This window comes from Quercus lobata, chromosome 6, assembly GCF_001633185.2.
Source record: "Quercus lobata isolate SW786 chromosome 6, ValleyOak3.0 Primary Assembly, whole genome shotgun sequence".
Taxonomy (NCBI): domain Eukaryota; kingdom Viridiplantae; phylum Streptophyta; class Magnoliopsida; order Fagales; family Fagaceae; genus Quercus; species Quercus lobata.
This window is the reverse complement of record NC_044909.1, coordinates 9,506,678-9,567,625: the sequence shown is the minus strand read 5'-3', so window position 1 is coordinate 9,567,625 and position 60,948 is coordinate 9,506,678. Positions and strand designations below refer to the sequence as shown.

Below are 60,948 nucleotides of genomic sequence, written 5' to 3'. Positions count from 1 at the left end.
TAAAAATATTTTTATTTATATTTTCTATATATTTTTACTATTAAAATATTCTTAAAAAACACATTAATATACTTGATTCACAAAACAAAGAAAGAATAAGGCGAGAAACGCATCTGAGGCCAGAATTTCGGCCTCTCCGGCGATTTTCACGGCCGATTTCGGCCTGTTTCGGCCGATTCCGGCCTGTTTCGGCCGTATCGGCCGTATCGGTCGCCGGCCGATATGGCCGATACGGACCGATTCGGCCCGATTTCGGCCGAGTCGGGATCCGCCACGTGGCGTGACGCGGCACGACGCGGGACGGACGCGCGGTCTGCGGCGTCCCTCCCGCGTCGCCGCGTCCCGCCGCGTCGGACGCGGGTGCGCTGGCCTGGGAGCCGCGTCCGTGCATCCTTGTTAAAATGCGAAACTAATCTTCTAAGTTTTTTCAGATTTTATTTTAGTAGTCTAATTTTATTTTCGTTTATTTTAATCTTCTAAGTTTTAAATTTATTCAATTAAGGCATTTCTATCAACTTTTATTAAAATTTTTTGAAAAAAAAAATCAGAAAAATATTTTTTAATCATTAGTTGAATTTTTTTAATTTAAAAAATTTGAAGAAAAATTTAAAGAATTGAAAAATTAACCACAATATTTAACAAAAGATGATTGAAAAGCCTTAATTGAATAAATTTGAAAGTTAGAGGACAGAAATGAAATGAACGAAATCAAGGTTAGAGCACAAAAATAAAATTTGAAGAAACTTAGAGGGTTAGTTATGCATTTTACCCTTTTTAAATTTATTTTTAGTTTTGTTTTCGAGTAAACAACAACTATTAGCTATAGCTATAAGGATTTTTTTTTTCTTCGTATTTGGAGGAATCCTAATACATTGAATAGAGTCCTAAACATTTAGGTTTATTTTTGTTATTTTTAGTTCTTAATATATATGGAATTTGGAGAGGTTTTGTCGCCAAGGAATGGGTGGGTGTTATTTCTTTTCTAGATTTTTCCGAACCAAATTTTTAAAATTTGAAAGAGACTAAATGGAATTTTGAAAGGGCATAATTTGTTTTGAATTTTTTCTCAAAATATTAGGGGGGTGCTGGCAAGTAATTTTACAGATCAAATATGGTTTTGTTACTACTATTAGTGAAAATTTTGAAAAGCTAGGCGAGGCTTTGGCCCCAATGTAGCTCCGCCTATATAAATGGCATATTTCAAGCTCACCTTGTGTGTGCACGCACACACAGTCTTTGGTTATAATTCATTATGGTTTCAAAGACATTACTCGTTGAAGCTCACTATTCAAATTAGAAAGTTTAAAACCTTTTTTTTTAATGATATGATAGGATTTGACCTAATAACGTCCATTCTATTTGGAATCCACAGAAAGTGTAAGCTTTTGAACAAACTTGATAAAAGCTTAAAATGACAATTTTGTCACATATAAATTACTTAATAATAAAGACTCACAAAATTTTTATTCATTATTAATGCAACGGGCACATAGCTTAAACAATGAACCAGAAAACACTGAAGCTAGTTTTCTTGTAATAAAGTTGTGTGCATATAATTAAAGTAGATGAGATCTGGCAATGCGACCATTGCCTCCTTTTGGATAGAATCCACCGGGTTTTTTCTCATCACCAGAGCCATACACAATCCTCAATATCTCTTCTGCGGTCCTATCAAATGCAACAGAGTCTACATCTCCAGCAAGCACGTTTCCATTGATCTTTCCCTCAGCACCTTTAGGTAGAGGAACCACAAGGCCTTCATCTTTGTGACCTTGATGTCCAAGCCTATCTCTTAGTTCTGAAAAGCGATCTGTAAACTCTCCCACAGTTATTCCATATGGTGACACTATCTCCTTTGCATGCTCGTATAGGTATGCTCGAATAACAGCATCTTGGCCTGATTCAACACCTAAAAGGCCTGCAACAAGCTGAACATATACAAGTCGACATTGTTAGAATAACGGTTTGATAATTTTTGGACAAGTAGTAATTTATTATGATATTAAAGTAAGTGTTGTGAATGTACTCCTGTTTCTATGCTCTAATGATCTACTTCTCAAATAATAAAAAAGGGTTAGGTTTACATCAAATTTGGTGTAACTTTTATCAATGTTACACTACTCAATAACTATATATATTAAATGTGAATTTTGAAAAATCCACTGTTAAATAACTTGAATTACATTATCTCCTTTTATCTTATATGTATGCAAAACATAAAGATGATAAGAGATTAATTATTATCTCACTTATGAAATGCTTAAAATTCAATTTTTTTAAATTTTAAATTTTAAATTTTTACTTTAAAAATAGTTAAAAAAAATGATACTGCTAATTAAAAAGTAAATTATATCTAGTTGATACCAAATTTGGCTTGTACGATAAAAATATAGAAAACATATATAATTCAATGATAGGATTTTTAAAATTTTAATATAATAGAAAAATTATTAGGTGAGTTATATGAAATATAACTTGATTATGGACCATTAAAAAAATTACAAATTTCATTTGTCAAGCTTTATTACTGTTTGTATGTTCTAATAAGTATTATTGTTTCCTAAGAATGTCTATTCCACATTGGTTGTGTGTGTTAGAGTTTCAGTCCTTATAACCCCATGCTACTACTACAAAAGTTAGACTCTTTTGTAGTGGTACTCTGGTTATGTAATATATAATAAGCCTATTTAAAAATAAGTTATTACTGTTTCCTCTTAAAAAAAAAAAAAACTTTATCATTTCTTAGCAAAAAAAAAAAGTTTATTCTACAAAAAAAAAAAAAAATGGTAGTATATAACTGTGTATATATACACACACATGCGCATAGAAGTAATAGATTGTTGATACTATCTGTTTTGTAGAACATTACTATGGATCAAGTTTAAATGTTGATTACCCTTCTAGAACTAGGGGCTTTGAGTTTTGGAATTGTTCCAACATAGCCAGTAAGTCCAACATAAGGAATAAGGTAAGATGCAAGGAGGAAGTGAACTCCACTGTAATAAGGATCAAAAGGTGGGGACAACTTTTTCCCTATTGCAGCATCAACTGTTTTTGCAAATGATTCTTTACTTAAATCTAATAATGGTCTTGGAAATCCTTTAACGACTTTTTGAATGGCCCTGCATCAAGAATTTAATAGTTAGTACCATGATAATTTTGATTATAAAAAAATTACCATGATAAATTAAATAAAAAAATTTAGCTATGATAGGATTTAAAATCTAGAGTATCTACATTATGATAATTTTTTATCATTATGTTAAGACATCAATGTGTTTCTATTCAATATATATAAGTGGTATTCAAACCCAAATCCCTTATTTAAGCCAAAAATATTTATCAATCAAACTAACTGGAACTCATTAGCCATTAAACCCAAACAAAAAATCCCAAAAGAAATTAAAAGAGAAACCTCAAGTGTCCAACTTCTTGGTAAGCAAATTGCAGGATAACATCTTGGGTAAAATGATCTAAATTTGCCTTTTTAGCACCAAGGGGTGTTGGGCCTCCCTTGGTTAGATTTGGAGCAACTTTATCTAAGCCATAACCCAAAGCGCCATACAAAAAGAATTCAGCTTCAAAGAATTCTAAATTTAGAGGAAATTCCAAAAGATCCACGTCTGCTTTTGCAAAACGTATATGGGTGAAATCAGAAGAATAAATTTTGGGGAAGAAGAAGAGGGAGATTAGTAAAGTGGTGATGGTGGCTGTGCTAGTAGCAGTTAGTGCCATTGTTTTTTTTTTTTTGGAAGGCTATTTTTGTTAGCTAGTGGTAGATATGTTTTTTTTTTTTTTGATGCTAATGTTTGTATTTATATATAATCTCTAGATAGTTATATTTAGCAAAATTCCACATGGCTAAGTAACATTATTGCTTATATTTAGAATAATTCCACATGGCAATCTAACTTATCTACAATCGTACTATTCTAGCTAGAATAATACGATTGTAGATAAGTTAGATTGATGCTGATGCTATTGTTTATATTTAGAATAATATGGACATTGTCTTTGCATGGTTAGGTGGCTGTTGAATGGGGGGTGATTTGAAAAGGTAAAACTAATTCTGTATTATTTGAGTTGTGAACTAATGATTTATTGATGCTAATGTGGGCTTTGTAAGAACCAACTCTAAAAGCTAAATCAGCCCTTGCATCATATATAAAAAATACATAATTTCATAAAGGACATGTATATTCTAGATTCAAATCCTATTAGTAGTAATCTGTTAAAAAAAGAGAAAAAGATGGACTCAAATTAGTAACAATTTATTAAAAAAGAGAGAGAAAAAGATGGATTCAAATTCTATCAGTAGCAATTTCTTAAAAAAGAGAGAAATATATGGATTAAAATCTTATCAGTAACAATTTGTTAAAAAATAAAGAAAAAGATGGATTCAAATCCTATCAGTAACAATTAATAACTTTCAGGTCCCATACATGATTTGGTTACCACCAATTGATGGAACAAGTAGGTTCTTCCTTACGGTGTAAGTCTAATAATAACCAATTCTACCATATTCAAATCCTATTAGGCTCCCTTTGCTACCAAATTCAGGAGGAGGAAGCATATAGACTTCTTCATCCAAGTTCCCAGGCAAAAATGCATTATTCACATCTAACTGTGTGAGATGCTACCCTTGTACAGCTACCGATGCAAGAATTGTTCAAATAGTAACAAAATTTAACAACTGGTGAGAATATCTCACAATAATCTAGGCCCTCAATTTGGGTATATCCTTTGGCCACCCACCTACTCTTATATACCTTTCAATTGAACTATCTACTTTAAGCTTGATTTTGTAGACCCAGTTACACCCAATGGGATGTTTACCAGTTGGTATTTTGGTAATAACCCAAGTGTGATTGGCCTTTTAAGGGAAGAGATTTCAGCATCCATGAATTGCCTTTGTTGAGTTTACAAGGGAGGCCAAAATCAAGGGAACATGCCAAAAACTTTATGATTCCATCAGCTTCGAATTAGTGTAGTCAGTGTGGAGTTTCCTATTGAATTACCTGCTTGCAAGTGTCCTCTTCATGATTTTGTGATGCATACACAGTAGCTTGAGATAGCTGGTGGCGGAGTCAAGAATTTTTCTTAGAGGGGCCAAGCTAATTATAATAAAGTTCTTAGGTTGAAAAAAACAATAATTCATGATTAAAAAGTAAAATCAGTGTTTTATTTCATAAATTAACTTTAACTCAACAAAGTTACCTTATCTTCTTTTATGCTATTGAAATCATTAATAATTGATTTTTAGACTCGGATTGTTTTTAATCCTAACTTCTATTTTAATATGGTTCTACTTTGAAATGTTCAACAAGTCGATTAATGGAGATATCAGTAGTTGTAATCCAAGATCACATTTTAAGAAAACAATATCTATTTCTTTAGTTTCACAACTTTGACTCTTTCTAGGGGTTTCAACATCTGAAATTTCAGCATTTGAAATATATGAAAGTGATAACCTTCAAATCTTGAACATTTTTTTTTTCTTAATATATGAATATGTCTACACCAATTATAAAATCTAAATAAAATTTTATAATCTAGTTATATAGTCTTAAAAGAAAATTGTAGAACTAAATAGCTCTCAATAACAATTACACAGGCTAGTATTCGAATATAATAATATAAGCCAATCAATATGATCAAATTTGGAATATAAATAAAATATAATAACTTTTTTTTTTTTTGGTGTGAAGACAATGAACTTACTTTAGTGCTTCATAGAAAAATAAAAAGCTTAAATGTGTTAAACCTAACCAAAAAACAAGTCAGTGGAAAAACAGCTCAGTGCAAACTAGTTGTAACCCATTTATTGCTTTTAATAATAATAAAAAATCCAGAAACTACAAAAGTTAAAACTTAACACTAAAAGTTAGTTGATAAAGGTAATTTTGTGGTTTTAATAAAGTCGTCCATATTGGGCAAAAGTGACGGTCCTAATGAACTCATCAGCCTCCCTTGTACGTTTACGGCCTAACAACAATAGAATAAAGTTGATGGTTCCACTTCAAAGCTAATGGCTGCACCTTGAGGACAACAAACACTTGAACAAGACGACTAGAATATATAGACGGGATATGAAGTTGACGGAGGGAAGCTGAAGAGGATAAGCGAACATTTGACGAAGCTGACATGGCCTCACTTGGCCTCCATGCATAAGCATATAGGAAATATCTTATGCCTTACGTTTAACTCTAATATAGAGAGTCCTATAAGAAAAGGATTCTGTAAGATACACGAATTAAAGAAGATCTCTCTTACAAGGAGGGATCTTCTAAGCTAAAGAACGAATGTCAACCCCATGCTACTATAAAAACCTCAAGACTCTCACAAACTAAGCTACGCATAATTCTCCTAGCTATGGTACTCTAGAGTTATGAAAGTTCTCTAACTTAACTTTCGGAGGGTCTTTGGTCGGTACCACACCAATACTCTCCTAAGATCTTCTTTGTTTTTGTTTCGCATGCATTTTCTCGAGCACATAAGGACCGTGTGACTTACTAACAATTTTCGGCATCATCATTAGTAAACTTAGATAATATTGCCAGATCTAAAGACTCTAAACATACCCACTGGCAACACAGTTAGAGAGAGAGAGAGAGAGAGAGAGAGATACTGCTAGAGTTGGGCTGAGGCTAGAGTTGCCTGCCATCTCTGCTGTTGGTTTCCATTCGACTAGAGCTGAGAGGATAACATGAGGCTCACACAATGAATCAGGGTTTTAAGCCCAGTAGCAATTGTGCCACAAGGAGGATTTTTTATTTTTTATTTATTTTTTAATGGCTAAAATACGAAACTGACTCTCTAAGTTTTTTCAGATTTTATTTTAGTCCTCTAACTTTATTTTCGTTCATTTTAGTCCTCTAAGTTTCAAATTTATTCAATTAAGGCTTTTCCGAAGAAAAAAAAATCAGCAAAATACTTTTCAATCATTAATTGAATTTTTTTAATTTAAAAAATTTGAAGAAAAATTAACCACAATATATAAAGAATGATTACGAAAAAGCCATAATTGAATGAACTTGAAAGTTAGAGGACTGAAATGAACGAAATCAAAATTAGAGGACTAAAATGAAAACTGAAAAAACTTAGAGGGTCAATTTTGCATTTTACTGTTTTTAAATTTATTTTCAGTTTTTGTCTTTGAGAAAACAACAACTATTAGCTATAGCTATAAGGATTTTTTTCCCCGTATTTGGAGGAATCCTAATACATTGAATAGAGTCCTAAACATTTGAGTTTTTTTTTTCGTTTTTTTATTTATTTTTTAATATATATGGAATTTGGAGAGGCTTTGTCGCCAAGGAATGGGCGGGTGTATTTTCTTTTTTAGATTTTTCCGAACCAAATTTTAAAATTTGAAAGAGACCAAATGAAATTTTGAAAGGGAATAATCTGTTTTGAATTTTTTTCTCAAAATATTAAGGGGGGGCCGGCAAGTAATTTTAAAGATCAAATATAGTTTTGTTACTACTATTAGTGGAAATTTTGAAAAGCTAGGGGAGGCCATGGCCCCAATATAGCTCCGCCTATATATATGGCATATTTCAAGCTCACCTTGTGCGTGCATGCACGCACAGTCTTTGGTTATAATTCATTATGGTTTCAAAGACATTACTCATTGAAGCTCACTATTCAAATTAGAAAGTTTAAAACCTTTTTTTTTCTAATGATATGATAGGATTTGACCTAATAACGTCCATTCTATTTGGAATCCACAAAAAGTGTAAGCTTTTGAACAAACTTGATAAAAGCTTAAAATGACAATTTTGTCACATATATATTACTTAATAATAAAGACTCACAAAATTTTTATTCATTATTAATGCATCGGGCACATAGCTTAAACAATGAACTAGAAAACACTGTAGCTTGTTTTCTTGTAATAAAGTTGTGTGCATATAATTAAAGTAGATGAGATCTAGCAATGCGACCATTGCCTCCTTTTGGATAGAATCCACCGGGTTTTTTCTCATCACCAGAGCCATACACAATCCTCAATATCTCTTCTGCGGTCCTATCAAATGCAACAGAGTCTACATCTCCAGCAAGCACGTTTCCATTGATCTTTCCCTCAGCACCTTCAGGTAGAGGAACCACAAGGCCTTCATCTTTGTGACCTTGATGTCCAAGCCTATCTCTTAGTTCTGAAAAGCGATCTGTAAACTCTCCCACAGTTATTCCATATGGTGACACTATCTCCTTTGCATGCTCGTATAGGTATGCTCGAATAACAGCATCTTGGCCTGATTCCACGCCTAAAAGGCCTGCAACAAGCTGAACATATACAAGTCGACATTGTTAGAATAACGGTTTGATAATTTTTGGACAAGTAGTAATTTATTATGATATTAAAGTAAGTGTTGTGAATGTACTCTTGTTTCTATGCTCTAACGATCTACTTCTCAAATAATAAAAAGGGTTTGGTTTACATTAAATTTGGTGTAACTTTTATCAACGTTACACTACTCAATAACTATATATATTAAATGTGAATTTTGAAAAATCCATTATTTTTTTTTGATTGCAAAAAAAAAAAAAAAAAAAACTTGAATAACTTGAATTACATTATCTCCTTTTATCTTATATGTATGCAAAACATAAAGATGATAAGAGATTAATTATTATCTCCCTTATGAAATGCTTAAATATCATTTTTTTTTTACTTTAAAAATAGTTAAAAAAAAATGATACTGCTAATTAAAAAGTAAATTATATCTAGTTGGTACCAAATTTGGCTTGTACGTTAAAAATATAGAAAACATATATAATTCAATGATAGGATGTTAAAATTTTGATATAATAAAAAAATTATTAGGTGAGTTATATGAAATATAACTTGATTATGGACCATTAAAAAAATTACAAATTTCATTTGTCATGCTTTATTACTATTTGTGTGTTCTAATAAGTATTACTGTTTCCTAAAAAGAAAAAAAAGAATGTTTATTTCACATTGGTTGTGTGTGTTAGAGTTTTAGTCTTTATAACCCTAGGCTATTACTACAAAAGTTAGACTCTTTTGTAGTGGTATTCTGGTTATGTAATATATTATAAGCCTATTTAAAAATAAGTATTACTGTTTCCTCTTAAAAAAAAAAAAAAGCTTTATCATTTCTTAGCAAAAAAAAAATGGTAGTATATAATTGTGTATATATACAAACACATGCGCATAGAAGCAATAGATTATTGATATTGTCTGTTTTGTAGAACATTACTATGGATCAAGTTTAAATCTTGATTACCCTTCTAGAACTAGGGGCTTTGAGTTTTGGAATTGTTCCAACATAGCCAGTAAGTCCAACATAAGGAATAAGGTAAGATGCAAGGAGGAAGTGAACTCCACTGGAATAAGGATCAAAAGGTGGGGACAACTTTTTCCCTATTGCAGCATCAACTGTTTTTGCAAATGATTCTTTACTTAAATCTAATAATGGTCTTGGAAATCCTTTAACGACTTTTTGAATGGCCCTGCATCAAGAACTTAATAGTTAGTACCATGATAATTTTGATTATCAAAAAAGTACCATGATAATTTTTTAAAAAAGTTTATAGGTATGATAGGATTTAAAACCTATAGTAACTACATTATGATAATTATGATAATTGTTTATCATTATGTTAAGACATCAACATGTTTCTATTCAATATAGGTGGTATTCAAACCCAAATCCCTTATTTATGGCCGAAAGAAAAAAGCCCAAAAATAAATTGAATAATGATTTTAAAAGAGAAACCTCAAGTGTCCAACTTCTTGGTAAGCAAATTGCAGGATAATATCTTGCGTAAAATGATCTAAATTTGCCTTTTTAGCACCTAGGGGTGTTGGGCCTCCCTTGGTTAAATTTGGAGCAACTTTATCTAAGCCATAACCCAAAGCGCCATACAAAAAGAATTCAGCTTCAAAGAATTCTAAATTTAGAGGAAATTCCAAAAGATCCACGTCTGCTTTTGCAAAACGTATATGGGTGAATTCAGAAGAATAAATTTTGGGGAGGAAGAAGAGGGAGATTAGTAAAGTGGTGATGGTGGCTGTGCTAGTAGCAGTTAGTGCCATCGTTTTTTTATTTTTTTTTGGTTTGTGGTAGGCTATTTTTGCTAGCTAGCTAGTGGTAGATATGATTTTTTTGTTTTTGTTTTTTGGATGCCAATGTTTTTATTTATATATAATCTCTACATAGTTATATTTAGCAAAATTCCATCTGGCTAAGTAACATTATTGTTTATATTTAGAATAATGACATTGTTTGTATCTAGAATAATACGATTGTAGATAAGTTAATTAGATTGATGATGATGCTATTGTTTATATTTAGAATAATATGGACATTGTCTTTGCATGGTTAGGTGACTGTTGAATGCAGGGTGATTTGAAAAGGTAAAACTAATTCTGTATTATTTGAGTTTTGAGCTTATGATTTATTGATGCTAATGTGGACTTTGTAAATTGTAAGAACCAACTCTAAAAGCTAAATCAGCCTTTGCATCATATATGAAAAATACATAATTTCATAATGGACATGTATATTCTAGATTCAAATCCTATTAATAGTAATCTGTTAAAAAAAGAGAAAGATGGATTCAAATCCTATTAGTAACAATTTGTTAAAAAAGAGAGAAAAAGATGGATTCAAATTCTATCAATAACAATTTGTTAAAAAAAGAGAGAAATATATGGATTCAAATCCTATCAGTAATAATTTGTTAAAAAATAAAGTAAAAGATAGATTCAAATCCTATCAGTAACAATTAGTAACTTTCAGGTCCCATACATGATTTTGTTACCACCAATTGATGGAACAAGTAGGTTCTCCCTTACAGTATAAGTCTGATAATAACCAATTCTACCATCTTCAGTCAAACCTAGTAGACGATAGATTTTGATATTTTATTTTATTGTTAATTTATGACTTCTTTAAATGGAACTTAATGGACTTTAGAAATTTGTTCCCATCTTATTGGGACTTAGAGAAATGGACTTTAGAAATAAAAATTCTTAATAATGTTGTATCAGATACAAACGTACAATCTTCCTCAAAAAGATACAAACATACAATGGGAGCACCTAAGTGTAAATGAGCCCTAGGTAAAGGCTTTGTGATTATGTGAGAAAAAAAAAAAAAAAGGAAGCGATCGACTCCTAAGGTAATGCTCCATTTATAAGCTCGAATAATTTGTTATAAAGAATGTAAATTAGGCATTTTTAATTAATTAATTTATAACTTTTATTTTTGAAGCCGGAACCAAATGAATATCATTAATGAAGAATACTAGAATTCAAATACAGAGCATTAGCTGCTGGTGGAGGATCCTTCTCTAACCATATAGTTTCATATCAGATAGTCTAGCAAATCTAGCCAACGCATGAGCAACACCATTGGCACTACGCCTAACACAATTGATTGAAAAGGATCTAAAACCTGTAATCAAGCACCAAATATCTTCATAAATGAACCCAAGCCGAGCTAGATCTGGTTGAGCCTGTGCCACTGTCTTCAACACCCTTGCGTTGTCACTTTCCAAAATCACCTCCATAAACCAAGCATCTATAGCAAATTCAAGAGCCTAACGGCAAGCCAGCACCTCCACCTTTTCACTATCCCTCACAGCCTTGCCCTTAGCCGAAATAGCAGCCATCACTTCACCATTCCCATTGCAAACCACAGCCCCATAGCCTGAATCAACTCCGTTATTAAAACATGCTCCATCAAAGTTCAGCTTGAAGAAATCTCCTTGTGGTGGCTGCCATGCCTGACTTGTTGAAACCGGAACTGTCACAGCTACACTTAGATGCTCCCATGCCTTATGAAACTCACTCAAATAATCCAAAGCTCGCTTGTATGACCGTGATGGATGTTGAAAAGCACCCCCATGCAAGCCCAAGTTCCGTTGAAGCCAAATTTGCCAACAAATCACCCAAAATAAATCTAGCTCCTTATGTGACAACCTCGGCATGAGACTAGCAACCAACTGCCCAAAATCCACTTGCACCATACCAAATTTTTGAAACCTGATTGCACTGCTAGCCCAAACGTCCTGTGCTGCCCCACACTCCCAAAGTAAATGCAGCACCGATTCATCAACTTTATGATAGAAACATCACCGAGCATCCTCCAACACCATTTTTTCACCAAATTGTCTTTCATAGGCAGTATATTATGACATGCTCTCCATGAAAAAATTCTGATTATTTGGGACCCTAGCCTTCCATATCCGTGACCATAAAGAAATATTTGATGGTTGCACTGAAGCCTTTTCACTATTATTCTCCGCCAACCTAAGTTGCTTGGCCATATGGTACTCGGACTTCACATTGTACCTACCATTCTTTGTGAAAGACCAAGCCAAGACATCCTGCACCACCTGCCTACTTAAGGGAACTTGGAGGATAGCATCAGCATCATACGGGTGGAACAAAGCACGGATTCGATCTCTATCCCACTGGTGGTTCTACCAATCAATCAAATCTGAAACTTTCCACTCCCAAATTTCCTCCTCAAGTTTGAAAAGAACTCCCTTTATTGGCTGATTAGGTAGCCAAAAATCCTTCAAAACATGGATAGAAGCACCATTCCCCACTCACCAATAACACCCTTTCCTCAATATCAGTTAAGTAGCTAATAAGCTCTTCCAAACTTAGGAGCTGTTTTAACAATCCTTTGCCTCAAGGAATTCACACCGTGGAAAGTACTTTGCCTTAAAGCATCTATACAAAAGAGAGTTTTTGTCTTGCAACAATCGCCATCCTTGTTTAGCTAGCATAGTTAGATTAAAAGCTCGAATATCTCAGAATCCCATCCCTCCCTCCTTTTTCGACTGTATCAGAAAACTCCAACTCTTCTAGTGAATTTTCCTTTCCTCACCAATTTGGCCCCACCAAAATCTAGAACACATAGCATCCAATTCATCACATAATTTTCCTAGCAATTGAAAAACCCCCATCGTATAAGTGGGAATAGATTGAGCCACAGCTTTTGTCAAAACCTCCTTTCCAGCCCTTGAAAGCAACTTCCCCTTCCAGCCTTGAATCTTTTTCCAAACCCTTTCCTTAATGAAAGCAAAAGTGTCATATTTCCTTTTTCCAATCAAAGTTGGCAACCCTAGATAAGAATCAAACTTTGCCACCTCCTTCACCTTTAGTTGGTCAACAATCCACGCTTTCTACTCTACCTGCACATTGCTATTGAAATAGGCTGAAGACTTCTCAAGATTGATGCATTGACTAGAGGCATCAGCACATAGCTGTAGAGTATCTGATACAACTTGCACTTCATCATTATTAGCTTGACAAAAAATCAAAGAATCATCAGCAAAAAGCAGATTAGTTATACGAGGAGCATTCCTGTAGACTGTCGCCCTATGCAACCTCCCATCTAATTCTGCTTTAACAAGGGGCGATGTGAAACCTTCTGCACAAATAAAAAACAAATAAGGGGACAGCAGATCTCCTTGCCGAATACCTCTAGAAGGCTTGATATTTCCATATGCTTTTCCATTAATTCGAACTGAAAAGGAAGATGTAGAAACACATTTCATAACCCTATCCACCCAAACCTCCGGAAAGCCCAATTTAATCATCATACCCTTAAGGAAGCCTTATTCCACCTTGTCATAGGCCTTACTCACATCCAATTTAAGAGCTAAAGCTCCCTTTTTTCCCTTTTTTCTAATATGCATGGCATGCAAAGTCTCATATGCTACTAGCAAATTATCAATAATAAGGCAGCTAGGTACAAAGGCACTTTGAGAAGGAGAAATAATTTGTGGCAAGATCAGCTTCAATCTATTCGCCAAAACTTTTGAAATAATTTTATAGATCACATTACAGAGACTAATCAGTTTGAAGTCAGCCATTTTTTCCAGTTTCTTTACTTTAGGGATTAGTACTATATGAGTATAATTAATATCAGGCTCCATATTACCAGAATGTAAAAAATCTAACACAGTATTAGTCACCTCATTACCCACAATATGCCAAAGTTTTTGATAGAAAAGTGCATTCATACCATCGGGTCTAGGAGCCTTTGTTGGTCCCATATGAAACATCACTACTTTAGCTTCATCACTACTAAACGGCTTGGATAGCACCTCCAGCATCTCATTTGTAATTTTATGATTTACTGTGCTGAGACATTCCTCCATTCTGTCACAAGTGCTTGAATGAAAAATATTCATGAAACAATCAGACGCCACCTCAGCCACAGCCTTGACTTCCTCCACCCAAACCCCATTAGCATCTTAAATTCCTTCAATATAATTCTGCCGCCTTCTTTGGGAGGCTTTGGAATGAAAAAAATTTAGTATTCCTATCTCCATGTTTTAGCCATGACACTCGGGATCTCTGACGCCAAAATATCTCTTGCTTCAACAGTAGGTCATCAAGTTGCTGACTTACACGCAGAAACTCACTTTTGCTCTCTTCGGTCAGCTCACATTCATTCATCACCTCCAAATTATATATGTTCTTAGAATTTGTTAGGTTTTGAGTTTGTAATGTTGGCAAATCATGACAAAAACTAAGTCTCTTTAGTTTAGAATGGTCTACATTGAAGCCCAAGACAAAAAACTCAAGTTCAGGAAAAAAAAAATAAATTACCCGCTGGTTGGTTCGATTGCTGCTAGGGATTTTCGATTGATCGAAAATCGCATATCAGCAAAATCTGCAAAATGTAAAAAGGCCATAATCTATTCGTTTGAAGCCCAAATCGCAAGCCGTTTTTTCCAGTATTTAAAAGACATTATAAGCTAACCCTAGGAGGGGTTTTGAGAGTTTTTTAGAGAGATTAGAGTGCATGTTGTGTCTTTTTTATAGATCTAGGGTTTTGTACCCAAAAGCTCTCTTATGTCTTCTACTGGTGTTATTCCTTGAAGAATCTCAAGATCCGGTATTGTAGAAGTTGCTGCCTTCTCTTGTCATCAAAGGTGTTGATGATCTAAACCTTCAAGGGTGGTCTTGAAGTCACAAACAGAAGAGTTTGTGTTGCTAAACCTTTGAGTGGGATCTCAAAGTCACAAATGGGGGTGTTTGTGTTTTGCAAAGGCCAAAGAAAGAAGGAGTCCGTGGATTCGGAGCTTGCACGTGGTTATGTCAGTAAGTTCTACTGGTTGGTAACAATAAGAAGTCGAGCGTGGGGGCTTGTAAGTCTTATTGTATGAACTTCGATTCTTTCTAGTGGATTTGCTTTTTACCTTGAGGATAGCTAGGTTAAATCCTCCCTAGGTTTTTTACCGGTTTGGTTTTCCTGGGTGATCATATCATTGTCTTATTTATTTTTCGCTGCTATACATGATATGATTGTTTGATTGTGATAACCTGGACTTGTTTAATTGAACTAAGTAACTACTTGGCTAATTACCTAGGTTAGTCCAATTGTTTAAGGGGTCTAAAAACGAACAAGTGGTATCAGAGCGGGTTGCTCTTTTGTTTTAGATCTTTTGATCTAAGAGCTGATCTTCGCCCCTGTTGTCATGGATAATTTGAAGTGTCTTTCTGATCATGTTTCTGCTCATGCTTCTGTTGATTTTATTGATGCCTATGAAACTCTTCGTAAGAAATTATTGAAATCCATGAAAATTGCTAAGAAATTCAAGGAAGAGTTAAAATTGGCTAATCTTGAAAAAGATGAATTGATTGTTAGATTAGATGAATTTAATAAAAAGAATGAATTTTTGAGAAATCAAATTTCCTCTCAAGATGAGAAGATGAAAAGCTTGGAACAAAAGTTAGTTGAATCTAAAGCTAAAATTGAAAATTTGACTTGTACCAAACCTGCTATTGATAACAGAGTGTTTCTGCTTCTCTTAAGCCTAAAATTGAGAAAGTTTATATCCCTCCTTTCAAGAGGAATAATAAAGAGAAGGCTTACTTTGCTAGGTTAGACAAAGGTAAAAGTTATGATATTAACGCTGATGTTTCTAAACCTCTGTCTAAACCTACTGTTAGAGAGCATAATAAATCTGTTTTTGTGCCCACTTGTCACCTTTGTGGTGTTGTTGGTCATATTAGACCAAATTGTTCTTTGTTGAGGCAAGAACCAAAGCATGTGACCGGAAACCTCACTAGGAATACTGATGTTCCTAAATTTGTTCCTGTTTGCCACTTTTGTGGTGTCCGTGGTCAAATTCGTCCTAATTGTCATAAACTGAAATTTAAGCATTATGTGTTTCAGTCTAAGATTTGTGATGATATTTCTCCTGCCATAAGTCCATATAAATTGTTTCATATTTTTTTGAAAATTTTTTGCTTGTTGGCTTGTGAAAGGAATTTGCAGGATTTTAGCCTTTCTCAGAAGATTGGCGTAATTCCTCAAATACACTCTGCTTCTCATGGGTTTTCACCTACAAAGCCGAAGACTCGTGCTATATGGGTGAGAAAAAATTCTCTAAGGTGAGTGTTGTTGACTTGTCCTTGATTTAATTCTTTCAATTGTTTGTGGACATGTCTTGTTTTTGTTTTCGGTTGTTTTGTTTCTTTTAGATTTTTTTTAATAAAAAAAAAATCCAAAAACATTGAAATTTTTTCAAAAAGACAAAAATATTTTATTTTGAGTCTTGTTTTATTTTTCTTGAGGATTACATGAATTATGATATCTCTCTTGATTTAGAACATGCTTGACACTATGGAGAAACTTGAATAGTATGTGTTATATAAGTGCTAAGCTATTTCTGATTTGTGTGAGTATGTACTAGTTTGTACATGTACTCAAGGGTTAATTAAGAAATTGATATTTCTTGTTTGTGTACCCTCTATAGCTTAGTTAAGTACTGTCATGCATTGCTTTTGCATTGTTCATTTAGCATAATGTATGCTTTTTATTTTTGGTCATAAATTTTTTTAAAACCAACAAGATTATTGTGTTTTGTATTTCACATCTTGGATTTATAATCAAGGATTAGCCATATTATCTTTACATAACAAGTTTATGTACCTTGTTTAGCTTTGATGAGCTTTTATTGCACTTTACTAGTTTGAGCTTTGTAGTGCAAGTTGTGTGGGAGATGTTTATAGTTTTTGATCAATTTGTTTTGATCTTGAAGTCACATGTCTTTAACTGTCGGACTTGAACTTTTAGAGAAAGGCATAAATAACCATCTCACCACTGTTCACTAGCCAATCATGAACACCTTAGTGCATATCGTAAGATTTTGTACTCGAAAAAGTGTAGCACATGCACAAAAAGAACATAAGGTGTAGCCTCGGTTTAATTGCTTAATGCTTAAAATTGGTATGTACTATTAGGCTTGATGCCAAATCACATAATTAAAATTGGTGTGTATATTATGAGGCAAAATTCAAGAAACTTACATAATTGCAAGCTTATGTTCTAGGAGATGTGAGAGTTATATGATGTAACTCTTTAGGTGATAGTCTCTTTTAAATTTTATGTGATGAATTTTGTAGACTTTGTGATTGATTGCTATTCACATATCACCTCACATGTATCTCAAGTTTTTGCTAGTTGCACACACTACACAAGTTACTCTTTGCTAAACTTGGTACATTATATTGTGTGTGATCTTGTTATGGCCATCCAAGATTAAAGTTCCTTGATTTTGATGCAAAATGTGCTTATTGTTTGCATTTTTGAGACAAATTGGTTGAAAAACTTGTTTTTGGAAGATCTAGGTTAAATTCAAGTTTTTTTGAAAAACTTTTAATCTCATACTCATGCATTTCATTCATGAAATATTATGCTTTGAGGAGTTTCTACATTAAATTGCTCTATTTTTCAAAATTTTGATTTTTTTTCATGCATCATTTGTGTTTAGGATTCACATGCATTGCATTGTTTTTGTATCTATCTTGCAGTTTTGCAAGTCATATCTCTCATTGATTTCACACATAACATGCATACACTTTGCTAAATTGGGTACTCAACTTGATCAAGAAATTGATTGATTAATTTTTGAGCTATGTACTTTCTAGTATATGCTATTTTTATGTGTGAATTGTAGAAAATTATTTTCTTAAGAGTTATGATGGATAATCAATGTGCAAATATTTTCTCCTCTCATGCAACTGTTTATGGGTCACATAGTGCCATGTTTGCATTTTATTGAAACAGAAAATATTTTTTCTTCATGTGTATCCTCAACTTAGTTTTTTTTTTTTTTAAAAAAAACTTGGGTTGTATCTTTTTATTTATCCCCAACCCCTTTATTTTTCCCCGAAACTGTTTTTCCTCAAAACTTGTTTTGTTTTTTTCCTATTTTTATAGGGGGAGAAATTTTTTTTAACCTTTGTGGTTCTTAGGGGGAGTTGTTGCTCTTCCTAGGGGGAGTTGTCTCTATTTTGTCTTACTCTGTTGCGTATATTTTCTGTCTATCTTTTGATTAGGTAGTCTTCATCAATACGTGACAAAAAGGGGGAGACATACATGACCTGTTTGTTTTGTTTAGGGGGAAAATATAAAAACTTTTTGATATATCTAACTTAGGGGGAGAGTTAGTTTACTTTTGTTTTTGTTTTTTTATTTTTTTTATTTTTTTTTTATATTCTATTTTATATTATTGTTTATATGTCTTTCTTTCCACACATGCAGTGATGTGCTTGTTGAGTGTTTCAGGAAAGATATGTGTATTCTGATCAAGACCTTCTACCTCTTCTTGCAACTTCTAGGTTAGGAGTCTTAGATTGGGATTTGTGATGTATTTGGGTATTTTATTGTATATGGGCATTATGCTGTATGTGTGTTTTGTCACGGATTGCCAAAGGGGGAGATTGTTAGGTTTTGAGTTTGTAATGTTGGCAAACCATGACAAAATATGACAAAAACTAAGTCTCTTTAGTTTAGAATGGTCTACATTGAAGCCCAAGACAAAAAACTCAAGTTCAGGAAAAAATAAATAAATTACTCGCTGGTTGGTTCGATTGCTGCTAGGGATTTTCGATTGATCGAAAATCGCATATCAATAAAATCTGCAAAACGTAAAAAAGCCATAACTTATTCGTTTGAAGCCCAAATCGCGAGCCGTTTTTTCCAGTATTTAAAGGACATTATAAGCTAACCCTAGGAGGGATTTTGAGAGTTTTTTAGAGAGATTAGAGTGCATGTTGTGCCTCTTTTATAGATCTAGGGTTTTGTACCCAAAAGCTCTCTTATGTCTTCTACTGGTGTTATTCCTTGAAGAATCTCAAGATCCGGTATTGTAGAAGTTGCTACCTTCTCTTGTCATCAAAGGTGTTGATGATCTAAACCTTCAAGGGTGGTCTTGAAGTCACAAACAGGAGAGTTTGTGTTGCGAAACCTTTGAGTGAGATCTCAAAGTCACAAACGAGGGTGTTTGTGTTTTGCAAAGGCCAAAGAAAGAAGGAGTCCGTGGATTCGGAGCTTGCACGTGGTCGTGTCAGTAAGTTCTACTGGTTGGTAGCAATAAGAAGTCGAGCGTGGGGGCTTGTAAGTCTTATTGTATGAACTTCGATTCTTTCTAATGGATTTGCTTTTTACCTTGAGGATAGTTAGGTTAAATCCTCCTCAAGTTTTTTACCGGTTTGGTTTTCTTGGGTGATCATATCATTCTCTTATTTATTTTCCGCTACTATGCATGATATGATTGATTGATTGTGATAACCTGGATTTGTTTAATTGGACTAAGTAACTACTTGGCTAATTACCTAGGTTAGTCCAATTGTTTAAGGGGTCTAAAAACGAACAGAATTTTTATTTTATATATATATATATATTTATTTATTTATTTATTTTGATGGAATGTTCTAAGAATTTTTGTTAAAGAACTTTTGAATTATAGGTTTGGGTTTGGGTTTGGGCTTAAGTCGGTTTGGCTAGGAACCAATTCTAATATGAGATTTGAGAGAGTTGAGAAGGATTAATATTTAATACATATATGTACACTATAAAAGTTGTAGGTTGCCTCCACTTAGTACCATCACAAATCATAGTACTAGCTTTTCCTTGAAGAAAGAAGAATAAAAAAATGTAGTCCGCTGTTAATGCAATACACAGGTAGTCTTTGTCTTTGTCTTTTTTATTTTTTAATAAATTTTTTCCTTCTCTCTATCACTCTTTGTCTGTATTTTATTTTCTTAGCAAAAACATACTAGTAGTTAAAAGTAATTTAAACAAGAAAATAAAAACATATAAGATGGATCTCGAGAAAGAAGTTCTCAGGTAGGGACTTAGTTCTCCACCTGTAGCATAGGAATCCCTCTCCTTGGAGGAGGACGCGCTTGTTTCTTCTTAGCAACATAGTTGCTAGAAGGCTAGTGGGTTTGTTTTTTCAGGGTCACGGGGAAACAATTTTCATGGAGGAGATCTCTAAAAGGTGGCAAAAACTCTCTCTAACAGACACGGAGGGAGACAAATTTGATTTATCTAAGGAAAAGAAAATACCAGAGTTTGTTCTTGCGGGGAAGTTCTTCACATGGAGAGCGATTAACATTGAGGCGTTGGCAAAAACGTTCCGGCCTTTATGGAGAACATGACGAAACTTTGAGGTAAGGGCAATTGGCGATAATATAGCACTCTTCGCTTTTGAGTTAGAAGCGGATGTGGAAAATGTGCTGCATGGTGAGCCGTGGACTTAAGAAAGGCACTTGGTGGCATTGGAGCGGTATGATGGTCGGAAGCTGGTGACAGAACTCAGTTTCCACAACATGACTTTTTGGATACAGATCCATGACCTCCCCTTTTCATTGTTGACAAAGGAGGTTGCTTTGAGCTTAGGGGCGATGCTAGGCAAAGTGATCCAACCAGCGGACAACTCCGAACTGCAATGAGGAAACTTTGTATGGGTACGTGTTGTGGTGGACTCGTCTAAGCCGTTAAGCAGGGGCCGGCTCGAGTCATGGGATAAAGATAAGGACGGATGGGTCTCCTACCGATACGAGAGACTACCAAACCTGTGTTATTGGTGCGGTAGCCTCACCCATGACAATAAGGACTGCATGGTATGGCTTAATAGCAGAGGCAGCCTTTCCACGGAAGACCAGCAGTACGGACTGTGGCTTCGTGCTCCTTAGTTCAACGGTGCGAAGAAAGTAATGGTGGAGGTTCTCGGTTTTGACAAACCTGAAAGTGGTAGAGTTCATAGTACGCCGTCATCAGAGCGTCAAATAAAGGACACGGTCACAGCGGCAGGGGAAAAACAATATAGGGAAGTAAGTGCAAACAACGGTCAGGCCGAAAACAAGGAGGAGTTCGCCCATACCTCCATGGACGTCGAGAGCAGTGGTGACATCTAGTCTGGTAGCGGTACGGTGATGCATGAGGTGACAACAGCTCAGTGACAAAACCCAGATTTCGAGGTGTATATTAGGGACATTGATGATGCTTTAATCGCTGCCCCGATGATCACGCACTCAATTGATGATAATCCCGATTCACAAGTTGTCAAGTTAGGAAAGAATTTGATCCCCAACGGCCCCATATCTCAACTTTTGATTTCTGAATCTGGTGGACGTGATTTACGGAGTGAAAAGGGAGATATTTATGGGAGTGATAAGGGAGAACTTTATGATGTCAGTAAAGAGGGTAGTGTTTCTCTAGAAGCATCCTTTGTGGTGGGCTAGGTTGATAACAAAAATGAGAACGTAGTGGGCTTGAATAGGCCCAACCGAAATAAAAATAAGAGTAAAGGGCCCTTAAAAAATAAAACTGGGCCTTCTCCAACCAAGCCTATACCGGCCATAAGGAGAAGCCCACGTAAAGGTATTCCATTAAATACACAGGAAGGGGCACGTGAGTAAGGGGGTTCCATGCAATTAGATAATGAGTACGTAGCAAGAAGAAAACATGAGTATGTATGTATGTTGTGCGATGAAAGCATAGAGATAAAAAAGAAGATACGTATGGAGGAGGAAACTAGACAACTTAGTGCCCTGTTGGCTAAACATTTGGGATCGGCGGAGGCTGCTGGATAGCCTCGCCGAGCACAATAAGTCTGATAAGCTAGAACTATCGGGGGCTTAGGAACCTCATGGAGACAAAGTCAGACAAGAAGAATTGGATGGATATGGTGAAGGACAAATGCAACATGAAGGATAGCTTGTTTTTTCCGAGCATTGGGAAGAGCAGAGGTCTGGCTTTATTCTAGAAGGAAGGGGTTACAGTGATGGTTCAAACGTACTCTCAAACACACATTGTTGCATTAGTGGATGGGGGTGCAAATGTTGGGTGGTGGCACTTCATTGGTTTTTATGGGAACCCGGACATAGCCAAACGTCCCGAGTCTTGGGCAAAACTCAAATATCTCAAAGGAACTTCAACTCTACCTTGGTTGACAATTGGAGATTTCATAAGATCACTGGGGCATTGGAGAAGGAGGGTGGTAGTGACAAACCGAGACAATAGATGATGAACTTCATTGAAACTATAAATGCCTGTGGGCTTCATGACTTGGGGTATAATAGACCTAAGTTTACTTGGAACTATGAGAGGGCAGATGGTGTGCGGATACGAGAGAGGCTGGATAGAGCGCTAGCAACACCTGAGTGGATCAGCTTATTTCCTTTGGCAAAGCTATACCACTTATCATCATCGGTCTCAGACCATGCTCCCTTAGTGCTACGTATGACACCAAAACCGAGGAGTAGACGACAAAAGAAACTTTTTCGGTTCGAATCGATGTGGTTGAAAGACCAAAGATGTGAGCAGGTGGTGATTGACGCATGGGAAAAAAGGGCGATTTTCAGTAGAAGGACACGTTCTACAGAATTGTTTAGAGCAATGTAGGTCTAGTCTAGATGATCGGAATAGAAAGGTATTTGGCCATGTGGGTAAAAAGGTGGCTGAACTCCAAAGGAAAGTAGAATGGCTAGAGCTTCAACCATCCTCAATTGTAACTAATCAGGCTTTGAGAATTACTCGGTCCGAACTGAATAGTTGGCTTGATAAGGAGGATGTAATGTGGAGACAACGATCACAGCTAAACTAGTTCCAAGTGGGGGATAGGAACACAAGTTTTTTCCATGCAAAGGCGTCCGCAAGACAAAAAAAGAATCTCATTACAGGCTTGCTAGATGATGAGGATGTGTGGTAGGATGAGGAGGGAAAGGTAGAGGAAATTGTAGTGGGATATTACCGAACTCTTTTTCGGACAAATAACCCCACGGATTTCATGGAGTTGCTGGTTGCTATCCAAAGGCAGGTTAAACCTGTCATGAATCAACAGCTCACAAGAGAATATAGTATGCAGGAGGTGAAGGTTGCTCTAAAGCAAATGTATTCACTCAAAGCACCAAGTTCGGATGGGATGGGATGCCCCGCCCCCCCCCCCCCCCCCCCCCCCCGTTTTTCCAACACTTTTGGTGACGTGGTCTCTAAAACGGTTCTAGACTTCCTAAACCTAGGTATCTCTCTACCCAACTTCAATGAAACTCATATTGTGTTAATCCCAAAAATTAAGGAACCTAAACGAGTGATTGATTACAGGCCCATAAGCTTGTGCAATGTTACTTATAAGATTGTATCCAAAGTTATTGCTGTGAGAGACCGCGCCCCCGGCCCGTTTTTATGATGTGTTGGGCCAAATCCACGTGAATGGGTGGAGTCGTGTTATTGCCTCTCAAAATGGAGGTTCGACTAGTTATATTTTTTCCTTTAGATTAAGGGTTTTACAATGGAGTCGCCACTTATTTAATTACTGGAAAAATAAGAAAATCATGAATGAAAAATTCCTCATTTTATTAATTTGAAATTGAATTTACATTGATCATAGGAAAATTACATGGTTTTGGTCCTAGATACAATCTAAGATAAAGTACACGGCTTTATTTCCTAGTTACAATCTAAAAATCAAAAATTACATGGATAAGTATTTAATCTACTAACCCTTGATCTAAGCTCGGATGCTATGTTACAAGATGGGAAGGTGTTAGGCACCCATCTTGCCCGGTGAAACCGGTCTTCTAGACTATGGTGGCCAACATTCATATCACATCATCCAATATATCAATCAATTTGTATGTTGAATTTAATGTATGTGCATGTGATAAACCCTAATTCAATTTATTAAGCATGACATTTGGATTGAAAAATAAACTCTAGTGAATGTGTGTGGATAGTGATAACCTAGATTCAAGGATTTGAAAGAATTACTAAACAAACATGTTTTTCATATTTTTGATGTGGATTTAAGATTAAATCTAGTGATATACATGAATATGTGATGAACAACTAAGAACATGTGAAGAACACATAAAAAAAATTAAGAACATTCAAACATATTCAAGAGAATTATCATGTTTTAATCTTAAATTCTCATCATGACAATATAACCAAACAATTAGGGAAGGGGATTATACCTTCATGCAAGATCCATATGATGGAGGAGGGGATTCTTGATAGAGGTCCTAAGGGTGGAGGAAAAGAAGAACTAGAAGAGGGAGAGTGAGTCTCACTCAATACCTTGAGTCTCAGGAAGACCAAGATATGACAAGACTACTCAACTTCACTAGAACTCAAGAGAAGAGAAGAGAGAGAGATTTTTTGTCTCTTTTGGAATGAAGGAGGAGGGTTTTTATAGTAGTGGTGGAGGAAATATGAATGGAAGGTCATTTAATGAGAGTTGACAAGGAATCATGAACCTAGACCTCATTTTAGCCTTTGGAAAAATCTGGTGCATTAAATGGAAAGATTGGTGGGAGTGAGGAGCAAGTCAAAATTCGGTTTTCCCGTAGTTGCTGTCATAGCCTATAGAGCTAACTTTGAAAAATCATATCTGCCTCAATTCTGATCGGAATTGTCTCATTCTTGTGCTCAAATTGAAACCCCGAATGTCTAGTTTCTGGGAAAAATAACCTCATTTACAGATTTAAAATATTCTGAGAGATATCAATAAAATGGTAAGCAGAGGTCATTTGTTAGAAAATGGTTTTAGCACAATTAACATTAATAGGTCCCCAAATTAGCTCCCAATTAACATTAAATGACTCCAATCACTCCCATTTCAGACTTAATTGGCTCTAAATTTACTCTAATTAAAAGATAATTGCACAAATTGCTTATTGAATAATTAATGTTTAACTATCTAGTTAATTAGGTGTATGCAACTCTACCATAAAATGTAGTCCTAACCAATCAAATTATGACACATCCTCGATCTCAAATTGATTATATTTATAACCAATTGAAATCAATTGTTCATAATCACATATAGTCAGACTCAATTTGTAATAGTGCATCTCAGCTATTAAAACTTGATTTGATGATAACTTTCAATCTAATGGTTCGATTAGGGCTCATGACCAGTCAATTTGATCGTTATAACATCAAGATCATTTTGGTGAAATGAGATTAAGGATCTAATGACCAGAATCAAGATGCATATTTTCAATGTGAAATTACCCTTTTACCCTCCATATGAGGTTAAATACGGGTTGCAAAATAGGGTGTCAACAATTCCAAACAGGTTGAAAAAGATCCTACCCTCTATCATTAGTGAAACCCAAAGTGCGTTTGTGCACGGAAGGCTAATCACTGACAATGTACTCGTTGCTTTTGAAACTATGCATCATATTAGCAATATGAAGTCTGGGAAAGTGGGGGAGATGGCACTTAAACTTAATATGACCAAGGTATACGATAGGGTAGAATGGGGGTGTTTGGAGAAAATCATGGAGAAGTTGGGCTTTGAAGAAAGATGGAGGGAGCTGGTTATGAGGTGTGTGAGGTCTGTAACTTATTCTATCAAAATTAATGGCAATCCTAGGGGTCACATTATTCCTTCAAGGGGCATCCGTCAAGGTGACCCCTTATCACCATATCTTTTCTTGTTGTGTGCAGAGGGGTTTTTAGCTCTTATAAAAGTTTCAGTGGCTAGAGGCGACATGAAAGGAGTCTCTGTGTGCCGTGGGGGTCCCACTTTATCTCACTTATTTTTTGCAAATGACAGCCTCATATTCTATAAAGCATCCCTTGAAGAATGCGATGCACTTCAGAAGGTCTTGCGAGTGTATGATTAAACCTCGGGTCAACAACTGAATAAAGCAAAAACCTCCCTCTTTTTTAGCAGCAACACCCCCACCACTATTAAGGAAGAAATAAAAGGGAGATTTGGAGCACAAGTAATTAAACAGCATGAGAAATATTTAGGCTTACCTTCCTTGGTGGGCAAGAATAAACAAAACTCTTTCAATGACATAAAGGAAAAAATGGGCAAGAAGCTAGCAGGCTGGAAGGAGAAGATGTTATCCAAGGCGAGTAAGGAGGTCTTGATCAACACAAGCAATCCCTACTTACACGATGAGCTATTTCAAAATTCCAGACTCTCTCTATGACGACCTTACTAGTATGATAAGGAATTTCTGGTGGGGCCAAAAAGTAGAAGAGAAGAAGATTACCTGGCTAGGTTGGGAGAAAATGTGTGAACCAAAATCAAGTGGAGGAATGGGCTTCAAGAAGTTGAAATAGTTCAACTTGGCCTTATTAGCCAAGTAAGGGTGGCGGCTGCAAATGGATCACTCTTCCTTGGTTTACAGGGTACTCAAGGCCAAATACTTTCCCAGATGTGAGTTCATTGAAGCGTCTATGGGAAACAACCTGTCATATACGTGGCGAAGTATCATGGCTACCTAACACATAGTTAGGGAGGGGATCAAATGGAGGGTTGGCAATGGTAATAGCATTCAGATATGGGGTGACAAGTGGCTGCCTTCAACCCCAACTCACAAAGTAGCTTCTCCCAGGTCATTTCTGCACTCGGATACACTAGTGGGGGAGCTTATAGACCATGAAAATGTACGGTGGAAAATAGAAGTCTTAGCTGTCCTATTCCTTCCATATGAGGTTGACATTATACAAAGCATACCACTGAGCTCCCGTTTTCCGGAGGATAAGCTAATGTGGGCCGAAACATCAAATGGAAAGTTTAGTGTTTGTAGTGCTTATATAGTAGCAACGAGACTTTCTTCCGACCCCAACGGTGGCACTAGCTTGGATATGGGTCCAAGTCGGCAATTTTGGAAAAGGTTATGGGCCCTTTCCCTCCTACATAAGACTAGACACTTCGCATGGTGAGCATGCCGTGTCATACTTCCCACCAAGGTAAACCCCCTAAAGCATAAGGCAATGCAAGATAGTCTCTATGATGGTTACAGGTTGGAGGTTGAAACAATAGGTCACACTTTCATCTCTTGTCCGAGGCACGTGAGGTGTGGGCATGCTCAAAAATAGTATTGCCAGGTGGAGCTTTTTCTGTGAATTCCTTTTATGATCTATTGTGGAGGATGGTTATGGTTGACCAAGTTAATGTGTACATGGTGGCACGAGTGGTCCTTCTAGCATGGGCAATGTGGTATTATAGGAATGAAGTAAGAGTGGGAGCCTAGAGAAAGCCAGGTAATGTGTTGGTTAGTTGGGCAGCATCCTATATGGAGGGATATAGTGCTGCTATAGTAGCACAAACAAACCTGGAGCCTATAATCCAGAGAGCCATGACTTGGTCCCCACCACCAAGTTTGTTTAAAATAAATGTTGATGGTGCGGTAGATAAAGCTACTGGGAAGGCAGGCGTGGGTGTGATTGTTAGAGATGAATTGGGTAGGGTGGAGGCTGTAATGTGTAGAAACCTGGATGCGCCCTTGGGTGCCATTGAAACCGAATCCAAGGCTATTGAGGTAGGGTTGTTGTTCGCACAAGATATTGGTATTCAGGACATTGTGGTGGAAAGTGACTGCTTGATCATGATCCAAGCTCTGGAAGGTACCTCTGCTCCTCCATCCATGGTCTTGGCAGTTACACAAGGCATTCTGGATCTCAGCATGGGCTTCAATAAGGTGGAATTTTCCCACGTTAAAAAACAAGGGAACAGGTCGACTCATGTGTTAGCAAAACATGCTCTTGGCATTACTGATTTTATTGCTTGGATTGAAGAGACACCTTGCTTTTTAGAGCAAGCTCTTATCCACGATGTAATGTTCTAAGTGTTTTAATAATATTATTCTCAGTATTCCTATAAAAAAAAAAAAGTTAAAAGTAATTTTGTTTATTAAGTAAACAAACATTAATGGTTGAGAAGAATGAAAAAAGTTTCAAATCTAGTCGTATTTATGTAAAAAAAAAAAAAAAAAAAAACAAGGGTGAATTCATCAACGAAACAATCATGGTCCTATTGGTTGGGCCGTTATGAGAGAATTTTTCCTTTCAATTAGGACTTAGGAATTTTGTTTTTATTTTTATGGGAATTAGGACTTAATTAGAATTAGAGTATACTTTATTTAAAAAAGAAAAAGAAAAAAAGAATTAGTGTATGCTATTTTAACAACAGTAACATAATTGCCCAGTTTGTAATGTAATATCAATGAACCAGACAAAGAATGCATATTTGTATTAAATTTTATTGTGTCAATTTTTCATTTAAAAACAAGTTTAACTTTTTTTCATCGAATTAACATTCTGATTTTTTTTGCCATTGAATTATTATTTTTAAGAGTGTTCTTTCTTATTACCTTTCATCACTAGTAGCCCATCCTACACATATAGTGCTTATACTGTCTGCAACTCGCACCACGTTTAAATAGTTGCTATGATTCAGCCAAGTAAAAAAAAAGTTGATAGGAGTCTCAAAATTATTAGCATAACTTCTTGTTAACTCGTTCAATGCACGCGAATTATAACCAAAAAAAAAAAAAAATTATATGATACTATATACTTGCATATTATTAAGATTAGTCTTCAACACAGTTTTGAAAAATATAACCGGATACTTTTTGTTAGTCACAACTACGTTGTAATTTGTACTCTTACATACTATCTTACAGGAGATTATTTGATTCATCCCAGCCACTCAGAATATTTATGAAAGGTTTAACAAAGAACAAATACAAGCACACTCTTATTTGTTCATGAAAAATACTTTTACCCGCATTGCTAATGAATAATTCAATTTTCTTGACGTCTGTAAATAAGGCTTTATTTGTAACGTATATATCTCTTTCACATCTGAATCAGAATGGGCTTATCTTCCAGTACCCGTTCTTAATTTGATTCTACACAAGTTGTCGGAACCCATATACCATGCTTGGTTTGCTCATGTTTGTAAACAATGGTATCTAGTTGCAAAGGACTACAATAAGGCAAAGCAGAATTTGCATAAGGCACTTCCAGTGCTTATGATGTCCATTAACTGGAAACCCAATACAAAGCGAGCTATATATGGGATTACTGAAGGAAAAATATTCAATAACTCATCTCCATCTGTTTTGACTTTACAACAAGTAAAGTTATTGCCTTTTGTTTTAACAGTAGAAATAGTAAAGTGTGGCCATTTGATTGGTTAATTTAATGGTACAGTACAATATTGTTTTATCTAATAAGTCTGTGGTGTGGGCCTGTGGTTTTGACTTTTAGTTGAGATTTTTATGAAATATAAAGACAAAGCACATATATAAAAATAACAACAATAGCAAACAAAATCTTAGTCATCAATTACAATAGGGATTGGTGTCCGGTTCTCAGTTGAATCGGACGGTTTGGTCTAATTTTTAAAATCATAGTCGTGCGTGAAACAAATTAGTGAGCAAGTTACCAAAATATGTGAGGTAGCTTAGGAAATTGGACTCATCATCAAATACAATATCATAATAGTTTGATTGACGCTACTATCTAAAGAGTCACATTATATAACTCCACATCTCCTATATGTCATTTTTAAAGGTATCAAAAGTGCATTCTATGATTCATAATTTTTAGATCAAGCATATTTTTCGACATTTAACCCTTTTTGTGTGTAGTGTACCACATTTTACTTAGTTTTGTGATACCGATTTTTTTCTATAAGTACACGGATAATTGTAATATACAGACCGGTGGTGAGATGGTTATATATATATATATATATATATGTATATTTATGTTTGTGTGTATATATCCTTCTCCCATAATTAATTTTTAGTGTATCATCAAAATAAGTGAAATGACATTTAGGTCACATGATCGATTGCGGTCCAATACTCCCACAATTCTACAACTTAACTAATTTGCTAGGGCATGAAAGTGCTCAAGTCAAGTTATACTAGGTACAACACGAACAAAGTGTTCTACGGTCAACCAATGGTACAATGCACGACAAAAAATTGAAAAATTAAAAATAATTTATGTTATGTTCTTTATTTTAAACCAAAAACAAAGGGCATACATGCACTATGCTAAATAAATAAATGCATAAGTAATGCATGACAACAAGAGTGTACAAAGGCTCCTAGGATATTGATGTGGAACGATATGCAGGTTGTGTAAAAAAATGTCCTACTTTAAATGGGAAGTGCTCAAATAGTGACAAATAAAATGATACTCAAGTCTTGGGATCCTTTTAATTTGCACCCATGTAGCAAAAGTATTTGGCTGTGAAGGTGAAAAGGCATGGGTTCTACAACGTCTATAAATCAGAGGCTGAGAGGAAATAACATTTCCCAAAAACTATGTTAAAATTTAAATAACTCAAGGCTTCTAATAACTAAGTAAAGTCAGATGACCTTGAAACTTCAATTTTAAAGAGCTCATCCCGAATCTTTCTCTTGATCTTGAAATGCAATATTTTGACACTACAAAACTTACAATTTGGCACAAATATATAAATATATATATATATATATATATATATCCAAACTAAAAAGACCCTTGAGCAATGTATTGAATATACTAAATATTTATGGATCAAATAAAAACCCTTCTTGGTTTTATTATTAGCGAAATTCTCAATTTTGCATTTAGACTAATATAGCTTGCCAATAAAACATAATATAGGAAAACAAGATAAATAGTTTACTAGAAGGGATTATATGTGAAGAAATAGGGGAACGACAATGGGAACACAAACAAAACAAGCTATTAGACAGTTTAGCCTCCGAGATCAACTACTTATCCTAATGTGATCATGAATAATGTATTAGGCAAATGTGGTTTTTGAGTTGAAAGCACTTGAGAAACTTGTTGCATTGTTGGGCGAGATTGGGGAATAGTGTGCAAGCTAGCAATTGCAATCTTTGCAATCGAGAGCACTTCCCTTGCAACTTGATTTATTGGAAGTGAAAGGCATTGGTCCAACACATCCTTCAATAGCATATCACGGGTTGTAAATGTTGATGATGAGAGAGATAAGATCAAATCCACAGGATGCTTTCCCATGATTATTTCTAAAGCCAACACTCCAAAGCTAAAAACATCGCACTTCTCATTAATTTCCATCGTGTAGGCAGGTTCTGCAAGGGAAAAGAATTGATAAAGGTTATAGCAACAACATTATTAGTAATAAAATCTAAACACTAGAATTTGACCCATGCATAAGAAAATTGTAAATATATCAATTTTATTGATATCATATGATTGGAACTTGGATCCATTCACAGGACTTATGCATTGAACAAAACCTTTAGCTTTATGAATTGGCTGAAATAGGGAGGGACATGTGCTAGTTTCTCGTTTAATTTTATTATCTATAAAATCAAAGGTATACTATGCTACATGTTACATATGATATAGTACTACATTTAACTTAAATCTGACTTCACCTAAAAAAAAACTTAAAAATTGACTTTGCACTTTTTAGTCATTTCTAGAACGAAACATAATAGTTGATTAGTCTGCGACCTGATAACTTGTCTATTATGTGGTAAAAATGTAGTAAAATTTGTATTAAGTGACAATTGAGCATATATTAGAATTATTTAAAGGTTTACATCCAGAACAAAATAACCTTGCAAGTGGCTATATTTTTTTCTATACGAATTTATTTTTACAATGGACGTCCCAATCATGGTATAAATAATAATTAATCTTAAACTAACTTTAAAACAAACCCTATGATTTTAACAAAGTTAAGTTGCTTACTCTATAAGTACATAGACTTGGGTATGAACTTTAATATGTAATAACAGGAAAATAGCTGAAAATCTTAGAGTAGTTGCCTTAGATTTGCTAAAATAGCATAAGGCCTAAAATTTTCCCAATAAAACTTAAAAAACACACTCATCTGGTTATGAATCCATGTGACAAAATAAGATATTGCTATAGTGCTTGTCTAAATATAAGAGGAATTGTTGTTTATGCATTTTATTATTTTATTCAATTTTTGGTTGGTAATTATTGTAAGTGAAGAGAGAAAAATTTTAAAAATTTAAGAAAATTAATATTTTAATAAAACATAGTATAGAATAAATAATAAGCTATTGGTGTTTTGAAAAGTAGTTAGCTAAAATAAAAATAATTAATTTTTTATTCTAAAATAGGTTGTAATAACTTGGGAAATTGGTTGTTTGGTGTCCATGTTGGCCATGATAGATGTTCTCCTAACTTAAGCTTGGAAAATATTTTATGCTATGATATTGGTGCTGCCTACATAAGCTTGGAAAACTTTTTATGCTATAGACAACAACAAAGAAACTAACTTGGAGCCATGTATCCATAGGTGCTTGCAAGTGACATCCAGTTGGATGAATTAGGCTTCAAAAGCCTAGCAGTGCCAAAGTCAGAGCTGTGAGCCACATATTCTAGATCCAATAGAACATTCTTACTTGATATATCATGATGAATTATAGGAGGCGAGCAATCATGATGCATATAAGATAAAGCATTTGCCACTCCTTTTACCACATTGGCTCTCTTAATCAAATCAAATGTTTTAGTTCCCTCCTCACTGTTTAATAACTTCACCAAGATTCTTCCTTCCAAAAACTCATAAACCAAAAGAGAGTGTTTTGGATGTGAACAAAAACCGTACAACGTTACAATGTTAAGATGTCTTATTTCTGTTAAGGCATGAATTTCGCTCATGAAGGCTTTTTGATTGGATATCTTACCATCAAGTAGTGGGTGAAGTTTCTTCATAGCAACAACTTGGCTTGCTTGCAACTCAGCTTTGTAAATACTTCCAAAACTTCCCACTCCAATGCAATATTTGGAGTCGAATTCTTCTGTGGCTTTAATAATGTTTTGGTAGATCATTTTCCCATCATAATTCCATATTGCAAAAAGATTATCGTTACGCACTTCTCTTGGCTTGTCTTTTGTTTTCTTCACTCTTTGGCAAAGAAGAAGTGAAACTCCTACAATGATAAATATAAAAAACAGTGTGCCCAAAAGAGAGATTAAAATTATAACCAAAAATTGGTTGTGCCTCTTAGATGGAGGATTAGGAATCATTTTTGGGCAAGTCTTCAAGGCACCTATGAAGCACGGGTGCGTTTCGAGACTCGGGTGCGGGTGCGGGACTCGGCATTTTTTGAAAAAGGTGGGTGCGGGTGCGGCAGGACTCGGCGATTAAAAAATTATTAAAAATATTTTTATAATATATGTTTAATATATTGCTAAGCATACTTTTACTTTTTCACATTATATAAACAAATACCAAATTTAAGAGTAATAGTAGATAACAACTAAACATGATGTTCATAAATTAAATATAATCCACAAGATTGAAACTAAAACATTCCATGATGTTTGGAAATTAGAATACAACTTATAAGTTTGAAACTAAAACAAAATAAAAGAAAATCAACAAGACAATCAAATACAAATATCATCATCCTCAAGATCAATAGCTTCACTTCGAACTTCACTTTCACTAGTAGTAGCACTAGTGTTAACATTCCCAATAACTATAGCCTCCAACTCTGGCTCATCAAGTGTAAGAGCTGCATTCTCAAGAATTCCAGCTCCTCCATGCATGTCGCTCTCATTCCAAGAGTCTCCTGCAATATCCCACATCTTTGTTGCGGTATGTATGTACTCTTCATTGTGCCTTGACAAGAGTTGAAGATTAGAATGCACATATACCAAATCCTCAGCGCGTGCAGGAGCCATTTGTTTCTTTTTAAGGAATGAATGAATTTGTACGTGCTCCAATTTCTCTCAGCACATGAGAATGAGCAAGGTTGTCCAAGAAGTTTAAGGGCAAGGGTTTGAAGAGTTGGAAATGCGGAGCCATGGTATTGCCACCAAACCAAAGGTAGTAAGGTCCACCTATCCGTCAAGGCACTTGGTGAAGGAAACCTCCCTCCTGAAAATTTAGCAAACTCATACTTCACCACCGTTAAGTCATTCTCATCTTCAAAGTATCGCTCCAAACACTTGCTTGTTTCCATAGAAATTTCATGATCCCGATGTGGAGGGATGCGTTTTGGATTCTCCGAAATCCATTCAATGGAGTAATACCTAGTTAAAGATTAAAAACTAAATATAAATCAAATGTGTGTTTTACTAAAAGGGTGAACTAAGGAAAATAGATAATAAATGTACTTACTTAGGATTTAAGGAATGAGCCAAGCAATGTAGTGGTGTAGAATTTTTAGTCCATCGATCAATGAGTATATCATACACGACACCCCAAAATAAGCTATATTGATCATCTTCCAAGCCTTCATGCCGATATATCACTGCTTTCACCTTCTCTATCATGGAATCCCACATCTCATACACAAGATGAAGACAAGGCTTATCTGTGTCGGCTATTCGTAGCATATCATAAATGGGTGCCGTGAATTCAAGGATATAATCAATATTATCCCACCAAAGATCACTTAGAATCATATCTTTCACCTTTTGAGCTTTTCCAACGTCATCCTCCCTATAAGAAGCCCATTGGTCACTAATAGCCATGGCTTGAAGGCATCTTTTTATCAACTTCAACTTTTTCAACGTTACAACCACCGAAGCAAATCTAGTATCAGCAACTTGGAGCAATTTTAATGGACAAAATTCATTAAACATTGCCAACCTCATAGAATGGTTCATGATAAAAACACATATGAAGGATGCATCATCAGCAACACGTGTAATCCAACTACATTCCTCATATGTAACTTCATTCTTTTCAGTGTTTTTTGCTGCACAAATATTCTTCAAAGCTAGATTGAGAGTGTGGACAACACAAGGTGTCCAAAATATTTTAGGATACTCACCCTCAATAAGAGCTCCAGCAGCCTTCATCACATTTGCATTATCAGTGATGACTTGGACAACTTTTTCATGTCCAATCTATTTTATAGCATCCTTCAACACCCCAGCAATGTAATGCTTATCTTTGAACTCACCTGACCCATCAATTGCCTTTATAAACACTGGACCCCCATCTGATACAGCCATAACATTAATAAGAGGCCTCCTTTGTGGATCTGACCATCCATTAGAAACTATACTTACACCATTTTCAAGCCAAGAGTCCTTAATTGGTTTCAAGAGTCTTTCAACATGAGCTCTTTCCTTTTGCAAAAGTGTTGTTCTCAAAGCATTGTATCCAGGAGGAAGATAACACGGAATGCTATGAGTAGCAGCAAATGCATAGGAACTACGATAATGTGGGTTCCTTGCAAAGTTAAACGGAAGCCCACCGGTGTAAAACATCCTAGCAATTCTACTATCTAAATCATGTCTAGCATTATTCTGAAATGCTTTCTCCAAAGTAGTATTCATAGTCACCTTCCTCCTCTTAGCATCACCCGGATTTGTACTATGACTACTATCACTCCCTTCTTGTCTCCGAAATGGGGAAATAGGTATCCCACGGCCTGGGGGAGGTGGGGGTAAGGGAATATGACTTCTCTGTTCTTGCTCTAACTTATTAGCCTCAACTTGATCATGCATTCGCTGCATTTCCAACCTATGGCTCTTTGACACATTACGACATGCTCTAATACCTTTGCCAGAAATTTGTAATAAATGAGCCTTAACCCTAGAATAGGATCCCATAAAAACATTATCACAATAGTTGCACTTAAAATATGTGTTTCCACCAGATTTCACAGATGCACCAGCTGGTTTTTCTACTTTAGTCACATACTGCCAAAGAGGGGATTCAGCATTTGACACTTCTTGTGAACTTTCTGTGCTATTAACTTCGTCCATTGTAAATTCAATAGATTCAATTTAACCTACAAATTAATGATAAATCAAACCAAGTTCACAGCAACAAAACACAGCAGCCAGGTTCACACTGTGAACTTCACAGCAAAAAAACACAAAACCACAAAACCAAAAAAACCCTTTAACTCCCACAAATAACCTACAAATAATAACTATTAACTAAATAAATTAATGATAAATCAAACCAAGTTCACAGTAAAAAAAACACAGCAACCAGGTTCACAGCAAAAAAAACACAGAACCCTTTAACTCCCACAAACCACAAATCACAAATCATAGGTTAACAAAACCCTTTAACTCCCACAAGAATTGAAAAAACAAGAAAAAAAACACAGCAAGCAGTCAAGCACATAAATTTTCAGATTCACAAATTTATTTCTAAGCAATTTGAAAGAGAGAAATCATAAAGAACAAAGAATAAAAATTCAAGAAAAGAGCAGAGAGAGCACACCTAAAGGCTAAAGCAGTGCAGTGTGCACACAGCAATCACTATGGACGGAGCACATAGAGATGAGGGACGAAGCAGTGAAGCACACAGAGAAGGCAGAAGGGAGATGAGGGACGGAGTGAGAGAGGAGATTTGGATGAAGTGTGAGTGACTTAAGGGGTCTGGGTATTTAGGTTAAGACCCCTTAAGTCAAACGGTGCGTTTGCACCTTTTTTTTTTTTGAATTTCGGCCTGACTCGATCGTTTCGGCCGAGTCGGCCCGATTTCGGCCGCGTCGGCGCTGATTTCTGCCGCGTCGGCGCCGACTTTGGCTGCGTCGGCCCGAGTCGGGATCCGCCACGTGGTGCGACACGGCACGACGCGGGACGGACGTGCGGTCTGCGGCGTCCCTCCTGCGTCGCCGCGTCCTACCGCGTCGGACGCGGGTGCGCCGGCCTGGGAGCCGCGTCTGTGCATCCCAGCTTCAAGCCAATAACATTACCACACAAGCCTTTGTTATTTTTCAGTGCTGCAATTGGAGCCTTGCGGACGGCCGTGATGTTAGGAATAGGACCCCCTAACTCATTGTAGGATATATCAATGGATGTCAAGCTTGCACTATCACCAAATGTGGATGGGATGGAACCAGAGAGATTATTGTGAGAGAGATTCATTATTTCCAACTGTTTCATGCCTCTAAGCTGTCGTGGTATATCTCCTACCAGCAAATTATGACTAAAATCAAGACTTTGAAGAGACTGCAGGCTTCCTATATCAGAAGGAATGCTTCCACGGAGTATTTTTCTACTCAGATTGAAGAACAACAATTTTGAGCATTGTTTACCGCCAAATTAAAATGTGTTAAATCATATAGCATTCCAATTTCTGAAGGAAAGTTACCTGAAAGTTCGAGCAATAACTTTAGGCGCTCCAATTCCTTTGGAATATGTTCCATTAGATGGTTTGAAGAGAGATAAGGACATGTAGCATATTTGCCTCACCAAGTTCAGGTCGTATCCTACCAGAAATCTTATTGTTGGAGATTTTTAGGCTTGTCAAATTATGGCATTGCCCCCACTGCGATGAAAGTTCACCATATAGATTATTACCACTCAAATCGATATAAATCAAGTTCGGATGAATGCTAAAATCTTCAGCTATATTTCCTCTTAGTTGGTTTCCATCAAGCCTAACTCGAACGAGGCTATTACAAATTTTCAAGCTTTCTGGGTCAAGGCCTGTAAAATGGTTATCAACAGTACCAAAATGTTGTAGTGCTCTAGCATGGTATATCTGCTTAGGCAATGGCCCAGTAAATTTGTTGAAACTTAGTTCCAATTTTATGAAATTGGTAAGATTATTCATTTCGAGTGGATCAGAACCACTTAGTTCGTTCATGAACAAAGATAAAATGGCAAGCTTGGTCAAATTTCCAATTGTGGTTGGAATTGATCCAGAAAGGTTGTTTTGATAAAGTGCAAGATCGTACAATTTAACCAAATTTCCTATGGAATCTGGGATTGGACCAGTGAGTTTATTACTTGATAATTGAACTACCCACAGATGTTTAAGCAATCCTAATTCCTCAGGTATGGAACCAGAAAGATTGTTGAAATAAAAGTAAAGTTGTTGTAACTTGCTCAAGTTTCCAATGGAAGAGGGAATTGGACCAATGAGAAAATTAGATGACAAATCAAGGTTAGTGAGAGATCTCATCATTCCAACTTCTTGAGGTATAGAACCAGAAAAGTTGTTATTTAAAAGTAGTGTGACTAATTTGCCCATCATTCCAATTTCCTGAGGAATAGATCCCGAAAGTTCATTGTTTTGAAGGTCCAGAGAGGATAAATTGGCCATCTTTCCTATTTCGGGAGGAATAGATCCCAAAAGTTTGTTGTGTTGAAGATTAAGATTGGATAAATTGCGCATCTTTCCTATTTCGGGAGGAACAGATCCTGAAAGTTCATTGTAATGAAGGTAAAGAAAGGATAAATTGCTCAAGTTTCCCATAGAAGCTGGGATGGGGCCTATGAGACTATTTCAATCTAAAGAAAGAAAAACTAATTCTCTCAATGCTCCTGTTTCTTGAGGGATGGAACCATTGAGCATATTAGTGGAAAAAAAAAAGTTTGAAGACTTGTTAATTGGCGTATCTTGGGTGGAATTCCCGAGATATTATTGCGAGACAGATGAAGAAACAGGAGTTTGGAAAGGTTACCAATCCTGGGAGTAATGGTGCCAGAAAGATTATTGTCAGCCAAGTCAAGATTGGTCAGATTGGAAAGGTTGCTAATACTGTCAGGAATGGTTCCATAAAACGAGTTTTTTGATAGATCAATAGTAAGGAGGTTGGGAAAGGATGAGAAAGTAAGGTTGTAAAGCGTACCTTTCAAACCAAAACTCGACAGGTTTAGGCGAGTGACACCCAACTCCAAGTCATCGCAAGTAATTCCAACCCAATTAATGCATGGGCAGTCTCCAACCCATGAAGATAGGAGAGATTTGTTTTGATTGTCAAGACTGGCTTTCTAGTTTAGAAGAGCTTTTGCTTCCTTATAAAATGCTTTGCCTTCTTCAGTTGTAGCAGCCACAGAAGGAGTTGTGGAGGAAGCAAAAGTAGCAAAACGGAGAAAGGAAACCAACAAAACTACAAGGCTACAGAACAAGACTCTGAATGCCATGACTTTGGTAACTGTCTGTTATTACAAAATTAAACTCGAGATGGAGAGGGATATTGCATGTGTGTTTATTGCGAGCATGGGTTGATGAAGAAATTTTGGGTACAGGTGTAAGGAATTTATAGATAGAACTAGTTGCTAACCTGTGTGATGCATGGGATAATTAGTTAAATAACTATTACAAATAGTTTAAAAAAAAAAAAAACATGTTCTTTGATTACAAATGTAGGATATTTCACATAACACATAAAGGCCACACCTTGGTTGCTTTATAGCAATGAAAACATTATTACCAACATTCCAATAGCTCATAAGTCATAGCTTCAAATACAGATTTGAGTACAAAATGAGAGTAGGACCTGTAAAATAAGTATTATTAAGTTATTAATATGTAAAGGGAATAATTTATAACAATAATAGTTTTATACTGATTTTTTTTTTTTTGGTTTAGCAATTATTAGTAGAACATAATTAGTTTAAATTTCTTTATTAGTTCTATCATTTCAGTCAAATAAAAAAAATCTTTATTAGTTGATTTAAATTTCTTTATTAGATAAGAAAAGAAAAGCGAGAGTTATAAATTAATCTAAACTTTGTGATTGGTTTTATATAGAATAGTTATTTTAAATTTCTTTATTAGATAAGAAAAGAGAGTTATGTATTAATCCAAACTTTGTGTTCGTGTTAAACTTATCTAATACAATATTCTTTAAAATTGGATAGATTGGATTGTTATAAAAAATTTAAAGTTATTTTGTTAAATTTATTTTGGTAATAGGTGGGAAAAGAATAAGATGATCCAGAAAAAAAAGGCGGAGTAACCTTGAAAGCTAATTTTTACATTGCAAATACTAACTGATAAGCTTAAATAGAACAAAATTTAAAATAAGAACAATAGTATAAGCCTTAATATTGTGCACATTTGTTTCTTTTCCAGTATAACTCCAGCAACAAATGAAGCATCAAATTAATAACCTTTCCACACATTTTTTACTGTATAGTTTGATCCTAAAAAAAAGGCGGAGTAACATTGAAAACAAATTTTTACATTGCGAATACTTTGAAGGGATAAGCATAAGTTTAATCATGATAACTGATAAGCTTACCAAGCATACAATTTAAAATAAGAACAATAGTAAAAGCCTTAATATTGTTCACATTTGTTTCTTTTCCAATACAATTCCAACAACGAATGAAGCATCAAATTAATAAGGTTAACAGTTTTATTGATTAGTATAGGGCTAAACTTGTTGCAAAGTAGTTTCATCAAGTCAGTGACCTTGTTCACGATAAGAACGGCTACTATCTGAAGCCAAAATAAAATAAACTCATCATTGCATCATCACATCATATTCACAATAAAAATTACTACTACCCTAAGCTAAAATAAAGATATTTATCACCTATCATGACATTATCATAAAGATGAGGGGTGATGTCATGCATTTTGAAATGAAAGGAGAAAGACTTTCCAAGCATAACAGATAAGTGAATAGAAGGAAAAAAAGAATAATTGTTTATAATATTTTGTTTTCTGCATCAAATAGGGAAATAAACACCAAACACCAAATTTATTTTAGAAAACAACAAAGCTTTCTGCATCAAATAGGGAAATTAACACAAAACAACAAATTTATTTTAGAAAACAACAAAAGTAATGTAAAAAATGTTAAGGAAATTTATATATGTTATTTAAAAAAAAAAAAAAAAAAAACAACAACAACAACAACTCACATAAACAAAGAGGGAAAGGCTTACCTAACAACAATATGCAGGATTTGTTACAGAAAGAAGACTCTCATTGGAGTTCTCTTCGAGAAATCTTCTCTTAAGGTATTCTTTACTTGATCTTCAAGATGCAGAACTTACATAAGGTTTGTTTAAAGTAGCAACAATAATAGCAAAATTTCAAAATTGTCTAAATGCTTATATAACTTAATAAGGATAACAATATGTTTGAATGCTTACGTGCCAGATTGGTATAGCTTATTTTTCAGCTTTTGGAAAATGGGGTTATTTGAAAAGGCTGTTCCTAAAGAAAAAGTATTCTGAAAAGGTTACCGCACAGGCACATGGCTTAATAATGATAAGAATATATCTAAACATATCAGGAAGTGGTAGACCCTCTGACCTCATTGATCACTTGAATATCCAATATACATTATATGTTGCTCTCATTTAAATTCACACAATCACCATTGCAGCTTTCTTTGGCTGACTACAAAGGCATGAAACATTACTTTGATTTAGAATGATTTAATTCAAAATAAAAGATGATCTATATGCTAGCTTAGGTATGTGCAGTAGAATGAATAGAACAAATGAAGCAAGATGAGACGTGGCATACCTTATGGAGTTCATCTAACATAAGTATCAACTGGCCGAATGAGATTCTTGAATTATCATCAACAAAATCATTCGTCTTTGGGTTCCCAGGCGTGTCCTTGATAAAATGTTGAAATGCACATCTTTAATTTGAATAGAAATAGAAATCTAAAAACATTAAGATTAGAAGATTGCATTTTCCTTTGCCTATTTTGAGACTTAACAGAACAAATAAATTTCTACCACAAACCTTAACAATAAATGTAGAAAGTTTGCAAATTAGTGTATATGTGATTTGATAGACCTACTGCAAGGTATTCATTTAGTTTTCATGTTTTTGTTTCAGGTGCTAATGAAGATGAGTTAAAGAAAGTGAAGCATGCGGTACAGTATGGAGTTTCATCATGTATTACTTGGCCGTAGAGACTTATTTTCTTCAGTGAACCGTGAAGATCCAAAAAATGTCCCTATTTTAGATTTTCCTTCATCACTTAGCTATACATAAACTTGCTTACAAAATGGTTTCTAAAAATAAATAAATAAATTGCTAACTAAATTATACCCTCATATTCAAATTCAGCTCCAGTTGCATTACCTACATCAAAACCAAGCTTGGCTCAATAGACAGATAACATAATATATTACACATTGCCTGAAGGAACTTTCAAAATAGGCCAACTAACACAATAGAGTTTGGTCAGTATAAGTAAAGCAGCAAATAGTTTTAAGCCCCTACCAAGTGAGCAAAAACAACCTTACCATGTGGCTGAGGACCATTCTAAGCAGTAGGAAGTAAAAAGAAATAAACAAACCAAAAATTAATGGTCTTTTTGTAAAAGAATCAAGATGCAAACAAACACCAAAGTTGACATTCATCAGGTTTTAGTGTGTGAACTGTACAAACCTTACCATAACTAACAAATAAAATTCGTAGATTAAAAATCAAGATTAGAATTACCATAACTTACAATGGTGTACCTATTTCCATTTTTGACATTCATTAGGTCTTTTCCATTTATATCCTATGGGGTTTTTGATAAGATTTAAGCTTTCCCACTCTCCTTTCATTCACCAAAGGCTGTTGAACCACTAAGCTATCCTTAGCAATGGGTTTGAAATTATGACCATGATAACCAGGAGTCTTCCCATATATATATATATATATATATATATATATATATATTAAAAAGATAGTTTTATATATGATCCCAATTAAGCACTTTAAGATACATGATGCAAAAATTATTCTTGATAGTTAAAAACCAATCAAATTAGACCCAAATTCACAAACTCTAATCTCAATGCACAAACTTACTGTGAAATAAATCAATAAAAAATCAAACCCACTTCTCAATATCCCTTAAATTTTCAAATTGATAATCTTAGAGACCATTGTGATTCAATTAATCTCCTTTCTACTATATAAACCTAGCTCACCATTAATATCAATCCCAATATCTAACATATAAATCATAAAAAATTCAAACCCATAGCTCAATTTCCACTAAAATTTCAAATACACAATCTCAAAGAATCAGAATTTAAAATTCCTAATGAATTTTGAATTTATATCTAGAATTAAAAGGCTCATAGATCAATGCCTATAGAGAAACTATACACTAAAATCAAGTTTCTAAGTGGTAGCCACATGAACCTAGATAAGAATTTACAAAATTAAATCCAAAAAAAAAAAAAACCTAACAATACCCAACAACAGTATTAGCAAAAGAATTGAATAGAAAATCAAAATATTACTTACGCAACAACAATAATTCTGTCTAGGAATCAACAAAAAGAAGCAAAGCCAATGAACATTAAAAAACAAATATTTAGAAAGAGAAAGCAAGAGGGAAAGATTAGATACATGATATTAAGAGCATCTCACCTGCGTAACTGGGCCTGCGACATTGGAGATTTTGAGATGGCTATGATGGGTAATAGCTCAGTCATGGGTGGGAGATATGGCTATAGTGGACTATCAGGGATATAGAGAGAACGGCTTAGAAAGGCAGAGAGAAAGGTTGGTTTTAGACTTTTAGGGTTTTGATAATTGAGAGAGGCAAAGGCAAAGAGGCTTATCGGAAAAACATAAGCTTCTTTTTTTTTTTTTTTAAATGTGGGAGCTTCAAAACCTGACAGAAGTATACAGAGAGAGTGAGACTGAGAGAACAAGGATGCTCTGCGTTTAAGCCAAAGAGAAACTAATGAAGGGCAGCATGAAGAGACAGAAAAGTATTTGGTTAAAAAAAAAAGAAAAAGAAAGAGATAAGTATAAGGTTTTGAAAATAGTGTTTTTAATTTAATTTTTAATTTTTTAAATATTGTGTTGTGCTGATGTAGAAAATTGTGGTGCTAGCAGAGGCTTCTGTTATATATATATATATATATATATATTATGCCAAGTCATGTGATGTAGAATTTTTCAATTTTAGAAATTTTCAATTTTTCTTTTTTTGATGGGATTCAAACGGTAGCAAGTTCTAAAAATGAAGAATAATGCTACCGTTCTTAGCGGGTTGATTTAACTCGAATTAATAGTCCCTATCATTATATAAATGCCCTTGTTTTCTCTTTGACTGAATTCTGAATAGATGCCTTTGTTGATTTTTCGAATTAGATGTTAACAGTTTCTGTTATTTTATATAAAGTATCCTTGTTGATTTAACTTTACAACAAAGTTGTAGGAAATTATTTTTTGTTACTGACTAGTAAGCGGCTGTGAGTGATTCAAGGGGGAAAAAATGGTACTAAGCTAGGGCTAGGGCCCCTTGATTGACGGGAAAAAATGGTACCAAGCTAGTTTACAATATTTTTATAAAATGTTGATGTGACCAACCTTTTATTGATTTTCATCTAAATTGATTGTATTATTACCCCTACCATGTACAACACTATAATTGGCCACCATATATTTCAAAAGGTACTTTACTCAAATGAAAGAATGAGCACAAGTTCATGCATTTTGGGAAAGTAGGTGGTATAGTTTTAACTTTGCATGAACTACTATCATACAGAGTGATCAAAAAATGAGTCAAACGAAGTCTTCGTTCCCACTAGCTAGCTATAGTACATATATATCTTAAGCCAGATAATCATAGTTATCTAAAAGACTAAAACTGTGATTTGCTAGCAAAAGAATTCCTCAAATGTGTGGTGGCCACCTGACTCCATTCTCTAAGTTAGATGTATTAGGGTTCATCACTTCATTGGGTCAAGGTCTTGTTTATTTATTTATTTTTTTGGATGAACATTGGGTCAAGGTCTTGTTAATCCAAATACTTTTGTAAGTCTGTATTTTCAGGACAAAGTAACCTAATCATACTAGGATCATGATAGAGTTAGGCTAGATTCTCTAAAAATACTATAACTGTACAATAAAATCAATTTAATTTGTTATCTTCTTAGAACAAGTTGTTAGGCTAAGTTCCCTATAAAATTTATCGACCATGTAGTATTGTAAAGTAAAATCAATTTATTTTGCTCTCCTCTCATATTGTGGAAAAAAAGAAGTTTATAAACTATTTTTTTTTTTTTTTTGCAATTATTAACATGATCTGTTTTAATTTATGCATAATAAATTCATACAAAATGATATTATTCAATCATAGTATATATTTATTGCAAATATAGCAAGTTGTAAAAGAAAAAAGTATGGCATTACTAAAAAGGAAAGAAAAAAAAGAAAAAGAAAAAGATAACATGACCTCCTAATCAATGAAGAAGCAAATTGATAGGACTAATAATTTTTTATTTTCGTATAAAATTTTTTTTTTTTTGACAAGATAGCTAGGAGTAAGAAGTTTAATGTGGTGTTTCTGTGTTTTCTCATCTGTCCATTAATGAGTTAGATAGGTTGCCCTATCACCGAGCCATCAACAAAGTGCGTGGCACCCCCACCCTGAAGAGTCTCTATAATATTACGTCTGATTCGGTGCCAATTTTCCATTGAAATTTGAAAGATCTCTGCAAAGAAAGAAAAAGTGGTGTGTGTGTGTGAAAGATAGAGAGGGAAAAGTAGAGTGTTCGTATGCATATGTCAAACTGTCAGTATGTGGATATGTGTGACACATCCTAACTGAGCATTCCCATTAAGCATGGTATATGCTAAAAGATGCTATTTTTTAGCATTTATAACCTAAAAACGTGCTCTATCAAAGATTGTATATGTTAAAAATTTTGCAATATTGTTACAGTGTGCTCTCATTTTTAAGACCGCATTGTAGCACTATGCTATAATTTTTTATTAATTTCTTTCTCTCTCACTTTCGTGTTTGTCTCCTTCCAGTCTCTTCTCTCTCCTCTCTCACTTCTCCTCTGTCGCTCTCTCTTGTGCTCTCCGTTCCTCTCTCCTTCTGGTGTCTCTCTCTCAAGCAAGCCCTCCATAGCTCGCCAAAACATGCTGTCACCGTTATTCTCCAAACTATTGTTGGGATATTACAAAAGGTAATAATGGAAGAACAAGATTAACATAAAAGACAAACAAAAAATAAATAATTTGGAGGCACTATGTCGTTTTCCTTAGACAATATTTGCCCCCCACACTTTTGTTGCTAAAGGGTTATCGCAAATTTGTTCCCAAGATATAACCAAGATGTTAGGTTCTACAGATAGCAATTTTGGAGAATGACCACAGGATTTCTTGTGTTTCCTATGCGTTTTTTTCAAGTAAACAAAAGCCTCTATTTATACCCACAAGGTTATGTTTCATGAAAAGGCATGTATGGAGAATTAATTATTTTTTCATAAAACGGTTAACAAAGATTGAAACCTTTTCAACCTTTCTGAACTGTCATTAGAAAATTCTACAGAAAATTCTAGAAAATTCCAAAAAATTCATATTTTCGAATTTTCACTTAGAAAATTCCAGAACTTGAATTTTCACTTTATGAAACCATAATCTCCAAACTCAAACATCATTATTACAATCTATCCTTGTATATACCTATATATACAATAATCCCCCACTAGGTTGTAATAATATATGTCTCACTTGATTGACATCCTATCATGTATAATGGAAGCTGTCTTTCAACTTAAACCCCCCTTTAGTGTAATTGCTCAAGAAATCAACAGAGTTAATAGTGGCTTGGTGCTTAAACCAAAACTCTTATGTGTTGAAATCGGAAACAACACACACATGAGAATATCCACAACACATTTAGAAATCCAAGTTGTTAGCACTATTATGGCCTTGTGCTCTTCCCGATTCAGTGAATATTTACAAGAGAAAACCCTTTTACTTTTACTAGAAGCGGCACCACTCCTATGTTCACAAAGGTGAAGTTTCTTCTTATGTCCCTATTACACAGACATTTATAATTTATGAACTTCATTAAGAGTTAAAAACTCATCCTCAATTTCATCGTAACAATTTGCACTAATCCATCTTGAATGAGACATAAATTTAGTGCTCTTACTAACCACGTATCAATAGCTTGTTATTACCCTTTAAACCTCTTAGATTAATCAGTTCAAGGTTGGGTTCCCACTATTGGTGATTCTCTTAAAAGAAGGGTTTTAGTCCCATTCTAGTGGATGTTATCCTTACTAAGTCTCAAGACACACTTCGGTAAATGACCTATTTTATATATAGAATTACTTAGACAATGGACTAGTCCAACCACACTTGACTTGCCTTACGTATTCTTGTCTTAGACTTTTAAGTCTAAGTTCACATTGTATACAACTCATGTATACTATACACATTGTGGTTTCACAATTACAATACAAGGAATGGCTTACTATGGTCGTGGCCACAACACTTTATTAAAACTTTAGCCATTTTCTTTCCTTGCCTGTTACCATTATTATTAGTGCTCTCAATTTAATTCTATGGTAAATTAAGAAATACACCTTATTTGTTTAATACTTACACATAACACCCCCACATTTAGTGATTATCTAACTAAACATAGATATTATCACTCACATCAATAATATAATTAAACTTGAATATTCTATATAATAGATATTCATCACAATTAAGTACTTTCTATTGATCAACCTCAAGTTTTAAAAATTTTGAAAGTCTATGTATAGTGAAGGCATCAACCTCAAGTTTTAAAAATTTTGAAAGTCTATATACAGTGAAAGCAATGTCTAGTTTAGTTCCATACATGATACGTAACATGTACTTAATTCACTAGCAAACTTGAGCCGTGCATCTGCCCTTCTAGTAATTTCTTTATTTATTATGTGAATTAGAGTGTCTTTGCCTCTTTAAAGATATTAAAATCTAAGAAGCAAGTTCTCAAAGATTACTCAAATCTCAACACAATGAGATTACTCAAATCTCAACAAAATGAGATATCATAAATCTAAAAATGAGATTAATATAGTGCACATCTCCACTATATTTCTTTACTTGATTCTCATTCATAAAAGACTTTCATTTAATTAATTAAGTACAAACCCACAGGTCTTTTAAGAAAACTTCCTTACCAAGATCACTTTTTTTTAAGAAAGTCACTTCTCATCTATATGATGCATACTCAAATTATATGTGGAGACACAATCCAATATTTCATTATTGATCCTTAAATGTTCAATTAATGAACTCACTTGTACTCTCTTTATTTCATAAAGAGTTACTTTCAAAATAGGATCACAAAATGTGCTTGTTTAAACTCGAGACATCTACCACATATGGCAGACTTTAATCACAATGAATTTAACATCTCTCGATGTTAATTCTCAATACCTTTATCAAGAACATCTTTGATGCACATTAGCATTCTTATGAGTCCATGACTTGTTTAAGGGTTATACCCTCACACTTTCTTGGATATCATAATACCACAATTTGAGTTTCTAAATCCCAAAATTTGGGTTCTCAACCATTCCAAAATTCACATATATGCACACACTATAATTACATATATCAAAATGCAATAATAAAATATGGTGAATTTCTTTAAAATTATAAGAATGCTTTTAAAGATATCAAACTAATAACACAAATAGTTACTAGTGTATAGATATCAAAGATCTATCTTTTTCCCTTTGTTTCAAACCTTTTACTATTAAACTTAGACCAAAAGATTTTATATCTTATTCTAATACCCACTCACAACCAATTGGTTTTAAAACTAGAGGTAGATCCATTAAGACCCAATTATTATTAAATAATATCGAGTTTATCTCATTATTAATAGCTTTTACAATAGAAAGCCACATCTTTTTAGAAGCACAAAGCTTTCTCAAACTTTAGGATCACTTCTCTCAAAGAATACCATGGGTATTTAATTAGGACAACACTCTTATTACCTTTACAAGGTAAACAAGACCTTCACATGAAATAAAATTTGGATTAAAATCCCTTTTATTTCTTACACTTTGACTCCACCTTTGTTCACTTGGTGAACCACATTTAAATTTTTAATAGGCGTAAATGCACTTTTAGTCCCTACATTTTGGCTTTTTTTTTTTTTTTTCATTTTGGTCATTACATTTTATTTTTTCCACTTTTAGTCCCTAAACCAATTAACGCGTGTTATTTTCGTCCTTTCTGTCAGTCAACCAATGGAAATAGCTGAGGTGGCAGTCGGAGAAATTAAAATATTATAAAAATGCCACATCACCCATGACACATCATCATATAAATTTAAAAAAATTTATTAATTTTAACAAAATTAAAAAACAAACATAAAAACAAAATTTAAAACATAAAAATACATCAAATTTGAATCAAACACACAAAAAACCCAGAATTTTTCTTTAGAAACAAACACACAAAAACTCAAAATCTCTGCCTCACCTCCACAAAAACCCCAAGACCCTACTACCTCCTCATCTTCTTCGACTCCACCTAGCTCCACGACAAGTTGGAGCTCCAGCACAAAACCCTCCATATCTGCCTCGTCGCTCCACACCAGTCCTTGAAGCAATTGGAGTAGATGGACCAGGGCGTTTTTCGTGACTCGCCGAGTCGATGGCTGATTTCGTCCAAGCCAAGACCAAGCTCAATGTCTGTCCAATTCACCGGCCTCCGTTCCTCTCCACCAGGCAATTGGGCTTCGTCATGGTCGTGACCTTGGTTTGGATCCCCTTCGCGATCAAGAAGATCGTGAAAGGCGAGACCTTGCTTCACGATCCCAAGCTCTGGCTTGCCGGCTCGGTTTTCGTTTACTTCTTCAACTTTCTCTTTGGATCTGGGTTTTGAGAAAGAGATGGTGGGTGCTGGGTTTGCTGGGATCTGGGATTTCTCTTTGGCTTTGATCGGTGATCGTTGGTTTGATCGGATCTGGGTTTAGAGAAAGAAATGTTGGTGGGTGCTGGGTTCGACTGGGTTCGTTGGTTGGGATTGCAGTGTTTGTTGTTGTTGTTGGTCTGATCAGTGATCGTTTCTACACATTTGGGGTTTGGGGTTTGCTGGAGATTTGGTTTTGGCATTTGCTGGGAATTTCACATTTCGAAATTTCTTTTTGTTTTCTGAGTTATTATCTTGTTGTGGTATTCAAAATTTCTTTGATTATGGTTTGGTTTGGGAGTGGATGAGTTGTTGGGTTGATGTTCATGTTCTTCGAAATTTCTGTGCTCTTTGATTTGGTGATGTTCATTTTTTTTTCCTGTAGTTTGATGTTCATGTTCTTTGATGTTCATGTTCTTTGATTCTGGGTTTGATGTTGTTGCTGGGTTTATTTCTTGATTTAAGAAGAACATTGAAGAATAAGTTCTTATGTTCTTAGATCTCAATTATAACATTGCATTTTATGTTTTAAATTTTGTTTCTATGTTTTTTAATTTTGTTAAAATTGATAAATTAATTTTTTAAATTTATATGCTGATGTGCCATGGGTGATGTGGCATTTTTAAAATATTTTAATTCCTCCGGCTGCCACCTCAGCTATTTCCGTTGGTTGATTGACGGAAAGGACGAAAATAATACGCGTTAATTGGTTTAGGGACTAAAAGTGGAAAAAATAAAATGTAGGGACCAAAATGGAAAAAAGTCAAAATGTAGGGACTAAAAGTACATTTACGCCTTTTTAATACCACTTAATGTGATATTTAACATCGGAGTCATTTACTTGTGTTTAAGTAGGTATCAAGATATCCTTAAAATTATCTTTGAATTTAAATTCAATAAATTTAATATCCTTTGATTTCGCTCTTATATTAGACATTAAGTCTAATAAACTACATACCCTCGAATTTACTTAAAACCTACATATACACTTAATGTAGCTCTTTGACAAATTAGTCCTCTTTGGTCTATCATTTACAAAAGGTTAAACACCCCCACAATTTAAAATGATAAGCATTTGATCACTTTCTCATTTCATAACACATATGAAATACCTTTGAGATGAAACTCTATTATGCACATAGCATACACTAAGCAAAGCTTCTTCTTATTGATCAGATAGGAACTTAGTTGATTGCACTCAAGTTTATGGCATTCATCATATCAAATAGAGTTCTCTCTTTTGACCAAAAAATTTTATTATGGTGTATAAGGGACTACACTTTGGTGTATTATAACCTATTCCTCACAAAGAATAATATATATTTAGAAATATTCATCATTTCTAGTTAATACACCATTCAATTCAAATCATCATACTTATATAAATTATATCATGCTTTGACATAAATTTTAAGAATTTGAAATTTAAAAGTCTCAATCTATCAAGCCACAAATAAAGAATCAACAATATAAGCACAACCAAAACATATTGATAAATAACACTCAGATAGTAGCATATCCATTGCCTACTAATATCCCATTCTTGGATAAGACCGTTCTTAAATAACGAATTGGCTTTTCTTAATATTAGGTACATGAAAATATAGCATTGGTTAAGAGAGCTTCTTGCCAAAACTCAATTTCACTTCAACAATGCACTTTCCATGAACTTTTGCCTTACTGTGGATGTCCACAAGCACTTCTAGTTCTATGGAAGAGTCCTCATAAGTCTTGAATTGTGCCTTGTAGTTGCACACATGCAGCATTGCACTTGAATCAAAACACCAATTGGAAGGATTTTTAATTACAGCCATATGAAATATAGTGATTTTTATTACATACATCACTCGCCATAGCAATAATGTCCTTAATGAAAATTGCTTCATTGGCATTTCCATCTTCATCCTTCTTATTCTTTAAGAACTTACATTCTCAAATGTAATGGTCTTTCTTTCCACAAAGGAAACATGACATTCTACTTGTTATTATTGGGATCCTTAGAGTTGTTCTTCTAAAACAATTCACACTCGTATTCACATTCCAGTGTTTATTGTTCTTACTAGAACTTCCTATTTCAACATTGTTCACATTCACTTTAGAATCGGTGTTAGATACACCTCTAACCGAACTTTTCTCTTCAATTCAATGATGTGGTCTGAATTGATCTAAAGTGAGATCTTTTGACATGTTCCTTAATGTCTTCATATAGTTTAGAAAATCACTTAGGAAAATATTCATATACTCTATCACTTTAAGAGTTTAAATTCTCATCCTTTAGATTTTCTACTCCACTTTATAACATTTAAACATGTTAAAATTTCATTCTTATATCTCAATTCAAATAAATTCGCAACACATGCAAATATTCTAACAAAGAAACTCATCAATCAATTTGAAATTCAAATTGCCCATGAACAAGAAATTCGTACCTTCAATGTTCAAACTATGAACATGGCTTTTAATGCATTCACAATGTGAAAGAATCATCACCTTGTCTTGCCAACAAAGAAACTTGTTTCTTTAAGCCTTATTCCATTGAATCTTCTTGTTCCATTGAATCTTCTTTAGTGATCTCATTGATGTGTAGAGATCATAGAGATGATCCAAAAGAGTATTGAGAATATGCCCTCTACCTATCAATTCATATTTGGGTCCAAGACATAGAAAAGTTTCAATGCAGTAAGTAGGAATTTCATCTTGTCTTTCCATCAAGAGAAATTGGTTCCATCAAAGCGATCCAATTTCACCAACTCATGATTCAACATCTTTAACGCTGAAACATTACTTGTTCCATCCATTGTAGGAATTATTGTCTAAGATTGTTCGGATATTACACAAGTTAATAATGGAATAACAAGATTAACATAAAAGACAAACAAAAAATAAATAACTTGGAGGCACTATATCATTTTCCTTAGAGAATATTTGCCCCCCACACTTTTGTTGCTAAAGGTTATCGCAAATTTGTCCCCAGGATACAACCAAGATGTTGGGTTCTACAAATAGCAATTCTGGAGAATGACCACAGGATTTCTTATGTGTTTTTTTCAAGTAAACATAAACCTCTATTTATACCCATAAGTTTATGTTTCATGAAAAGGCACGTATGGAGAGTTAGTTATTTTTCAAGTGAACATAAGCCTCAATTCATGAAAAAGGCACGTATGGAGAGTTAGTTATTTTTTCATAAAATGGTTAACAAAGATTGAAACCTCTTCAACCTTTCTGAATAGTCACTAGAAAATTCTAGAAAATTCCAAAAAATTCAGATTTTCGAATTTTCACTTTATGAAACCATAATCTCCAAACTCAAACATCATTATTATAACATATCCTTGTATATACCTATAAATACAATATAAATTATCTATACCACTTTTTTTGTACTTTATACTTCGCTAATAATAATTTACTATGTATTTATTTTTCTTTCTTCATAAAATAATTAAAATTTAAATGGAAAGAAAAAAATGTAATACATGACAAGTTATGACTTGTAATTAGTAGAGTATTAAGCCCAACTAAAAAAAAATTAGTACAAAGGGTTTTTTTGAGGAGTACAAAGGATTCGTAATTGAACCAAATCATATGTTTTCAGTTTTCATGGTTTGGGGCGCAAAAGGTGTTGTTGCTCATAATTGGCCTAAGGCCCTAAGTGTATTGTACTAGCCGCTGGGTTATATCCAGGGATTAAATGATCATGCGTTGTGTCTGTCCAAGTAAACTATGAGTCAGTCGGGTCTAAGCTAAATCCAGGCCGTACACGTGCATGAAACACACAAGTTTGAGCTAATTATGCTTCCTTGGCCATTATATTTTACTCTTTAAGAATGGATCGAGCATGGAAAGAGACGTTGACTTGACTCCCGATTGTCAGTTGACCAAAACTATGATAGGAAATCTTTCAAAATATTGTATGGTTACTCTTGAGAAAGAAATTGCTTTTAGGGGTGTCCATGAGTCAAGTATGGGTCTAGATTGAACAGCTTAACTGCTAGATATATCATGGCCTAAGTGACCTAAACCATTTCATGGCCCTAGAGACCTAAATCTAAACCTATTGTAAGCTCATAGAACAAGCAAACTAACCCAAACTTAATATAGGTTTAGCCTAAAAAATTTTAGAATATAAACTCTATCCATTAGGCTCATTTAAAAAAAACAAATCCAATGGCAAAGATTAGCTCTCAAGGAGTTTTTGCTATGGACATAGGTCATTAAGTCGAACCACATTAAAATATTGCTTACACTCTTTATTTACTCTCTCATCTCTTTCAATAATTCAACAACTGTTACATGTAGCACGTTTTGATTGATTTATTATTATTTTTTATTTTTTTTGCGGAAAAAAAAAAGGGGGGGCTTATGCATGTGGTCACGGTTCCTTGTCCACTTAAACCCCATTGATAAATGACAAGAGACTGCCTAATCATAGTGGGACATGCAACTGCTTGAATCCACAACACCCAAACTTGCATGTGTAATGAGTAACGATAGCTTCCTACCACTAACCTAAGCCCTCTAGTACTAGTGCACATTTCAAGTATAGACTCACTAAAAATGGTGGTTATTTGGTACATTTTGTGGTCTCAAAGTCCGGTCAAGCATTTGCTTTTATACTAATAGGAGTTATTTTGCATAGGTCATTTTAACCCTCCTCTCTCTCTCAAGTACAAATGGTTTCAAGCTGATCCAAAGCTAATTGTGAGTGGACCGATTACAATGGCAATTGCCATATGTGCTCACAAACCTTCAAAACTAATTCGGAACTAAGGGATCATTTAAGGACTCACAACCAAATGAAATTCAAATGCTTAAAATGTAAGCACCCATTCAAGACCAAACCTGCTGAGCAAGAAGACCATAAGAAGAATTGCAACTGCTCTAAGAACTAAGAAGTAACCTTCTACCTAGCTAGCTACCTATCAAAGCATAACTTCCAATAATCCTCATAATGAATTATATATATATATATATATATATATAGAGAGAGAGAGAGAGAGAGAGAGAGAGAGAGAGAGAGTTGCACTTTGCCAACTGATTACCAATGTTCCACTCATGGGAGTGAAAATGATAATAGATGTCACATCTTGGGCTTAGATGTGAGACTGTTTTTGTATGGAGTTGGTGGTCCAAGAATTCAAATGAGTGAGTATAAATGATCACAACTTTGACTAAGAGCAGGACCTTAATAAGGAAGGAAGTTCATAAAGTAAAAAAAAAATATTAGAATATCTTGTATTAATAGGCTATTACTTTACGAAACTTATTGCAATAGATTGTAGATAATTGATAAAAATAATTTGGTTCAAATTATTGCAACAATATTTTTGTTGTAATAGATAATTACTTCATGTTTGTCATTGTAATATATTATAAAATAATTGATATCAAGTTATTGCAATGATATTAGGCCTGTTCATAGGTCAAGCCAGGTCGGTTTTGGACTCAGCCTGGACTTGACCCGTCGGTGTCGGGTGGAGAACGAAGGGACCCAAAACTAATTACCAACGTCAATTGGTCGAGTTGATTTCAGGATTGGGTGATGCTTGGGTCGGTTCGGTCAGTGGTAAAGTTCGTTGGGAACTGCAAAATTTGCAAATGTTTCGTCAGAATCTACAAATTTTCGTTGAAATTTTCTGTGATTTGGTCGGATCAGGCTAAATCCCACTAGACTTGGTCAAGATCTCGTTGTATTTGGTTGAGATCTCACTAGATCTTGCTTGATCTTGCTGAATTTGGCTAGATTTCGTATATAGCTTTGGTTGTGTTGGGTCGGGTGGCTTGAGCTTTGGAGAAGGAAATGCACCACTCGACCCACCGATGTCGGTTCTTGAAAAGGGAGACCCGCCACCAACCTACGGGAGCTTTGGTTCGGGTTGGAATTAGGTCGATGTCGGGCAGTTTAGCTAGGTTTTTGAGCTCCGATCGGGTCTAGATAGCCCTAAATGATATATTCCAGTTTTATGTTTGCCATTGTTATAAATAGTAAAATAATTTATATAAAGTTATTGCATTGATAACTTCATTGCAATAATCTATTAGTTCGAAATTTTCTTTGCAATAGATTGCAAAAATAACTAGGATTAAATCAACGCAATGCTCCATTAAATTTTTTTTAGGGAAATCATGGCCAAGAGGTTGACAAGAACCTCTCTTCTTATTTCATCTTGATCATTAGGATGAAAAGATGAGACATTTTCTCATAGCCTAGGATCTGAAAGAAAATTATTAAAGTGCAATACGAATTTGTTTAGAAGACAAATCTTGTAATATAAGTGATTTGCTTTTAAAAAATTTGTTCATAGTGCTAACAAAAGAATAATGGGCAAACTATAAGTTCATTCTATATATTCAACTTAAGCATTTAATTGTCACATTAATCATGTTCAATAAAGTATTTAGGTATTACTTTAGTGCATATGCATGTATACAAAATGTTTCATATAAATTCAACAAATTCAGCTAAAGACTAAAGTAATATAATGGGTAAACTATAAGTTCATTCTATATATTCAACTTAAGCATTTAATTGTTACATTAGTCATGTTCAATATAGTATTTAGGTATTACTTTAGTGCATATGTGTGTATACAAAATGTATCACATATATTCAACAAATTCAGCTAAAGACTAAAGTAAGCACTAACAGGCTAATGATTTGAAAATGTGCATTTTTTTGAAGAAAGCAAAATAGCTATTTTAGAAGTGCTATGTCCACAATATTTGTTTGGGCTAATAATTAATAATTTGATTTGGGCTAATTTGTATTTGTTTGGACAATTTTTGAAAAGTGTTATGTCCATAATATTTTCACAACAAATCTTAAATGGTAAGTTGTTACTGGTTTTAATTTGAACATACTACCGAAATACCCTCCCTCTCCATACCAAACACTCCTCTCACCCATTTTCTCTCCTATTTTCTATCTTCCTTATTCTACCTCTAACCAAACAGACCCTTAGTGATATCATGGTCCAAGTGGCCCAAACCATATCAAGGCTTTAAAAGCCTAAACCAAAACCTATTATAGGCTCGTAATAAAAGTAAACTATCTCAAGTTAGTCTACTTTTGACCAAAGATTTTCTAGTACATGAACCATGGATTGAGTTTATTGTAAAAAACAAGTTCAGTACGTAGCAAAGACGTTGACTTTATTTTCTCTTTTCTCTTTTGTGACTTTGAATCACTCAACAACTTAAACAAATGACATGTTTTGAGTATAGACTTGAGACATATGAGGGTTATTTAGTACATCATGTTGCCCTAGAGTTTGGCCACATGTATTCTATTTTTCTATTATTGGAAAGAGTTATTTTAGATGGGGTTATTCTCTCTCTCTCTCTCTCTCTCTCTCTCTCTCTCTCTCTCTCTCTCTCTCTCTATATATATATATATATATATATATATATACCAAACCTAAAAAAACTCGAGTAATGAATTGAATATACTTGTTAAGGATTCAAATAATTAAAAACTCTTTTTGGTTTTATTAGCGAAATTCTCAACTTTGCATTTCCATATATATATTTTTGACAATCAAACATAATACATTCTTTCCCATCAAACATATTATTAGGAGGGGATGTATGTGAAGAAGCAGAGGGACGGCAATGGGAACACAAACAAGTCAAGTTATTAGACAGTTGAGCCTCCGAGATCAACTATACCAATTCTCCTAATGTGATTGTGTGTAATGTATTTGAGAAAGGTGGTCTCCCAATTGAAAGTTCTTGAGACACTTCTTGCATTGTTGGGCAAGATTGTGGGATGGTGTGCAAGCATGCAATTGCAATCTTTGCAATGGTGAGCACTTCCGTTGCGGCTTGATTCATTAGGAGTGAAAGGCATTGGCCCAACACTTCTTCAACAGTATATTACAAGTTTTAAATGTTGGTGATGACAGAGATGAGATATGATCTCCCAGATGCTTTCCCATAATTATTTCTAAAGTCAACACTCCAAAACTAAAAACATCACACTTCTCATTAACTTCCATTGTATATGCAAGCTCTGCCAGGGAAAAGAATTGACCAAGGTCATAGGAGCACCATTATTAGTAATAAAAATATAAATATCACTTGAAGTTGGTCCATGCATATGAAAATTGTAAAATACATCAATGTTCTCAATATCATATATATATATATATATATATATATTTTTTTTTTTTGCTGAATATTCTGAATATCATATGTTAGGATCCATTCATGGGACATGTGCTAGATTCTAGTTTAATTTAATTATCTATAGAATCAACGATATATTACATATTATACATATGATATACTACTACACGACACTTTTTAATCATTTTCAGAAAGAAACATAACGGGTGATGGTTAGTTTAGCTGGCTATGGACTAAATACAAACGAAATGAATAGTTAGTTTATTTGTCTATAGAAAAAATATAGGAGGAATGTGGTTTTAATCATTATCAATACAACGGGCACATAGCTTAAACAATGAACCAGAAAACACCAAAGCTTGGTTTCTTGTAATAAAGTTGTGTGCATATAATTAAAGTAGATGAGATCTGGCAATGCGACCATTGCCTCCTTTTGGATAGAATCCACCGGGTTTTTTCTCATCACCAGAGCCATACACAATCCTCAATATCTCTTCTGCGGTCCTATCAAATGCAACAGAGTCTGCATCTCCAGCAAGCACGTTTCCACTGATCTTTCCCTCAGCACCTTCAGCTAGAGGAACCACAAGGCCTTCATCTTTGTGACCTTGATGTCCAAGCCTATCTCTTAGTTTTGAAAAGAGATTTGTAAACTCTCCCACAGTTATTCCATATGGTGACAATATCTCCTTTGCATGCTCGTATAGGTATGCTCGAATAACAGCATCTTGGCCTGATTCCACGCCTAAAAGGCCTGCAACAAGCTGAACATATACAAGTCAACATTGTTAGAATAATGGTTTGATAATTTTTGGACAAGTAGTAATTTATTATGATATTAAAGTAAGTGTTGTGAATGTACTCCTAATTCCGTGCTCTAATGATCTACTTCTCAAATAATAAAAAGGGTTGGGTTTACATTAAATTTGGTGTAACTTTTATCAACGGTACACTACTCAATAAATAAATATATTATGTATTTTATATATATATATATATATATATTAAATGTAAATTTTGAAAAATCCATTATTAAATAACTTGAATTACATTGTCTCCTTTTATCTTATATGTATGCAAAACATAAAGATGATCAGAGATTAATTATTATCTCATTTATGAAATGCTTAAAATTCAAATTTTCTACTTTAAAAATAGTTAGAAAAAAAATGATACTGCTAATTAAAAAGTAAATTATATCTAGTTGATACCAAATTTGGCTTGTACGATAAAAATATAGAAAACATATATAATTTAATGATAGGATTTTTAAAATTTTAATATAATAAAAAAATTATTAGGTGAGTTATATGAAATATAACTTGATTATGGACCATTAAAAGAATTACAAATTTTATTTGTCAAGCTTTATTATTGTTTGTGTGTTCTAATAAGTATTACTATTTCCTAAAAAAAAAAAAAAAAGGATGTTTATTCCACATAAGTTGTATGTGTTAGAGTTTCAGTCTTTATAACCCTAGGTTACTACTACAAAAAGTTAGACTCTTTTGTAGTGGTACTCTGGTTATGTAATATATTATAAGCCTGTTTAAAAATAAGTATTATTGTTTCATCTTTAAAAAAAAAAAAAAGCTTTATCATTTCTTAGCAAAAAAAAAAATGTTTATTCTACAAAAAAAAATGGTAGTATATAATTGTGTATATATACACACACATGCGCATAGAAGCAATAGATTATTGATACTATCTGTTTTGTAAAACATTACTATGAATTAAGTTTGAATCTTGATTACCCTTCTAGAACTAGGAGCTTTGAGTTTTGGAATTGTTCCAACATAGCCAGTAAGTCCAACATAAGGAATAAGGTAAGATGCAAGGAGGAAGTGAACTCCGCTGGAATAAGGATCAAAAGGTGGGGACAACTTTTTCCCTAATGCAGCATCAACTGTTTTTGCAAATGATTCTTTACTTAAGTCTAATAATGGTCTTGGAAATCCTTTAACGACTTTTTGAATGGCCCTGCATCCAGAACTTAATAGTTAGTACCATGATAATTTTGATTATAAAAAAAGTACCATGATAAATTTTTTAAAAAATTTATAGCTATGATAGGATTTAAAATCTATAGTATCTACATTATGATAATTATGATAATTGTTTGTCATTATGTTAAGACATCAATGTGCTTCTATTCAAAATAGGTGGTATTCAAACCCAATTCCCTTATTTGAGGCTGAAAATATTTATCAATCAAACTAATAGTAACCCATTAGCCATTAAACCCAAAAGAAATTAAAAGAGAAACCTCAAGTGTCCAACTTCTTGGTAAGCAAATTGCAGGATAACATCTTGGGTAAAATGATCTAAATCTGCCTTCATAGCACCAAGGGGTGTTGGGCCTCCCTTGGTTAAATTTGGAGCAACATTATCTAAGCCATAACCCAAAGCGCCATACAAAAAGAATTCAGCTTCAAAGAATTCCAAATTTAGAGGAAATTCCAAAAGATCCACGTCTGCTTTTGCAAAACGTATATGGGTGAATTCAGAAGAATAAATTTTGGGGAGGAAGAAGAGGGAGATTAGTAAAGTGGTGATAGTGGATGTGCTAGTAGTAGTTAGTGCCATCGTTTTTGTTTTTGTTTTTTTTTTTTTTTTAATGTGAATGTTTGTATTTATATATAATCTCTAGATAGTTATATTTAGCAAAATTCCACATGGCTAAGTAACATTATTGTTTATATTTAGAATAATTTCACATGGCTAGAATAATACGATTGTAGATAAGTTAGATTGATGCTGATGCTATTGTTTATATTTTGAATAATATGGACATTGTCTTTGCATGGTTAGGTGACTGTTGAATGGGGGGAGATTTGAAAAGGTAAAACTAATTCTGTATTATTAATTTGAGTTGTGAACTTATGATTTATTGATGCTAATGTGGACTTTGTAAGAACCAACTCTGAAAGCTAAATCAGCCCTTGCATCATTTATAAAAAATACATAATTTCAAAAAGGATATGTATATTCTAGATTCAAATCTTATTAGTAGTAATCTGTTAAAAAAGAGAGAAAAAGATGGATTCAAATCCTATTAGTAACAATTTGTTAAAAAAGAGAGAGAGAAAAAGATGGATTCAAATCCTATTAGTAACAATTTGTTAATAAAGAGAGAAATATATGGATTCAAATCCTATCATTAACAATTTGTTAAAAATAAAGAAAAAGATGGATTCAAATCCTATCTGTAACAACTAGTAACTTTCAAGTCCCATACATGATTTGGTTATGGAGAAATGATATGTCTACAACATTTTCACAACAAATTCTAAGTGGATTATGTGAGAAAAAAAAAAAAAAAAAGGAAGCGATCGACTCCTAAGCTAATGCTCCATTTATAAGCTCAGATATTTT

General features: G+C 34.2%; 7 protein-coding genes across 7 annotated transcripts; 1 reads left to right on the top strand and 6 right to left on the bottom strand.

Moving 5' to 3' along the window:
* Nucleotides 1-1,517: 1,517 nt before the first annotated feature.
* On the bottom strand, nt 1,518-3,735 carry LOC115993766 (desiccation-related protein PCC13-62-like). Its single transcript, XM_031117739.1, has 3 exons — nt 3,416-3,735; nt 2,897-3,122; nt 1,518-1,928 (listed from the first exon to the last, which is right to left on the bottom strand). Exons 1-3 carry the CDS (start codon nt 3,733-3,735, stop codon nt 1,557-1,559), a joined length of 918 nt encoding a protein of 305 aa, XP_030973599.1. The 3' UTR covers nt 1,518-1,556.
* A 4,160-nt stretch (nt 3,736-7,895) lies between these two features.
* LOC115993604 (desiccation-related protein PCC13-62-like) lies at nt 7,896-10,069 on the bottom strand. The gene is made up of 3 exons (XM_031117543.1): nt 9,750-10,069; nt 9,258-9,483; nt 7,896-8,289 (listed from the first exon to the last, which is right to left on the bottom strand). Exons 1-3 carry the CDS (start codon nt 10,067-10,069, stop codon nt 7,918-7,920), a joined length of 918 nt encoding a protein of 305 aa, XP_030973403.1. The 3' UTR covers nt 7,896-7,917.
* A 17,271-nt stretch (nt 10,070-27,340) lies between these two features.
* LOC115949794 lies at nt 27,341-27,892 on the top strand. The gene has a single exon (XM_031067070.1). The coding sequence runs from the start codon at nt 27,341-27,343 to the stop codon at nt 27,890-27,892; it is 552 nt and encodes a 183-aa protein (XP_030922930.1).
* Nucleotides 27,893-30,827: 2,935 nt separating this feature from the next.
* LOC115949793 (MDIS1-interacting receptor like kinase 2-like) lies at nt 30,828-32,924 on the bottom strand. Its single transcript, XM_031067069.1, has 2 exons — nt 32,354-32,924; nt 30,828-31,168 (listed from the first exon to the last, which is right to left on the bottom strand). The coding sequence occupies exons 1-2, from the start codon at nt 32,907-32,909 to the stop codon at nt 30,828-30,830; spliced, it is 897 nt and encodes a 298-aa protein (XP_030922929.1). The 5' UTR covers nt 32,910-32,924.
* Nucleotides 32,925-34,940: 2,016 nt separating this feature from the next.
* Nucleotides 34,941-36,002, bottom strand: LOC115949792. The gene is made up of 2 exons (XM_031067068.1): nt 35,965-36,002; nt 34,941-35,833 (listed from the first exon to the last, which is right to left on the bottom strand). The coding sequence occupies exon 2, from the start codon at nt 35,805-35,807 to the stop codon at nt 34,941-34,943; it is 867 nt and encodes a 288-aa protein (XP_030922928.1). The 5' UTR covers nt 35,808-35,833; nt 35,965-36,002.
* A 678-nt stretch (nt 36,003-36,680) lies between these two features.
* LOC115949791 (probable leucine-rich repeat receptor-like protein kinase At1g35710) lies at nt 36,681-38,262 on the bottom strand. The gene is made up of 3 exons (XM_031067067.1): nt 37,362-38,262; nt 37,153-37,270; nt 36,681-37,056 (listed from the first exon to the last, which is right to left on the bottom strand). Exons 1-3 carry the CDS (start codon nt 38,260-38,262, stop codon nt 36,681-36,683), a joined length of 1,395 nt encoding a protein of 464 aa, XP_030922927.1.
* A 19,703-nt stretch (nt 38,263-57,965) lies between these two features.
* Nucleotides 57,966-60,159, bottom strand: LOC115993842 (desiccation-related protein PCC13-62-like). The gene is made up of 3 exons (XM_031117816.1): nt 59,840-60,159; nt 59,328-59,553; nt 57,966-58,337 (listed from the first exon to the last, which is right to left on the bottom strand). Exons 1-3 carry the CDS (start codon nt 60,157-60,159, stop codon nt 57,966-57,968), a joined length of 918 nt encoding a protein of 305 aa, XP_030973676.1.
* Between the last annotated feature and the right edge of the window lie 789 nt (nt 60,160-60,948).

Excerpts from the sequence above, each read along its gene's own strand:
- LOC115993604 (XM_031117543.1), bottom strand. The coding sequence starts at position 10,069 with ATGGCACTAACTGCTACTAGCACAGCCACCATCACCACTTTACTAATC. Across the intron at positions 9,484-9,749 it reads CAAGAAGTTGGACACTTGAG|GGCCATTCAAAAAGTCGTTA; the intron begins GTTTCTCTTTTA and ends TTCTTGATGCAG. Across the intron at positions 8,290-9,257 it reads AAGCCCCTAGTTCTAGAAGG|CTTGTTGCAGGCCTTTTAGG; the intron begins GTAATCAAGATT and ends GTATATGTTCAG.
- LOC115949791 (XM_031067067.1), bottom strand. The coding sequence starts at position 38,262 with ATGGGAAACTTGAGCAATTTATCCTTTCTTTACCTTCATTACAATGAA. Across the intron at positions 37,271-37,361 it reads GATTTATATCGATTTGAGTG|GATACGACCTGAACTTGGTG; the intron begins GTAATAATCTAT and ends GATTTCTGGTAG. Across the intron at positions 37,057-37,152 it reads GTTATTGCTCGAACTTTCAG|AAAAATACTCCGTGGAAGCA; the intron begins GTAACTTTCCTT and ends CAATCTGAGTAG.
- LOC115949793 (XM_031067069.1), bottom strand. The coding sequence starts at position 32,909 with ATGATCTACCAAAACATTATTAAAGCCACAGAAGAATTCGACTCCAAA. Across the intron at positions 31,169-32,353 it reads CTATGGATACATGGCTCCAA|AACCTGCCTACACGATGGAA; the intron begins GTTAGTTTCTTT and ends TTTCCCTTGCAG.
- LOC115949792 (XM_031067068.1), bottom strand. The coding sequence starts at position 35,807 with ATGGACGAAGTTAATAGCACAGAAAGTTCACAAGAAGTGTCAAATGCT.
- LOC115993842 (XM_031117816.1), bottom strand. The coding sequence starts at position 60,159 with ATGGCACTAACTACTACTAGCACATCCACTATCACCACTTTACTAATC. Across the intron at positions 59,554-59,839 it reads CAAGAAGTTGGACACTTGAG|GGCCATTCAAAAAGTCGTTA; the intron begins GTTTCTCTTTTA and ends TTCTGGATGCAG. Across the intron at positions 58,338-59,327 it reads AAGCTCCTAGTTCTAGAAGG|CTTGTTGCAGGCCTTTTAGG; the intron begins GTAATCAAGATT and ends GTATATGTTCAG.
- LOC115949794 (XM_031067070.1), top strand. The coding sequence starts at position 27,341 with ATGGAGGGATATAGTGCTGCTATAGTAGCACAAACAAACCTGGAGCCT.
- LOC115993766 (XM_031117739.1), bottom strand. The coding sequence starts at position 3,735 with ATGGCACTAACTGCTACTAGCACAGCCACCATCACCACTTTACTAATC. Across the intron at positions 3,123-3,415 it reads CAAGAAGTTGGACACTTGAG|GGCCATTCAAAAAGTCGTTA; the intron begins GTTTCTCTTTTA and ends TTCTTGATGCAG. Across the intron at positions 1,929-2,896 it reads AAGCCCCTAGTTCTAGAAGG|CTTGTTGCAGGCCTTTTAGG; the intron begins GTAATCAACATT and ends GTATATGTTCAG.